Consider the following 72089-nt stretch of genomic DNA (forward strand, 5'->3'; position numbering starts at 1 on the left):
TCTTTGATTCGTAGCGGTTGTGGACATCTGCCTATGTTGTTGCCTGAAACTCGAGCAGACTTTATTTTAGTTTTTGAGAAGCGTCAGAGCTCCTCAGGTTCAACCACCTCGGTAAATGCCTCAGCTGCCCATTCATCAAGCATGACCGGTAACAACATAGTTTCCTTTTGGAATCTAGTCACGGACTCTCGTGGCAATTCAGACTCTCCTTGTACAATTCTGAATATGTCAGCCTTTCGGGCATGTACCTTCCTGGCCCCGGCATGGGCCTTGATAAAGGAATCCCTGAGCATCTCGAAGGAATCTATTGATTGCTCGGGTAGAAATGAATACCATGTCAGGTCCCCCTTCGCGAGGGTCTTCCCGAACTTCTTCATCAAGACTAACTCAATCTCGCGCGAAGCTAAGTCGTTTCCTTTCACCGTCATTGTATAGGTGGTGATGTGCTCCTGAGGATCTGAAGTCCCATCATATTTTGGCTCGGCTAGCATTTTGAACCACTTCAGGATTAACTCCGGTGCTGCGGTCGATTTGAATGGCAACTGGGTGTATTTATTTGAGTCCGGTCATTTCAACACTGGCGGCGCGCCCAAGTTTTGATCCATTCAGGCATTTATTTCCCTCATAAATCGCATGAGTTCGGTATTAAAGGGATCATTCACGTTATTGTTACTAGATCCACTGACATTCCCCCCAGCCCCATCGAAGCCGACCTTACCCCTCAGGGTGTTGTTATCAACCCTTTGAGCTGTTTGGTTTGCGGGAGTGCCAGGAGGAACATGGCCTCTTCCAATCGTATTATTATAGGGTCCCGATAACGCTTTCATCAACTCTGTCATGGCCTGATCTTGTCACGAGAGATGGCCCATAATAGCCTTTTGTTGTTCCCTTAGGATTCTCACCGTTTTCGCAACGTGATCATCTTCAGCATCACCTAGTCTCTATGACTAGGTAAGCCTAACATTTTGCGGAATAATAAAATGAAAACATAAATTTAACAACATAACTGAATACCATGCCGCTTGGCATGTACAACAACCAACTCCTCAACATATTACACAATATTTCCCATAACCCGGAACATCGTAAATCACAAACTATAGAAGGAAAAATCTAGTGTCTCTATATATCAGAGTCTAACAAAGGAAAAATACAGAAGATAATGGACATGAGAAAGAGTAGAAGGGGACTCCGAGGTCTGCGGACGCGGCAGATATACCTTGAAGTCTCCAAAGCTGTCCCAACTCACTGATAGTGCGACTGATAAGGATCACCTGGATCTGCACATGAAAAACATGTGCAGAAGAGTAGCATGAGTACCCCATAATCGGTACCCAGTAAGTGCCAAGCCTAACCTAGGTAGAGTAGTGACGAGGTCAGGTCCGGGCCCTACTGGAATATGATAATAAAGCAAGGCAAGAATGAAATATCACAGTAAAATGAAGACTGAAATTTAACAAGAAAGAATTCATAGAAGGTAACAACTCAATACACAGAAATACAACAAGGGATCTCCCGAGATACATCTCATAGTCCCAAACGTAAATGTGCAGGGGGATCTCCTAGAATACTGTTTCGTAGTCCCAAAGTAAATATGCAAGACAGGGGGATCTCCCGGAATACCATTTCGTAGTCCCAAAGTAAATATGCAAGACATGGAGATCTCCCGGAATACTGTTCCGTAATCCCAAAGTAAATATGCAAGATAGGGGGATCTCCCAGAATACCGTTCTGTAGTCCCAAAGTAAATATGGAGGGAGAACTCCCGAGGAACCGCCTCGTAGTCTCAAAAGTAAATACACAGATCAAACGACAAATACAACAGTTAAAAGTAAGATTTCTACGACTATACTTATAAAGAACAAGGAAAAAGCAGGAAAATCAACTAGGCATGCTTCACAGAGTTCAAGTAAGTAGTTAAAGCACGTAGACATGCGATATTAGACTAAACAGGATAGCTTTACATATTAGAATAACTCAATTAAGAATGAAAAATAGATTAATACTCATTAAAATAGTATAACTCGAAATAAAAGAAAAACAGGTTGCTGCTCAGTAAAAATAGGGTTTTTAAAACAACTTGCCCGTGTACGTACTCATCACCTCATGTACACGGTGCTCACATATCACAATAGTTCCAAATCCTAAGGGGATTTCCCCCACACAAAGTTAGGCAAGCCACTTACCTCGAGTCAAACACAATCAATCCGTAAGAATGCCCTTTCCTCGATTATCCGACTTCGAATGGCCCAAATCTAGCCAAACACAATTACATATCATGAATACAACCATAATAGACTCATCTAATTAATGAAATCAATATTTTAACAAAAATTTCGAAATTTGCCCTAAAAAGTCGACCCGGGCCCACGTCTCGAAATCGGGTAAAAGTCACAAAATATGAATACTCATTCACTCACGAGTCTAACCATATCAAATTTATTAAAATCCGACACCAAATGGTCCTTCAAATCCACAAATCAAACTTTCCAAATCCCTAGTCTCGAACTCCAAAATTCCTCCTTAAATACACACTAACTAGGTGGAAAAATAAATGGGGAAGCAATATTATTGATCAAAAATAAGTACAAGGGACTGACCTCAAGAAACAACCTAAAAAATGCTCTCAAGAAATCACCAAACCCGAGCTCAAAATGTTAAAAATGAGCAACAATCGCGAACCCTTGCATTTAAGTGTCCTGTCTAGAAATCTCGCACCTGCGGACTCTCTATCGCATCTGCGATGCCCCACCTGCGGAAATACCATCGCAGGTGCGGATTCCACTTAGAATCTCAGGTTCTGCTCCTGTAGCTATGCGAACGCATCTGCGACTCTCGCAGGTGCGGGAAAATCTTCGCACCTGCGGTTCCTGCCCAGCTCCTTCTTGGCCGCATATGCGGCTCCTCCTTCGCTTCTGCGGGCTCGCACCTGCGGTTCCCACTCCGCAGGTGCGGTTACACCAGTAGCAGCAGCACTTCAGTTGCAAATTCCTAACTCCAATCAAGCCACTAACCACCCGAAATCACCTTGAGGCCCTCAGGACCTCAACCAAACATACCAACAAGTCCTATAACCCGATACGAACTTAGTCGAATTCTCAAACCATATGAAACAACGCTAAAATCACAAATCATTCTCCGATTCAAACTTAAAAAACTTGAAACTTCCAATTTCAACCACCGATGCCGAAACCAACCAAACCACGTTCGATTGACCCCAAATTTTGCACACAAGTCATAATCAACATTACAGACCTACTCCAACTTCTGTAATCAGAATCCGACCCCTATATCAAAATTTTCACTACCGGTCCAAATCTTCAAAAATTCGACTTTCGCCATTTCAAGCCTAAATAAGCTACGGACCTCCAAAACACAATCCGGATACGCTCCTAAGTCCAAAATCACCCAACAGAGCTAACCGAACCGATGAAACTCCATTCCAGAGTCGTTTTCACACAGTCCCGACTGCGGTCCAAATCTTAAGGCTTAAACCTCCATTTAGGGACTAAGTATCCCAAAACACTCCAGAAACCAAAATGAAACCTCCCGGCAAGTCACATAAGCAGAAAAAGGTACATGGGAAACAGTAAATAGGGGATCATGGCTAATACACTCAAAACGACTGGTCGGGTCGTTACATCCTCTCCCTCTTAAAACAATCGTCCGTCCTCTAATGAGCATAGAGACATACTTGAAGTGGTGAAAAGATGAGGATAACAGTTGTGCATATCCTGATCGGTCTCTCAAGTCGCCTCCTCGACCGGCTGACCCCTCCATTGAACTTTCACGGAAGCAATGTTCTTTGACCTTAGCTTTTGCACCTGCCTATCCAGAATAGCCCCTGGCTCCTCAACATAAGATAGATTCTTATCCAACTGGACTAAGCTAAAATCCAATACATGAGCCAGATCACCGTGATACTTCTGGAGCATAGAAACGTGGAATACCGAATGAATTCCTGCTAGACTGAGAGGTAAGGCAACCTCATAAGCAACCTCCCCAATTCGCCGCAACACCTCAAAGGGACCAATAAACCTTGGGCTCATCTTGCCCTTCTTTCCGAACCTCATAACGCCCTTCATAGGTGAAACCCGGAGCAAGACCCATTCTCCAAACATGAATGCAACATCACGAACCTTCCGATCCGCGTAACTCTTCTGTCTGGACTGGGCTGTGCGAAGTCGATCCTGAATCACCTTAACCTTCTCCAAGGCATCCTGAACCAAGTCTGTACCCAATAATCTAGCCTCGCCCGACTCAAACCATCCCATTGGGGACCGACACCGCCTACCATACAGAGCCTCATACGGTGCCATCTGAATACTGGACTAATAACTATTGTTGTAGGCAAACTCCGCAAGTGGAAAGAACTGGTCCCAAGCACCCCCTAAAATCTATCACACAAGCACATAGCATATCCTCTAGTATCTGAATAGCGTGCTCGGACTATCCGTCTATCTGAGGGTGAAATGATGTGCTCAACTCAACCCGAGTACCCAACTCTTATTGTAAAGCTCTCCAGAACCTTGATGTAAACTGCGTAACCCGGTCAGAGATGATAGATACCGGTACGCCATGAAGTCTGACGATCTCGCGGATATAAATTCGAGCTAGCTGCTCGGAAGAATAGGTAGTTCACAAGAATGAAATGAGCTGACTTGGTCAGCCTATCTACAATCACCCAAACTGCATCAAACTTTCGCTCAGTCCGTGGAAGCCCAACAACAAAATCCATCGTGATCCGTTCCCACTTCTACTCCGAAATCTCTAACTTCTGAGGCAACCCACATGGTCGTTGATGCCCATACTTTACCAGCTGGCAATTTAGACATCGGACCACATACTCTACTATGTCCTTCTTCATCCTCCTCCGCCAGTAAGGTTGTTTCAAGTCCTGATACATCTTTGCGGCACCCGGATGAATAGAGTACCGCGAACCGTGAGCCTCATGGAAAATCAACTCACGCAAACCATCTATATTGGGCACACATAGACTGCCCTGCATCCTCAATGCACCATCATCTCCAATAGTGACCTGTGCTGAACCGTGTCCCTAAGGACAAACAAATGGGGGTCATCATACTAACGCTCCCTGATACGGTCATAAAGAGAAGATCGAGAGACCACACAAGCCAATACTCGACTCGGCTCAGAAATATCCAATCTCACAAACTGGCTGGCTAAGGCCTGAGCAACCAATGCCATGGGCCTCTCTACTACTGGTAGATATGCTAAACTCCCCAAACTCTCTGCCCGGCGACTCAAAGCATCGGCCATCACATTGGCCTTCCCAGAGTGGTACAAAATAGTAATATCATAATCCTTAAGCAGCTCCAACCACCTCCTCTGACGCAAATTAAGATCCTTCTGCTTGAACAGATGTTGCAAACTCCGGTGATCGGTGTAAATTTCACGAGGAACACCGTACAAATAATGCCGCCAAATCTTCAAGGCATGAACAATAGCTGCTAACTCAAGGTCGTGGACATGATAGTTCTTTTCATGCACCTTCAGTTGTCTAGACGTGTAGGCAATTACCCTACCGTCCTACATCAACACCGCACCGAGATCAATCCGCGATGCATCACAATATACAGTATAAGATACCGAACCTGTAGGCCATACCAATACTGAGGCTGTAGTCAAAGCTGTCTTGAGGTTTTGAAGGCTCTCATCACATTCCTCTGTCCACCTAAACGGAGCACCCTTCTGGGTCAGCCTGGTCATAGGTGCTGCAATAGACGAGAAACCCTCTACAAATCGACGATAGTACCCCGCCAGACCAAGAAAACTCCGAATATCTGTAGTTGAGGACGGTCTGGGACAACTCTGCACTGCTTTAATCTTCTTCAGATCCACCTGGATCCCATCACTCGATACTATATGACCCAAGAATGCCACTGAGTCTAGCTAAAACACACACTTTGAAATTTTTGCATATAACTTCTTTTCTCTCAAGGTCTGAAGCGCAGTCCTCAGGTGCTGCTCATGATCCTCCCAACTCTGGGAGTATATCAGAATGTCGTCAATAAATACAATGACGAATTAGTCAAGATATGGCCGAAATACACTGTGCATCAAATGCATAAATGCTGTTGGGGCGTTGGTCAGCCCAAATGACATCACAAGGAACTCATAGTGACCATATCTGGTCCTGAAAGTAGTCTTCAGGATATCTGGCTCCCGAATCTTCAACTGATGATATCCTGAATGTAAGTCAATCTTGGAAAACACTCTGGCACCCTGTAACTGATCAAATAAGTTATCAATACGAAGCAATGGATACATGTTCTTCACTGTGACTTTTTTCAACTGGCGGAAATCAATACACATCCGTATAAAACCATCATTCTTCTTCACAAATAAGACAGGAGCACCCCAAGGTGACATACTGGGCCGAATGAAGCCCTTATCAAGCAACTCCTACAACTGCTCCTTCAACTCCTTCAACTCAGGAGGAACTATATGGTACGAAGGAATAGAGATGGACTGAGTGCCCGACAACAAAGCAATGCCAAAATCAATATCTCTGACGGGCGGCATGCCCGGAAGATCAGTTGGAAACACATCTGGAAAGTCCCTCACTACTGGAACTGACTCAACTGTAGGGGTATTAATACTGACATCTCTCACATAAGCTAGATACGCGTCACACCCATTCTCAACCATTTGTTGAGCCTTAAGAAATAAAATAACTCTGTTAGGAGTATACTCTAAGGTACCTCTCCACTCTAATCACGGAAATCCTGGCATAGCCAGCCTCACGGTCTTAGCGTGACAATCAAGAATAGCATAATGGGGCGACAACCAGTATATGCCCAAAATAATATCAAAGTCCACCATGCTGAGCAATAATAAATCGGCTATGGTCTCGAAACTACTAATAGCAATCAAACACGACAGATATATGTGATCCACAATAAGAGATTCTCTCACATGAGTAGATACATAAACAAGGGGAACTCAAAGAATCCCGAGATATGCCCAAATACAGGGCAAAATAAGAGGAGGCATAGGAATATATAAAGCCTGGGTCAAATAATACCGACACATCTCTATGACAGACTGGAACAATACCTGTAATGACAAAATCATAAGCAACTGCCTCTATACGAGCAGGAAGGGCCTAATATCTGGCCTGGCCTCCCCCTCTAGGGAGGCCTCTACCTCCCCGAACTCCACCTCGGGTTGGCTGAGCAGGTGTGGTGGCAGCTGGTGTTGTAATCATAGCCTGAGGACCTGGTGGAGCACGTTGTGGCTGAGAAGTCTGTGGAGGTACACCCGCTCCTAAATTTGGGGAAATCCCTTACCATATGGCGAGTGTCGTCATACTCAAAACAAGCTCTGGAGGGCGTGGCTGTTGTGGCTGGCTCGGGCCAGATCTGCTGGACTGGCCGCTAGGAACACCCCGTGTAGGAGGCACACCAGATACTGGCGGTGCATAATAAGGCTCCTGGGGCCTAGAAGGGGCTGGAACACCACTGGCGACTGGAAGAGCTGAATGAACGGGGCGACTCACATAACCCCTACCATGGCGAGCTGCTGGGGCACGAGCACCAGAATAATAACCAGCCTCTCAAGACCTCTTGGCCTCTCTCTCCTCTCTATCCCGGGCAAGCATGCCCTCCAATCTTCTGGAAATACTCACAACCTGCTGATAAGAAATATCCATCTCCAACTCCCTGGCCATACTAATCCGGATAATGGGGTGGAGTCCCTCAATAAACCGTCGAACCCTCTCTCAAACTGTGGCAACCAAGGCCGGTGCATGTCGGGCCAAATCACTGAAATGAACTGCATACTCTGACACAGTCATAGCACCCTGGCGTAGCTACTCAAACTCCGCGCGCTATGTATCCCTGAGGCTCTGAGGGACATACTCTCTCAAAAACATGTCCGAGAACTGAGTCCATGTAAGTGAAGCTGCCTCATCTGGACTACTCAACTCATAAGCACGCCACCACTGATAGGCTGCTCCTCTAAGCTGGAATGTGGTAAAAAAACCCACTTGTCTCCGCTACGCCCATAGTTACGGAAAATACGATGACATTCTTCCAGAAAACCCTGAGCATCATCTGTAGTCAATCCGATGAAGGTAGGTGGGTGGTACTTCTTGTACCTCTCAAGTCTGAGCTGCTCCACCTCAGAAGCTGCTACCCTAACCTCGGGCTGAGTTGGAGTTACCGGCTGCATTGTTATAATCTCTGGAACCTAATCGACCTGAACCCGCTGCTCTGGAGTACTAGCGATGGGAGTCTGTGCTCCTCCCCCAGTCTGAGATGTGGCAGGAGCAAGTGGAATCAATCCAGCCTGAGCTAAGGTGCTGAACATGCTCAAAATCTGGGCTAGAGTCTCCTGGAGGGCTGGTGCAGAAACAAGTACCTTAGATGTATGTCCTCTAGCTGGAGCTACTGGGGGATCCTCTGTAGCAGCTCGTACGGGTGCTCTGGATACATCATGTGGACGTCCTCGGCCTCTACCCCTCCCCCAGCCTCTCGCGACTCTAGTAGGGGCGCGGGTGTCTGGTCAATCGATCCGCTCGTACGTGTCCTCACCATCTGTGAGAGAATAGAATACAGAAGTTTTGAATTTTTTTGAAGTCAACAAATTTTTGCACGACAAGGAATCAAAGTAGTGAAATTTTCCTAACAGTTCCATAGCCTCCCGAAGATAAGTACAGACGTCTCCGTACCGATCCGCGAAATTATAATAAACTGGCTTGTGACACACGACACCTTCGAACCTTGAGCTCTGATACCAACTTGTGATGACCCAATTTTCCCTCCTTATGACGTCGTGACGGCACCTAGTCTCTACGACTAGGTAAGCCTAACATTTTGCGGAATAATGAAATGAAAACATAAATTCAACATAACTGAATACCATGCCGCTTGGCATGTACAACAACCAACTCCTCAACATATTACACAACATTTCCCAAAACCCGGAACATCGTGAATCACAAACTCTAGAAGGAAAAATATAGTATCTCTATACATCAGAGTCTAACAAAGGAAAAATATATAAGATAATGGACATGAGAAAGAGTAGAAGGGGACTCTGAGATTTGCGGACGCGGCATATATACTTTGAAGTCTCCAAAGCTGTCCCAACTCACTAATAGTGCGACTGATAAGGATCACCTGGATTTGCACACGAAACACATGTGCAGAAGAGTAGCATGAGTACCCCATAATCAGTACCCAGTAAGTGACAAGCCTAACCTCGGTAGAGTAGTGACGAGGTCAGGTTCGGGACCTACTGGAATATGATAATAAAGCAAGGCAAGAATAAAATATCGCAGTAAAATGAAGACTGAAATTTTACAAGAAAGAATTCATAGAAGGTAATAGCTCAATACATAGAAATACAACATGGGATCTCCCGATATACCGTCTCGTAGTCCCAAATGTAAATGTGCAGGGGGATCTCCCGGAATACCGTTTCGTAGTCACAAAGTAAATATGCAAGACAGGGGGATCTCCCGGAATACCGTTCCGTAGTCCCAAGGTAAATATGCAGGGAGAACTCCTGAGGAACCACCTCGTAGTCTCAAAAGTAAATACACAGATCAAATGACAAATGCAACAGTTAACCGTAAGATTTCTATGACTATACTGATAAAGAACAAGGAAAAAGCAGGAAAATCAACTAGGCATGCTTCACAGAGTTCAAGTAAGCAGTTAAAGCACGTAGACATGCGATATTAGACTAAACAGGATAGCTTTACATATTAGAATAACTCAATTAAGAATGAAAAATAGATTAATACTCATTAAAATGGTATAACTCAAAATAAAAGGAAAACAGGTTGCTGCTCAGTAAAATTCGGGTTTTTACAACAACTAGCCCGTGTACGTACTCATCACCTCACGCACACGGCACTCACATATCACAATAGGTCCAAATCCTAAGGGGATTTCCCCCACACAAAGTTAGGCAAGCCACTTACCTCGAGTCAAGTTCAATCAATTCGTAAGAATACCCTTTCCTCGATTATCCGACTCTGAATGGACCAAATCTAGCCAAACACAATTACATATCATGAATACAACCATAATAGACTCATCTAATTAATGAAATCAATATTTTAACAAAAATTCTGAAATTCGTCCTAAAATGTCGACCCGGGCCCACGTCTCGGAATCGGGTAGAAGTTACAAAATATGAATACTCATTCACTCACGAGTCTAACCATATCAAATTTACTAAAATCCGATACCAAATGGTCTTTCAAATCCACAAATCAAACTTTTCAAATCCCTAGTCTCAAACTCCCAAATTTCACCTTAAATACACACTAACTAGGTGAAAAAATAAATGGGGAAGCAAGATTATTTATCAAAAATAAGCACAAGTGACGTACCTCAAGAAACCTCTCAAAAATGCTCTCAAGAAATCGCCAAACCCGATCTCAAAATGTTGAAAATGAGCAAAAATCGCGAACCCTTGCATTTAAGTGTTCTGTCCAGAAATCTCGCACCTGCGGACTCTCTATCGCACCTGCGATGCTGCACCTGCAGAAATACCATCGCAGGTGCGGATTCCACTTAGAATCCTAGGTTCTGCCCCTGCGGCTATGCGACTACATCTGCGACTCTCGCAGGTGCGGGAAAATCTTCGCACTTGCGGTTCCTGCCCAGCTCCTTCTTGGCCGCATCTGCGGCTCCTCCTTCGCTTCTGCGGGCTCGCACCTGCGGTTCCCACTCCGCAGGTGCGGTTACACCAGTAGCAGCAGCACTTCAGTTGCAAATTACTAACTCCAATCAAGCCGCTAACCACCCGAAATCACCCTGAGGCCCTCGGGACCTCAACCAAACATACCAACAAGTCCTATAACTCGATACGAACTTAGTCGAATTCTCAAACCATATCAAACAATGCTAAAATCACAAATCATTCTCTGATTCAAATTCAAAGAACTTGAAACTTCTAATTTCAACCACCGATGCCGAAACCAACCAAACCACGTTCGATTGATCCCAAATTTTGTACACAAGTCATATTTAACATTATGGACTTACTCCAACTTTCGAAATCGGAATCCGACCCCGATATCAAAATTTTTACTACCGGTCCAAAACTTCAAAATTCAACTTTCGCCATTTCAAGCCTAAATAAGCTACGGACCTCCAAAACATAATCCGGACATGTTCCTAAGTCTAAAATCACCCAACGGAGCTAACCGAACCGATGAAACTCTATTTCGGAGTCGTCTTCAAATAGTTCCGACTACGGTCCAAATCTTAAGGCGTAAACCTCCATTTAGGGACTAAGTGTCCCTAAACACTCCAGAAACCAAAACGAAATCTTCCGGCATGTCATATAAGCAGAAAAAGGTACGAGGGAAACAGTAAATAGGGGACCAGGGGTAATACACTCAAAACGACCGGTCGGATCGTTACACTTAGGATTCTCACCATTTCCGCAATGTGCTCGTCTTCAACATCATTAGGAGTTGCCTCCCAAATGTGTCGCGGATATTGCCCGCCATGGACCGGCGTGGCTACATCCTCCTCGTTGTAGGTATCACATGATCGAATCTTCGTGTTGAGGCTGATTTCCTTAGGCCTTAACGTTGCGTGTGATGTTGACATCGTTATTTGCCATTTTATTTTTTTTACGATTTTTCACTAAACAAATAAAGAATTAAACATATTAGTAATAGATGCAAGGGTCAACTCAATTACGCAACTGTCTAAGCCCCACGATGGGTGCCAAACTGTTTATCCATAAAACTGTACAGTTGAAATTATAACGTGGTTTATAGACTAGCTAATCGATTTGAACCCAAAATGATAAACAAATTAAATAAAATACAAGACTTAGCATTGAAATCGAGATAAGATAGCGAATAGCTTGGTTCCGAGAGCAGAGATTCTGAAGGCAGTAAAAAGAATATCAATAGATAGGAAATAAAGTATTATTGAGCTTTTGAATAGTATGTAGCATACGTTTGTCAGAAAATTTGTGTCCTTACAATGACTATTGACATCTCTATTTATATCTGCACTTAGGGAACAAGGTACTAGGATCAAGCCCTCTTAAATGACAATTATGGGCGCCATTGATGAATGTGTAACGGCAATCCATGAATGCCAAAATTCTCTATAACGGATTGTGTATTTAATATTGAAGAATATTCTTTATTGAATGTCATCGGGTGACAAATGTTCGCTTGTCTTCATTAGCAATATTCCCTTTTGGGTCTTCCCAGTGCCAACCGAAGCTGATGTCCCTGATCTTGGTTTCTTCTTGCCTCGCTCTCCGTCTACCTTCGGTTCCACGTGTTACTTTATTATTCTAGTATTTAATACGAACCAATTTTACCCTATACTCCGTGATAAGGAAGAAAGGAAAATAAGCTAGTGTTTGGATATAGATTTGGTTAAAACTTGAAAAAAAAAGTTTTTGAAGTTGTGTTAAAAAATTATTTTTGAAAGTTAAAGTTGTGTTTGGACATACATTTATTTGAAAAAAAAAATTAAAATTTTATGGGTGGAAGAAATATTATCACCAAAAACTGCTCTAAACCAATTTTTGGGAAATTTCTCTTCAAATTTGAGTCGTTAGATGCACAATGTTATTATAATTATTTGACTGCATGTTTAATTTTTTGAAATTGTGTTGAGTTGCATTTGTAAATTATGATACATGCGATGGAATTTGAATAAGTTAAAAAAATAATTTGTGCAAGAATTTATTTATTTGGGATATTATGTAAAATGTCGAACATGCATGCCTTTTTTTTCCCCGACAATATGCATGTATTTTCTCGTGTAGAAAGAATGAATTAAAAAAAATCCAAAAGATTGAGTTTTCCCCACCACAAGTTTTAGTTATCTGAAAAGCCTAACATTTAGTTTAGGTATAAAAAGAATGAAGCTGATGTGTACACCAAATTTATTCACAGCTACACTCCTTTTATGATCTTAGCTTGATGGCATAAAACCATTTGTCTATGAAAGCCAATGTGATAAATAATAGTAATGCAATTTAATAGAATGAAAAAGTAAATTTTAAAAAAGAATTAATTCAGTAATACATTATTTACTTCTCAATTTCAACTTAATTTTCACCTCTAGTTATTCCGGTCATTAATGTCTATTTTGCTAAATTAATAAATAACACGACTTGACATTAAACTAGTAGAAGAGCTGCAAGAATAGAACTTAAAAATAATATTACAGTGAATTGTTATTCCACATTCACCTCTAATTATTGAGTATAAAATATATTGGCTGACATTGCGAGTAATATCGATGCAATATTTAATATCACTTACAAATAATTATAAGTAAATTTCATGATAATTAAACCCTAATTACCAATGTGGTAAAAATAATATAAAAAGGAGTAGTTCGATACACGAAGTATTCCACATTCACGTGGATCCGAGGAAGTACCGCACTTCAAGGAGTGTGATGTAGGCGGCTCCTACCATGTACTAATGACTGATTTTACAGCTCGAACTCATGACCTATAAGTTACGCAGAGACTACTTTACCTAGGATCTCATTCGTGGTAAAAATAATAATTTATACTATATTATTACGTGTAAACTCCACTCGCAAAGTGAAATTATTTCCCTAATTTGTTGACCTCTCAAATTCACGATTTTGCCAATCTATTCGATTATGAGAAAGAAAATACTAATACGCGAGTTGTTCAATTTTTAAGGAGGAAGAATAACTAAAAGTCGAAGTATAAAAGTATACATCAAACTAAGGTTGCGAAAAAGCGAAGCTGCCGAAAATCAATGAACACATTTCAAGCGGGAATTAATCAGTATATATATTGTTACGACAAATTGTGACAGATTTTTGATATTATTAGTATACTTTAATTAAATATAATTGATTATTATTTTATTTTTTAAAATATCATGTAAATAAAAACCGATATGTAGTTTATGGGTTAATTTAATCTCATAACATAATTAATAGCTTAACAGGATAATGGACAAGCATGCTTGCAAGAATTTTTTATTTCCTGCTCATAACTTTACCGATTTTTTCAGATATGTGAGGGTTAAAAAAAAAAGACAAAATAAACTCAACCATATAATAAACGTGTAACGAAAATACGAAATTATCAATCTTTTCGTTCACTGACACGTGGCAGTATGAATTTGTTAACGCGTCAATGCTAAGCTTTTAACAGGCCGTATGAGATAGGATCAGATGAGTCACCCCATCACTATCAAAGTGCTGTTCCTTTATTTATTTATTTATTTGGAACTTGACACTTTGATAAAACTACGAGTACTTAATTTTTAAAACAAAAACGTGTTAACTGCACTTGCTCAATTATCGTCACTATGGTCAGTAGAGCCATTTGTATAGCACGTGAAAATTATTATAATTGGATGTGAGGTGGATTTGGGATAGTTTAGATTAAGAATTTAATTTAATTTAATTTCTGAAATTTTATATTTTTAGAATATTTTTACTTGTTACAACCTGATAAGCTATCTTAAATTGAAAATGTAAAACGGCTAATCCTTTATTATCAATGCACATGAGTTAAAACTCATACCGCTAGTAGTTATATGGTAAAATATTACTAATTGTTATTGATTAAAAAATAGATTTTAAATTATTTAATTTAACCAAAAAAAAACTCATATGAAACCTCTAGCAAATTGATGCTCAAATTAAAGTAATCAATAACTTGTAAAAGGGAATTGCGTACATTATATGGCAATACAATACATGAAGTATATGGCAAGTTAACGTGACTATACAAACCAGAAGGTACAAATTTTCTTTTTATGAAATGTGCCATGATTTTTGAGTAATCTTGAGTCCTTTAATAGAAAGATGAAGTGAGTTTCATTACTACAAGTAATTGATAGTGTTTTTCTTCCTTTTGAGGGAAGGGGGCAAGATCACAAAGTAATTATTAGGGGTCGTTTAGTTATCGAGATTAGGATATAAGTTTTGGTATTAAATTTGAGATTATGCTTATATTCGTTTGTTTATTGTTATTAACTAATATTAGTAAAAATTTATGTCAAAATTTTAATGAGATTGTAATCTTGAATTTTTTTTATTCTGAACCAAACGACCCATTGGTTTTTTGGTTACAATTATGCGTGAAATTACTTACTTTCCTTACAATTCAAAGGAAGAAGCTAATAATAAAAATAAAAAAAATAATAATAATAATATATATATATATATATATATATATATATAGAGTATGTTATATATAAAAATATATAAATTTTATATATTTTTGTGGTTATCAGAATATAAATAATTTTGGCAATGAATTAAAAGTAATCTTTGCCATAAATTTATTCACACGAGGAAACACGTATTGCAAAGTATACTATTATCCGTGACAACTGAATACAAGAGTCAAATTACACATGTACTTAGGGCCGCATCTTTGTTAGGTAGAAATTTACTCACCGCCAATGATTACGCTAAACAATAGTATTAGTTCAACATAATAATTACATTTAAAGGCGAGTTTAGAATTTAAATATTATATGTAACAATTCGATCGGTCGTTTTGTTTTTTAGAACTCCGTTTTCCTAAATAAGACTTCTCGTACTTGTTTTTACTGATTTATGACTTGCGCGGATGGTTGGTTCGGATTTAGAAGAGTTTGGGTTGAAATCGGAACACTTAGTTCCTTAGGGATGGCTTGAAAGGCCAAGTTTGACTTTGGTCAACATTTTTAGTAAACAACCTCGGAATCGGGATTTGACGATTCCAATAGGTTCGTATGATGATTTCGGACTTGGGCGTATGTTCAAATCGATTTTTGGGTGACCCGGGAGTGTTTCAGCGCCTAATAGTAAAAGTTGGTTCTTGAAGGTTTTTGAAATTCTTTAAATTTGGTTTGGAGTAGGTTTTGGTGATATCGAGGTTCGAATGGAATTCCGAGACCGGGAATAGTTCCTTAATGTCATTTAAGACTTGCACGCAAAAATTGGTATCAATCCGAGTAGTCTAAGTATGATTCGACGCGTTCAGAGCGATTTAAAACTTTGAAGTTCAAAGTTTGATTCAATTTGGTTTTGGGGTGTGATTCTTGGTTTTGTTATTGTTTTTCACGTTTCGAGAGTTCGAGCAAATCCGTATTATATTTATAGACTTGTTGGAGTAGTTGGACGAGGTCCCAAGGGGCACGGGTGCATTTCGGACCGCCCAGAGTTGAGTTGAAACAAACCAGATTTCTACTTCTCGTTTCCTTCTTCGCGAACGCGATCAGACCCTCGCGTTCACGATGAGGGATTTGGGGTGTTGTGGGCTGGGCAGCTTTTTCCCTTCGTGTTCGCGTGCGCAGGACTGCGTTCGCCGAGGTCTGGGTCCTCTAGCCTCACGTTCGCGTGACCTGGCCCGCGTTCGCGTAGAAGAGGCTGAGCTGGTGGCCGCTGTTCGTTCTTTGCGTTCGCGAAGAAACCCTCGCGTTCGCATAGGTTAGGCCAAGCGAACCTCCGCGTTCGCGTTGCTCCTGTCGCGTTCGTGATGGGTAAACTTTTGCGGGCCTGGGCCGTTTGCCTTCGCGATCGCGAGGCTTCTTCCGCGATCGCAAAGAAGGTAGACCTGGGCAGAAACTTTTAAAAAACAGGACTTAGGCTATTTTAGCTCACTTCTTCCATTGTTGGGCGATTCTTGGAGCTCTTAGAGAGGGATTTCACTTAACACTTTGAGGTAAGTAATTTCTACAAAATGTGAGTTAAATACATAGTTTATGGGTAGATAATAACATGCAAATTAGTGAAAATCATGGGTTTAGGTGAAAACCTAGGTTTTAGATAAAAATTTTAACCACGAAATTCGTTATGGAATTAGTAAAAATCATATATTAATGTTCCTAAGGTTATGGGTAATAACTTCCTTTAATAATTTTCGGAATCCGGGCACGTGAGCCTGAGGGTAAATTTTAGGAATCTTGCCATTTAGGTTGTGTAATCACTTAAATGGTGGAATTATGAACTTTTGAGCATAGATTGATTAGTTATGTAATATTTGACTAGCTTCGAGTCGTTTGGCGTCAAATATGGAGGTTTGAGCGCGTTCTTGAATTGGGAAGTAGGCTTTGAGACGAGGTAAGTCTCCTTTCTAACCTTATAAGAGGGAATTAACCCCATAGGTAAATTAAATAAATGTTTGTACCTAATTGTGGGGGCTACGTACGTACGAGGTGACGAAAGTCCGTACGTAGCTACTATTATTCTATTGCCCGGGTAGTCTAGGACCCATATCATACTATACTTGGAATGTTTGTGCCCTTACTTGCTAATATAATCACTTAGTCATGATAGAAATTGATAAAAGAATTGTATAAGGTTAAATTCACTTACTTAAAGGTTGTTTGAGATGATTGACTGTAAATGAGAAACGTGTGGTTTCTTGAATCAAATTAAAATATGAATTAGAGCTTTAAAACTCAACTGAGTTGACTTTAGTCAACATTTTGAGCAAACGAACTTGGATCAGTATTTTGATAGTTCCGGTAGGTCCGTATCGTGATTTGAGACTTGGGCGTATGCCCGTAATCAATTTCTGAGGTCCCTAGTCCGAGATATGGAATTTTGATGAAAAATTAAAAGTTTAAGTTCAAATAGTGACCGGATGTCGAATTATGTACAAATGACCACGAAATAGAATTTTGATGATTCCAACAATTTCGTATGATAATTTTGGACTTAGGAGCGTAATAGAAATTTTTAATTGGAAGTCCGTAGTAAAATTAGGCTTGAAATGGCTAAAATAGGAATTTAAAGTTTGGAAGTTTGATCGGGGAGTTGACTTTTTGATATCGGTATCGAAATCCAGTTCTAAAATTTTTTACAGCTCCGTTATGTCATTTATGACTTGTGTGCAAAATTTGAGGTCAATCGGACTCGATTTGATAGGTTCCGGAATCGAATGTAGAAGTTGAAAATTCTTAGTTTTATTAAGCTTGAATTGGGGTATGATTCGTGGTTTTAGCGTTGTTTCATGTGATTTAGAGGTTCGACTAAGTACGTATAATATTTTAGGACTTGTTGGTATATTTGGTTGAGGTCCCGAGGGCCTCGGGTGAGGTTCGGATGGTTAACGGATAAAAAAATAGACTTAAACAGATGCTGCAATTTTTCTCTTATGCTGGAAATTCTGGGCTGTGATCGAGTCCAAAATCGAGCTCCCAAGATCGAACTCCCTGATTGAGCTCCCAAGATCGAGCTCCCTGATCGGGCTCCCAAGATCGAGCTCCCATGTTTGGACTCCCTGATCGAGCTCCCTGATCGGACTAGACAGATCTGTAAGTTATAAAAACAGAGGCATTCGACCTATTTGCCATTTTTGATAAACTTGAGCTTGAGCAGAGGCGACTTTTGACAGATTTTCAAGGAAAGACATTTGGGGTAAGTGATTCAACCTCGAATTTGGTTTATATACACAAATATATCATTGTTTTCACCATTTAATTAGTGTTTTGAGATTGAAATTTGGAAAATTTTAGAAAATCTCATAGAAACGAATTTTTGAGATTTCGGTATCGATTCAGAGTCGGATTTGAGTGAAACTAGTATGATTGGACTCGTAATTGAATGAGTTGTCGGATTTCATAACTTTCGTCGGATTCCGTGATATGGGCCCCATAGACGAATTTTTAATTAATTTCGAAATTTGTTTTAGTGAAAATATAGTATTTCTTATAGAATTGATTCCTATAAAGTTTAGTGATTGTATCGAATAATTTATGGTTAGATTCGAGCCAATCAAAGTTGGATAATCGAGAAAAGGGCTTTCTAGTGGATTAAATTGGAGCAAATTGATGTAAGTCTCTTGTCTAATCTTGTGAGGGAATAATTTACCCCATAGGTGATTAAATTAAATAATTGTTGCTAATTGCGGGGGCTACGTATGCACGAGGTGACGAGAGTCCGTACGTAGCTACTATTAATGCTAAAGTTCGGGTAGTTTAGGACTCAAAACATGAATTACTTGTGTAAATTGTATTCTTTATTAATTAAAATATTTGATGTATATATTGTGAATTGTTATGAAAGGTAGAAAAAATATGAAATTTTCATATGCTTAATGTTTGTTTAGATTAATTAATTATTGAAATAAATTGTTATCCTCTCGAATAAATTTTATAATAAATACTCTTATTCCGGAGGTACATAAGAAAATGTCCTCCTTTCTTGTGGATATTCTCGATCGGGCTGAATGACCTCGGCAGAAATCATGCTTAATAATAATAATTACACGATACTTTGATAGTTTATTGTAGCTTGTGAAGCTAATTGATAAATTTGGAAATCTTTGGAATTTAAGAATTTTTATCCCTATTAGCTAAGGAATTATTGTTATTCCTGTAAATGAGATTAATTGATAAACTGGAAATCTATTGGAATTGAAGGAATTTAGTTAATATACTGAGAATTGTTGCATTTGAAGGAATTTAATTATTTCTGCTGGTTAAATAAATTATTGTTATATTCTGTGAATCATGTTGAATTATATATTCTAGTTTTATTTCAATTATTATTTATTGACCCGTAGGGAGCGTCAAAGTCGGCCATCTCGTCTCTACTACTTCGAGATTAAGTTTGATACTTATTGGGTACACATTGTTTACGTACTCATACTACACTTGTTGCACTTTTGTGCAGGACATGAGGCAAGTACTAGTGGGGGACCTATTGTCTTACACCCACGTTATCCAGGGGTATAGTGGTGAGCTACCTTTCTGAGCCGTTCTGCAGCTACCAGTGTCTTTCCTTGTATATATTTTTTTCATTCTGTCTATTTTTATTTCAGAGAGTATTTGAGGTTTTGTATAATCTACTAGATGGTCATACACTTGTGACACCAGGTCTTGGCACACACATTGGTAGAATTTGGTATTTTATTATTTTTTTGGATTAAAAGTTTAATCAATATACGTTTAAATTATCAGTTGGCTTGCCTAGCTGTAGTGCTTGGCGCCATCACGACCCATAGGTGAAATTGGGTCGTGACACTATGGTTCGCGTCGTTCGACCCTCCGATAGTGCACAATTTAATATTATGTTGGACCGGATCGTACGACCTCGGCATAATTGCGCATGCTAATTATTTGAAAATTATCCATAATTTGTTCTGCCTAAATACCTTGAAATGTAAGTTGCCAAATGGCACTACTGAAATTTAAGTTATAATTATGAAAGAAGGACTTATCTTTTCATGTTGTTGAATTGACAGCATCATTCATGATATCCATGCTTAGCATAATACTTTTATTACATTATTATTGCCCTAGTAAGTGTCAAGTCGACCCCTCGTCGCTACTTCTTCGAGTTAGGCGGGATACTTACTGGGTACATATTGTTTATGTACTCATACTACGCTTTTGTACTTAATTATATAGGATCTGAGGCTGATGCATCTTGTTACCCGTCCGACGCGCATATTTGATCTTGGACCGAGACTTCACGGTGAGCTGCCCCTTCTGAGCCGTTTAGCAGCATGCCGGAGTTTTTCTTTTGTTTTTATCTGTCTATTCTGTTTCAGACAGCAGGATAGTCAATTTTTGTATATTCTACTAGTTGCCCACACACTTGTGACACCAGATCTTGGCACGTATTAGTAGACTTTGATTTTTGGGTTGTAATTCAATAGTTATAACTGCTTTTAGATGTTCTCGTTTGTTTGCCTTAAAAATCATTTATTTATTAAATGCTTTAAATGTAAGTAAAAGTAAATGTTGGAATTGCTTAATAAACAAAAAAAAGAAGGGAAATCACTAAGTTGTTCATTGTTGGCTTGTCCAGCAACGGTGCTGAACGCCATCACGGTCTGACATGGAGTTGGGTCGTGACAATATATGTTGAAATAAATTATCTATACTTAATTAGTGAATTTTTAATATATGGAGTATATAAGTTCTGAGCTGCAGTTACTTTTTAAATGAACTTATATCTTACACATTGCATCCGCTTTGACTATACCGTATATATTAGTATAAATAAAGTTTTGAGCAGAATTAAAACCTACCCTGTGTTTTGTTTTAAAATGAACTCGTAGATATCTTACACATTGCATCCGCTTTTGACTATACCTTATTAGTATATAGTTTTGACCAGAATTAGAACTTACCCTGTGTTTTTTTTTCCTTTGCATTATTTTTTATACAAGATAGAATCTAACTGAACAAACAGTAAGCGTAAAGTTAAATCAATTCAAACGCTTTGACTATTTGTGACACCATTGAAATATCAAATATCAATTGACTGATAGCCTATTTAACCAAACTTTTTTTTGATCAATTTTTTTTTTGGGGTTAAGTGTTTCGTTTATAAAGTTGAGGTGTTTGACCAAATTTTTAGAAGAAAATAAAAATACTTTTGAGTAGAAGAAAAAATAGTTTTTGAGAAATATAAAAAATAAAGTCTCCCCAAAAAAATATTTTATTTGAAACACTTTTGAGAAAAATATACTTAAAGTAATTTTAAAAAGTTTGATTGAACACTAATTACTACTCAAAGTATTTTTTTAATTTAATTAGTCAAATAAAACCTGTTTCTCACCAAAAATAATTTGTTTAAAAATACTTTTTAAAATAAGTTAGATTTTATAAGTTTGGGAAAAAAAGGCTATGAGTAATGTGTTGGCAACAATTCAAGTAGTATAAGTTACAGTCTAAATTGGGAAGTTGTCAGAGCGACACGAACCTTTTGATAAAATGTTTTTATCAGTGTTTATGTTTTGGGAGTGTTCAGTTCACACGTAACAAGATTCAGGAACTGGGTTTAAGCCTGTGAGATCGATGGAGAATTGGAGATAGCAAAATTACCACGTGAATTGTGAGTCAAAATTATTCAACCGCTTCTTCTTTTTTCCCAACCCTTTTTTTATAAACTTGGTCCGGATAAATTTGTGCACACTTTAATTAAATTTTACAAAATATTTACTATTTTTCGTCAGCAAAGATATTATATATACTTGGACAGATAAAAAGGACTTTTACTATGTCAAGATTTGGTTGGATGTAAAATATTGTTTAGGTTGTTGTTTCCATGTCTATAGTGATAATGCCTAATGTGCCTAATGATTTGAAAACTTTTACTATGTCAAGAATCAAGAGATGTATCAAGGTTAATGGTAAATTAAAATTATTGAGGATATAGACACAAGGGTAGTTAAGTAGTTACAGCGTAGAGGGTAATTATATAATTTGTGGATTAGTTTGTTTAGAACAATGTTTTAATACGGTAGCTTCCTTCTTCAATACACAGATACAAGAGTTCTTATTTTCCTCAGTCTCTCTTCTCTCTTCTAACTATGTCCAAGCTTTGGCTCAATCACTTTCATGGCAGTCTCCGATATGGTATCAGAGCTATCGGAGAAGATCTAAACACGCCTCTTCATCACTCGATTGCAGAAGCTAGAGCTCAGTTAGAAGATAGACGATTTCTCAAAAAATTGACATTTTCTTCGATTCAGAAATGGGGGAAAACAAAATTGACCAACGCATTCGCTGTTCGTGCATCCATTAGACACTCCGAGCTCAGTGATAATTCCGATTCAGCTCAAAGGATCCGAGAACTATGGCTTGTGGCGGAGATCGATGAATATTGCACTCCGGCAGCATTGCATGAGGATTGAGAAACTTGTAACGCTATAGTCCTTTCATGGATCATGAATACTGTATCGCCAGATCTGCTCAGTGGGATAGTGTATGCATCGAATGCCCGAGCTGTGTGGGAGGATCTTCGTGAAAGATTTGATAAGGTTAATCGAATGAGGATCTATCAGCTACATAGGGAAATTGCAACAATCTCTCAAGGTGCCGACTCTATTTCTACATATTTTACAAAATTGAAGGAATTGTGGGGCGAATTTGACGCAATTGTGCCGCCTCCTAGCTTTGTGAAGGACTATGTTGAGGTCTTGAATCAACAGAGGCTACTTCAATTTTTAGGAGGTCTAAATGACTCATATAGTCAGGCAAGACGTCAAATCCTTATGAAATCCACTGAACCTAGTCTAAATCAAGCATATGCCATGGTTATCGAGGATGAGACTCAGAAAGGATCATCAGGGCGTGACTCTACAGGTCTCAACTCACTAATGGAGGACAATGACATTACTTCACTTTGGAGTGCTAAAGGGCCTCAGATGCAGAAACCTAGAAAGAATTTCAATATACAGTGTGAATTCTGTAGAATAAAAGGACACATCAAAGAGAATTGCTATCAATTGATTGGATATCCAACTGATTTCAAGGGCAGAAGAAAGCCAGTGGCTAATTCACACATTTTGGTAACTATGCACAACTAGGGAATCATGGACAACATCAAGGAATGGAAAATAATTCAGGAAATGGACACACAGGTTATGGTGCTACACAACCATTAGGTCCAAATGTTGATTATACCAACATAGGTTATAGAGGATCAACAGGTAGTTTTGTAGGTGCAGAGAAAGATGAAGGATTGAGCATGCATATGCCAATGCCATTCACTCCAGAACAATATGACCAGATTCTGAAGATGCTACAAAAGGATAATACACCTGAGCCAACAGCTAATGCAGCAGGTATAACTGGCCCTCTAATGCTTGCAAATGCAGTTAGTGTAACTCATTCTACTGATAGTAAAGCAAATGATGATAAGTGGATAGTAGATACAGGGGAAACAGATCACATGGTGTCAAACAGTGAAATGATCTCTAAGCCTAAAGAGTAGTCTAAAAGTACAGGTGGAAAAGTTCATTTGCCAAATGGAGATAGCTTGGCCATTTCTTGTGTAGGAAATTCTGAATTTGATCAAGGGATTATATCCAATGTGCTTTGCATCTCAGGTTTTAAATACAATTTACTGTCAGTATCAAAACTGACTAGGGAACTAAACTGTTGTATGTTGTTCTTTCCTGATTTTTGCCTAATACATGACCTTCACATTGGGAAGGTGAAGGGGACTGGTAGGCTGAAAGAAGATCTATACTATTGGCCTCACAGTGATAGAGATAGGGTTCAAGCCTCAGCAATACTGTGTGTGACCAATGAAGAAGAGCTATGGCACAAAAGACTTGGGCACATTCCACATAAGGTTCTACATCAGATGCACATAATAAAACAGAGTAGGTTGCATAGTAATAATGTCTGTCCTATTTGTCCTTTGGCAAAACAGACAAGATTTCCTTTTCCACAAAGTACTAGTAGGGCTTCTAAAGCGTTTTATTTGATACATGGTGATGTATGGGGTCCCTATAAAATCCCTACCTATGATGAGAATAAATTTTTCCTCACTTTAGTAGATGACTATAGTAGATTGGTTTGGATATTTTTGCTCAAACTTAAAAGTGATGTACCTACTGTAATAAAAGATTTCATGACTCTTGTAAAGACTCAGTTTAACAGTGCAATAAAAGTGTTCAGGACAGACAATGGAACAGAGTTCTTTAACTCATATTGTACAGACATGTTTAAGAATGCAGGTGTAGTTCATCAAAGCTCTTGTGCCTACAAACCTCAGCAGAATGGAGTGGTAGAAAGGAAACACAGACATATTCTTGAAGTTGCTAGGGCCATCAAGTTTCAAGGAAGAATTCCACTGAGGTTCTGGGGATTTTGTGTGCAGAATGCAGTGTATCTGATCAATAGAATCCCATCCACAGCATTAGCAGGAAAGTCTCCTTTTGAAATGTTCTATGGTCGACCACCTAGATTGCAGCATCTCAGGGTTCTGGGAAGCCTATGCTATGTTATTGTCACTGATAGAAGTGACAAATTTGGAGCTAGAGCAGAACCAGCAGTGCATATGGGATATTCATCCACTCAAAAGGGTTATAGGCTATACAGTCTCACTAACAAGCATTTTTTTTGTAAGCAGGGATGTATCTTTCAAGGAATACACTTTTCCTTTCAAGACCACAACTTCCACATGCAGGAGGCCTAATGCTGAGCAGTTTATTGATGCAGATGATACTTTCATCATTGATCCTACCTCCGAGGTCTCAGAGATAGCTCTTGATTCAGTAATAGCACCTCCACCTTCTCCTGAGACTTCCTCATCTCCTAATCCTACTGTTCCAGCTTCTGAGACTCTTCAGCAGCCTCACCTAACATCACCTCCTACAACAGTGATGCCACACCCAACTATGGCTCCCTTACATGATTTGCCAAAAGAGGGACTAAGGAAGTCTACTAGGACTTCCAAACCACCTGGTTGGCTCAATGGCTTTGTTCATGGAATGCCAAAAGCTGGTCCTTCTATTGCTTTGGGTTCCAGTTATCCCATGTCTGCATACATGTCATATGCTTCATTGTCTCCACATTACTTCAAAGCACTTTGCTCTTTCTCAGTTGTTACAGAACCAACTTCCTATGTTGCTGCTCTTCAAGATCCTAAGTGGATTGCAACCATGGATGCAGAGTTATAGGCCCTACAGGACAACCACACCTGGAGGTTAGTTCCTTTGCCAACTGACAAGAGAGCTATAGGGTGTAAATGGGTGTTTAATGTGAAATACAATGCCAAAGGTGAGGTGGAAAGGTACAAAGCTCGCTTAGTGGCCAAAAGTTACACACAACAAGAGGGTCTTGATTATCAAGAGACCTTCTCACCTGTGGTGAAAATGGTCATAGTAAGGACTGTTTTATCCTTAGTTGCTATGAAAGGATGGAAGTTGCACCAAATGGATATCTTCAATGCTTTTCTTCAAGGTGATTTGCTGGAAGAAGTGTATATGACTCCACCCCCTGGTCTTCTAGGTGAGGGGGAGCCTCCTAGAGTTTGCAAGCTTCAGAAGTCCTTGTATGGGTTCAAGTAGGCCTCTAGGCAATGGAACTTGAAGCTCAGTGAGGCCCTCTCATCCTCAGGTTTTGTACAGAGTCACCATGACTATTCCCTCTTTAGTAAGAGGTTTGGTTCTGAATTGGTCATTATCCTCATCTATGTGGATGACCTCTTAATCACTGGATCATCTCCTCAGTTAATTCAGGATGCCAAAGTTGTGCTTCAATATCACTTCAAGATCAAGGACCTGGGGGAGATGAGATACTTCCTTGGTCTTGAAGTTGCAAGAAGCAGACATGGCATTTTGGTTTGTCAAAGGAAGTTCACTCTTGATCTCATTTTTACACTTGGGCTTGCAGGTTCTAAACCAGCTTGCACACCTCTAGACACAAGCCATAAGCTCACCAGTGCAGAATATGATCATGCCAATGCCCATGGAACTCTAGATACTGATGAATTGCTTAGTGATCCAAGCAGCTATCAGAAATTAGTTGGGAAGCTGTTGTACCTTACCATGACAAGGCCAGACATCAGTTATGCAGTACAGAACTTAAGCCAGTTCATGCACAAGCCAAAGAAGTCACACATGGAAGGAGCATTGAGGGTGGTAAGGTACCTAAAGAATGCACCTGGGTTGGGAATTCTAAGGTACCTAAAGAATGCACCTGGGTTGGGAATTCTACTATCATCTCAATCTTCTGATCAACTCACAGTATATTGTGATGCATATTAGGCCACTTGCCCAATGACTAGAAGGTCAGTGAGTGGGTTTGTAATAAAGCTGGGTGACTCTCTTATCTCCTGGAAGTCCAAGAAACAAAATACAGTATCAAGGAGCTCTGCAGAAGCTGAGTACAGAAGTATGGCCAATGCAATAGCAGAAGTGGTCTGGTTAACAGGGTTGCTCAAAGAGTTGAATGTGGGATTGAAATTTCCAGTGAAGCTGTATTGTGATAGTAAAGCGGCTATTCAGATTGCTGCAAATCCCATCGATCATGAAAGGACCAAACATATCGAGATTGACTGCCATTTTATTCGAGAGAAAATTCAACAAGGCCTAATCCAAACTGCACATGTCTTTACAAACCTACAGATAGCAGATGTACTAACCAAAGGACTGGGGAAGGCACAACATGATTTTCTATTGTCCAAGCTGGGAGTGTACAACTTATTCATACTACACAACTTGAGGGGGAGTATTGAGGATATAGACACAAGGATAGTTAAGCCATATCTCTAATGAGGAAAGTAGTATACACCTAATAATACCAAATATTAGGGAGGGCATGGGAACTCTTATTAAACAAGATAATGCGAGTGTTTAATTTACTTTAATATCATCATTTAATTTCTTTTAACATATTCAATTTTTAATTCTTACATAATTATAACTTTAATTGACTAGTAATTATTAGTAAATTGAGATTTTACTTTCCTACTTTAAATGACAAATTAATAAACATAACATTATTGATCAGTAATATAAAAACTATAACAAATAACAGACAAAAAGCAAAAATTATTAATAAAAAGAAGAAATAAAAAAAGGAAAAAAATATATAATCTAAGACGGAGCAAGGTGGGGTGAGACTAAAACTGGCGAGATGAATATGATGTAAATGAGGGAAAAAAATTAAGTGAGACGGGACGAATCAAGATAATACTCTAAAAAAGATAGTTAAAACTATAAAATAAGTCAATCTAATATAATTATTTTTTTCTATATTATTCTAGTAGTAGGAGAATAATGAAGCCTAACTGAAATATAGCGTTAGATAGCAATAATCTCATCAATGAATACAAATTTATAATATTCTGATTTACAAAACAAACAAAAAAGACATAATGGAAGAAAATCTAGCATATCAAAGGTGGAATCAGACTAAATCAAGCAAGGTAGACATGATGAAAATGTGACAAGATTTTGGCGAGACGAAAAAAGACATGATAAAATCGTCATTTTTTCGCTACTAAACGAATTTTCCAATACAACTAATTTTTTCTATTTTCAGTTAAGGAAAGAACAAAAAAGAAAAAGAAAAGGGAGACCAAAATAATAGATAAATAGAATGAGATAACAACAATCAGATCACTGAATTACAATATATATTATGTTATATGTACATTATAATAATATCTTAATTACAGTAGCTTCAACCACTTTCTTCAGAGGAAAGATAGAAATCACTTTCTTGGGTCGTTCGGTTATGGAGATTAGGATATTAATTTCGATATAAATTTAAAAATTATATTTATCTCGTATTTGTCTATTGATATTAAGTAAAGTTAGTGTAAATTTTATATCAAATCTTAGTATTATAGGTTTCATATAGAATTAGAGATTGTAATCTAATAATATCTTTATTCCGATCCAAGCGATTTCTTAAAATTTTATATAATCATATTTCTTCATATACTCTATTCGTTTCAATTTATTTGACGTGGTTCGGATTTCAAGAATTAAAAATATTTTTATCATAATCTTTTGATATGCTTTTTAAATATGTTAAATTAAAATTATTATGACTTACAATATTTTTGATGTAATTTTTAACTATGTAAATTTTATGTCAAAAAAAAAAAAAAATTATGTCCAACTTTACTACTACTATTAAAATTGAAAAGTTTGACTTTTAAAATAAAAAAAATGCCATAGTTATCCCTATGGGTTTTGCCCAAGAATGAAAATTGACCCTTCTATGAACTCCTATCATGTAGCCTTATCACCAACCCATAATTCAACTCCTCTCCTCCCCCCCTCCCCCCCCCCTCCCCAAACCAAAAATAAAAAAATAAAAAAAACCAACAAAAGAAAACAATACATCCCCTTCCTCTGTTTCCAGTTTCGTTGAAGCAGCACCTTGTATTGCATTTTGAGTCTTGAGAGTTGAGAGAGAGAAATAATTAAATAAACAAGGAGAAAATAAGATAGGAGAGAGAGAATATCTCTCATACTTTAACATATATTCTTCCCGATGAAATTTTCTTTCCAATCGGCATAACTTTCTCTAGATTTATCCATTGAATATTTTCTATTCCTCTATCTCACCAAAATCTTCATCAAAATCTCTACTTTTTATTCCCTATTGGCTTAGTGTTTCAGCATGTGAAATTTCGCTTAATACCATATATTCAGATTTATCCCAATTTTTTCATCAGATTACCCTCAATTTGTTATATCTTCATCAGAAAATTCAGAACTGAGCCTCTGATCAATCTGTAAAACGTAACTGATTTTTATTTGTTAGTTACCAGAACTGCTCATTTCACACCCTTTGGGTCAAAACTGATTAAAAAAACAGAGTTTTATTGCTTATAAAGCCTTGTTTCTGATCAGAATTTGTATCAATAATCGATTTTTGGTTTGTGGGTATCATCAAATTCGGATAAAGATTGAATTTTGTTATCTGGGTGTTAATAAAGATTTGATATTTTGATCTGGGTGTTGAAAAAGATTTGATTTTTATAAACTTTCAGTTATGGCCAAGAGTTTTGGGACTCTTGATAAATGGAGGGATTATTTTAGGACAGCAAATTCAGATATATTTGATATAATTGAGCATGCAGTTATGGTGGCAGCTACAGATTGTCCAAAAGAGTTCAAATTGAGAAGAGATAAAATTGCTGAAATGCTTTTTACATGTAAAGTCACAAGGTGTTTTGGTTGTGATAAGGTTGAATTAGCAGTGCCACTTGCTAACGATGATGAGGGAAAGAATAAGAATAAGAGTGATTTTGGTGGAGGATTTGAGGCTGCTGGTGGTAGTAAAGAGAGCAAAGCTAATAGTAGTATAGATCATCATATTGAATTGAATGTGAATCAAGTTAGCAATTATAGTTATGGAGAAGCTGAGGCATTGACTGAGGTGATTGAAGAAGAGACTCAGACTCTTGGAGAGGTTCTTAGGATCAAAGATATTATTGATAACAATCAACATGAGGTTCATCTCTTTTAACTTGTGATCATGTTGAAATTTCATTTCTGTTTCTTGATTCTGTTTTCTTGAGCCGAGTTTCTATTGGAAACATAATGCTAAGATATGCTTACACACTACCCACCCAGACCCCACAAGTGGGATTTTACAGAGTTGTTGGTGTTGTTCCTTGATTCTGTAAGTAGATTACGGAGTTCTTTTTTTTAAGGGATATTAGACACAAGGAAGAGGAATCTTTGATAATTGAGCTTAAATGTGGTTAGATTCTTAAAACTTCTGATGTTGTCTCACATAAAAGTGGTCACTTTTTTATGTGGTTGAATTTGAGGGCCATTCTAATTTCTGTGCTAGGGTTTGTAACTGGAAAATCTGATAATACAGTTAGGAAATGTTTCTGCTTTTCAGTTTCCTTTTTTCCTCCTTTTGATCTTTTGATGTTGTACAAGGCTGTTGCTTTCTTTAGCTTTAAAAAATGTATGAAGCTACTTTAAACTTCATCTTTGATTTCCAACTTTTGGAATTTCACTTGCTTAGTTGAGGGAGTTCTTAGTTTTGAGATTTTGATTGATTTTTGTTTTCGACAGTCCGCAGAGGTATATGAGTGCTTAAGAAGGCTTCAACTAATGGCTTTGTCTGTGGAGACTCTGAAGGTTTTGATCTTTTGCCACTTCCAAAATTTTATCTGCCATTTGTTTTAGTTGCAGTTTTACTTCTTTAAATTTCACTTTTTATTTGGGCGTAATGTAATTGTTTCTATATCAGGCTACAGAGATTGGAAAGTCAGTTAATGCTCTCAGAAAGCACAGCTCAAAGGATATTCGGCATCTATCCCGGACATTGATTGAGTAAGAAACTCTCGCTTTATTGCTGAAATAAATGTAAATTACCAATATGAATCCACAGCATGATTCTTGTAATCTGATATGGCATCCTTTTAGCGTTACTCAATTTTGTTGTTTTCGCTAAGGTTTGAACTTTTGTCTTCTAGTCGAACTAACATTTCATATCGGTGTCTGCCAGCTTGCTTTGTCGATTATACTTTTGAGCTAATATTACTTTTTGATGCTTGCCACTATTTGTTGCTTATAGGTTTTCTCTAATTGTTGTAATCTTGACCATATACATTGAGTAAGATAGCTTAATTATCAACTCATGGTAATGAACTAATGATAGTCATCACTTTATCCATTTCGCAAAATTTCTGACTCACTTCGGTAGCCCCTTTGCATTTATCAGAAGTATATGACTAACCTTGCTCCTTAGCCGTGCAATTTGAGCTCAAGTTTTTGTGTTTTATATACCTTCTTGTTGATCTGTTCAACTAGCTTAGTTACTGTTTGGGAACCTTTTCTGTTTCTGTAGAGTGCTTTAAGTTCGGCATGTTTGTAGCTTATAGCGGATCGCTTTTTAATATATCACAGGGATTGGAAAGTTTTGGTAGATGAATGGGTGAATGCTACTGCAGCCTTTACAGGTTGTTGTTTAAGCCTTCCTCTTGTTTTTTTTTTTTCAATTTTCAGGAAAAAAGAATTAAGTATTCCGTTCTCTATGTTTGTTTTCTTTTGCAATCTGAACTGAAGTTTAAACTAACTGTTACTTGCTTAAAGGTACCGAAAGCACTCCAGAGTCTATGAAAGTATCTGTAGTTGATCAAGAGGAGGAAGGACTTCCTTCCCCGCCGTTGGATGACTTAGCTTTCTTTGCTGCTCAGACCACTTCAATGGAGTTGTCACAAGTATGCACAGCTTCTTCTCTTCAAGAAAATTAATTATTTTTCTTTGAAGGTTGCCACTGACTGATTTTCTCTTTGTTGTTTGTGACCAATGAAGTTCTTTGACGGCATGGATGATGATGGAAGTGAGTAGAATTTGTGTCCATGTTCTTTCAATATAGCTTTGCTATATCGGTTCTTTATTTGAATTCCCCACTAATAAAGGTATATTTCTCTGATTGGGGATTTTATTTCAGATCCTCGAAACAGTGGGGAATTCAACGAGAACCGTGGAAATGGCAGAAAGTTGTCACTGGATAACCAGAATAATCCAGTTCGGAAGAAGCAGTCGGCTGATTTCTTCGATGCTGCTCCCAAGGAGAGCAAGGGTGAACAACAAAAGAAACAAGAAGCTGTAATCAAGAAACAAACACCAGTTATGAGACCAAATAAGCCATCCGGAGGTGACTCTGGGCCTGGAAGACCGATAAAACCAGTTTCGGAACAGAAACTCAAGATGAGCGAGATGAACTTCCAGCAGAAATCCGATAAAGGCACAGTTCAAAAGAGGCCTGTGCCTTCTCAACTAAATGTGAGTATCAGAAAGGAAGTTATCTTTTTGATTTGTTTAAACCTCTGGTCTCTTTCTAACTATGCACAATTTAATTGCGTAGAAACTTAGACACTCAGATGAGGATGCAGTTCAAGTCAAACTTGAGGCAACAAAGAGAAAGCTTCAAGAACGGTACCAAGAAGCTGAAAATGGTTAGTTTCTTTTTGAGAATATTGAAATTGATCGACTCATGACTGTAAGCTCCAATTATGACCTGAATGTATTTTATAATTGTCGTTTAGCCAAGAGGCAGCGGACAATACAGGTTATGGAGTTGCACGATATCCCCAAGCAGGGTATCTCCAACCAAGGTCTTGGCCTTAAAAATCCTCATATGAGACCGGGCAACAATAATAGGCATTGGGCAAATGGACGTCGCTGAATTTTCTATCAACAGACTTCTTCAATAAGATCTCAGTTTTCATCCACCTTTGCAAGTTATTTTTGTAGAAAAACACTGATGACTCCTCAGTCTACTAATTTCTCAACTTGCTGTGGAAACAGAGGATCTCATCTAATTTACCTCAATATTAGTGGCCACTCTCAAATCGGGAGAGGCACGCTAATGTTATCTGAGTTACAATATGCTTAGATATACATTTTCTTGGACCTACAGTACAGGGTTTGGCGTTTTTGGTCTAAATTTTTTTGATCTTTAGGAAGGACCTAATATCGACCGTTTTGGATTACCATCTATTGAAAACATTAACCATATGCTTTTATAGGAATACCCTGACTGTAAATTTGCACAGAATAAGTGCATTTTCATTTTGGTCAGAACTTTTGTATAAAGCACAGAACATTGAAATATGAATGGAATAGAAAAGGCTAGTTACATTCTGTTTTTTGGCAGCTTGTTAGATGGCTATCACAGATGACATTGTTCTATAATTTATGTCATGCTTCCCATCTATGTAAGCCTTAGTTGACAAAGTTACCGAGTACCTGTGCTAGTGGAAGATAGCAAGTAAGGTAGTCCGGTGTACTAAGCTTCCGTTATGCGCAGGGTTCGGGGAAGGGTCGGACCACAAAGGTCTATTATACTCAGTCTTACCCTGTATTTTTGTAAGAGGTTATTTTCACGGCTCCGTAAACTCACGGTAACGTAGAAGCAACTTTAAAATATAAAAGTTATGGCATGCAGTTTGTTGACTTAATTGGTTATGGATAATGATTTGTGTAAAGGTATTTCTTTTTCTTCCTCTCTATATACGTGGGAAAGTTTTTGTTGATTGTTAGTTTGGTAAGGCTTTGAATACCCTTTTTTTAGGTAAAGCAAGTGGGGTTGGATGACCATTTTAGGTAGGGACACATTTCGTAAAGATTTGGTTGTTGCTTTGGGATATGGTGGATAAGCAACAACAAATGATGTGGAGTGCATTTAATTTTATTGTACTCTATCCGGTTTATATATATATTATACGTCTTTTTAAAATATTTTTGCACTTAAAAAAGGATTTTAGTAGTCTTAATTAAAAGTAACTATCTTTTCTCTCTTTAAACATTTTACTTCACTAATCAAAACAGTCGGGATAGATTTGAACCAAAAAAAACACTAAATGGCTTCCTTTTCTTTAAAATTAAAACATCAGGTATTTTGAAGCAAATTGAGGTGACAATAATATTAAATTGAGTTGGTTAAGATGATAATATTGGGGCCGAAGATAGTAATCCAAGATTAGAAACACTAGTTATCGAGTCTTTAGTAATTTGTATTTTACTCAGTTTAAGTTTCAATTAATGACAATATCAAAAAATATTCATACAATTAGATTATTAAAAATGTCAACAATTAAACTAAACATATCTAGGCTCAATATGTGACAGGTTTTGAGACTTGTTTTGTAGTTCCTCCGTGTTTACTGTTACTTGTCGTTCGCTCAATTTGACTAATCCTTAAAGTTAAGTTGGATTAGAGCCTTAATTATACCAGGTTGTGGTCGTGCAACAGTTGGTTGTTCGAATTTTAGAAGATTTTTACACGCCTCCTTAATTATGCCAGAAAACTTTTGCTTTAGCACTAAGCAGAGGCGGATCTAGGATTTGAAGGTGGCGGATGCCACAATTATTTTTAATGTACACCTTAAAATAACTAATATAGAGTTTGTTCGGAACGTTTGTCCGATTTATTTATTTTTTAGTTTATTCAGGAAATTACTAGGCATTTTTTATTTAAAATTAGAAAATTACATCTCTTTCTCAGAATATACTTGTGAGATTTCACTGGGTATGTTGTTGTTGTTGTACAAAAATTACACCTCAGACATTAAGAAGCAAATATAATTTTAAAGAAAGAATCACACCTTTATTATTAACAATACAAGTAAAATCAATATTTTTTACTAGAACTGCATATTTTTTTTGTATGCTAAAAGTAAATTTGCACAAGTAAAATAACATCTTTAATAAGGGAATTTCACCAATCAGAATAAGAAAAATAAAAAAATATCTTCAATAGATAAATTATACACCATAAGTAAATGCAGAATTGGATAAACTACAAGATCTCAAAAATTAAAATAAATAATTTCATGTTTTTCTAAGCAATACTTGCGAAATATTCATCATAGTTTAATAGTAAAGACAGTTAAATTGTATTTAACAATCATAGAATAACACAAATTTTTATGTTATAATAAAAAAAATTATAAAAGTTAAATTTGATTTCAATCCAAAATTTCTATCAAGACCCAAGTTTTTTGATTTTGAAAAAAAAAATTAAAAGATTTGAATTAAGAGAAATTATTATTTTACGGTATTTTAAATATAGGAAGCTCTTTTTTGAATATCTTTGTTAAAGATCAGAGATAAAATAATAGAATAGTGGAAAATATATAAGAAATAATAAACGACAAATAGAAAATTGGGAAGTGGTCAAAAAGAAAAATGACCGGAACAAAAAAAATAAAAAGCACAACCAAAAAAAAAGTTAGACAAGGTTTGCACATTTTTCTAGTTTGTGGTGTCAAAATAAAAAATTTAACCTAGTTTAAGAAAATTTATACATAAATACTAGTATATGATAATTTATCAATCTAACCGTACCACCTGGATCCGACTAGAGGACAATATTTTTAACGGAAAGTTGGTGATTTTATAGTAAAAGCCGAAGTAGACCCCACTTATTGCCCTTTTCAAAACCATTGTCCTCCCAACACCTCAATTTATCACTCATTTAAAATATTAATAAGTGGATGTATTATTATCCGATACATTTATGTTGGTAATTAAATGTATTTTGTATTTAGGTAGAGTTGGTAAGGAAGGTTGTTAAGTGTTAAATCATACTCTAATATAAGCAAAGAGAGACATATAATGAAAAAAAAGGAAATACTAATATATGATAAATATGTCAAAATTATAACATACTACTAGTTTTATTTAACCATCCCTGGTAATATGTGTGTTTTACCATTAACCAAACAGAACCTCTAGACATCATGACTTTTGATCTAGTAAAGAAAGTATTTCTAAAATCGAAAAACTATTATTAAAGAATATCTTCTTAAAGGAGCTATATAAAGGAGAAAAATGTTGAAGTAACATTCAAGTTCGTGGTCGCAATGTTGCCTCCACGCAAGTCTTCGGTTATCGAGCCGACCTCGCTCGCTCGAAAGAACACAACCTTAACTAGCTTTTATAGTTGTACTCCGCTTTCACAAATATTATAGTCGCTCATAAATTTTAAATTATCACATAAAATGATAAATTCATTGGTAAAAGGATCCATATTAGTAGAACATACCGTATGCAACTTTAGAGTATTGATATATATCCTCCTTTTTTGACTTCGAAAAATCACAATAATGTTGATGACGTGCTCTTTGTTGAGGTTGACTCTACTCTTGAATGAAAATTGAAAACAGTGAAACATGTTATGTTGCTTCAATGAGTAAACAAATAAAAAGATAAAGAAACCTCTAAAGTCCAGACGCATTTATTGACTATTTCTAGTGATGAATATGGAATTTTGGCCCCACAAGTTTTGATTCCTCCCTAACTTCCCAGCAAAATCACCCCCTATTTATCAATCAAGTACAATTCCTATTTCCTTTCGTCCACATGCTAACAAACACTATATAATTGCCAAAACAAATTTATCTTTTTATTTATGTTTCCAGTTTCCAAAGTCCCTCTTTAAAATGCCTATCTTTGTTGACCTTTTTGTTTTACATACTTTTCAACTGTACTTTTTGAGGGACTGTAGAATGTGCCTTTAGTTTTCAGTGGTATGCTCGTTAGTTATTTTTTAGTAACTTTCTTGTTCAACAGAAACACAAATACAGATATAAAATAATGAGAAATTAATTCTTGCAAGTAAGTAAGTTCATTTAGGATAGAGTACTTTCAGTTTTTGGGAAACCAACTAAATCAAATGGGGAGGTGGTGGCTGCCGGCTGGTCTTATAAAAGCATGTCAAACCTCCCATCCCTGATTATACTTAGGGTGACAAACGGCCAAGTCGGGTCCGATATGGACAGGTCAAAATAAGTAATATAAAAACGAAAAACTTATTCGATCCGATCAATATTTAATACGGATAGAAAATATGTTAACCGATGAATAATGGATCCATATTATTTATGGCTTCTTGAATATGATCACTTTTTTTCAAACTTGAGGAACCCCAGTTTGAATCTTTATAAATATAAAAGTTAAACCTATTAGTTATCCATTGGTTAAATAGATAATATAATTATTATCCATATTTAAAAAGTTCATTATCCAACTTTTTTTAGTGAATAATAAGTGGATAACTGTTTTATATCCATTTTGCCAATCACTAATTATACTCTTGAAACAAGGATATTTCGAGATTATAATCCCACATTCTATATGAGATAAATGATAACAAGATTTTGGTATCAAATTTATTTTGATTTTAGCTAATAAAATTTTATGACTTCAATGTTTCATTAAGACACAATGTGTTTCCTATAGTTTTCTTTAAATCTTTTTGAGTCTTGTTATGTGTGTGTGCATAAATACTTCAGTCTTCACTTTTGTAAAAGACTTTAACGGTTCTTCATTTGCTTGCTGCAACAACCAGGGAAAAAAAAAGAACAAGAAAAGGAGGAAATTGTGGGATCTCTGATTTTCTTTATCAGAAAAGAAGAAAAGAAATCTTTCATTCATTTACTCTAACAGTACTCCCAGCCAACCAAGTGACCAACCACCGTGACAAATTAATACCTCCTCCCCCTCCAAAAGAAAAAAAAATCCATATATCTAGATGATTATGCAAACAACCGATTAAAGATTGAACTTGCTTTGAAATTGAAAATAAATATTTAAATCCTGAAAAGAAGAATTAAACAGTTCTTGCAAAATATTTAATTCACTCTTAAAACAAGATTAGAACTTTCCAAAAAAAAAAATTGAGCTTACGAACTAACTCTGTGATAAAGGGAAAAGTGCATTTTTTGAGTGTGTTTGTGTGTTAGTTATTGGGTGAGTTGCGGGAGTTCACACCGTTTTGAAGTAAAAATATGCTCTTAGATGTTTCTTGTGTGTAGGAATAAACTTATGCGGAAAATAATCAAATAGAAAAAACAAATTGGTGAAAAAAGAACTGAAGAGAAAAGTCTCGGATAATGAAATGAGGTTCACTTCGCCGGACCGGGACCGGAGTAGAAGAAACCAGAAAAGTCTCGGACAGCGAAGCGAGGTTCACTTCGCCAGACCGAGATCGGAGCTGAAAGAATCAACTTTTCCAATTCGAATTAGGAGAAGCCAAATTCGCCTCAACTCAATCCTAAACCATATAAATATGAGAGTTAGCCACTTTTTGAAGGCAGAGAAGACGCAAGAACACACTTGGAGCAAGGAAAATGATTCAACTTTTCATTTTTCCCTCTTTCTTCCTATTTTTCATTGTTATAAATTCTAATCTTGTATTTGTGCAAACAATTATGAGTAGCTAAATTCTCATCTAGGATTTGATGAAACCTCTTGGAGGACGAATTTTAGTTGCGTTTAATATAAGTTTCCCAATAGATTTTCTCTACTTGTTCAACTACGTGATCATTGTGGTTGATTGAATGCCCCTCAATTGACTGTGCCTATTTAGTGTGTATTGCTTGGAAAATGGTACACATTTAGGTAGTTGTTGACCAACATCACTCTTAATGTATATGAGGAATCAATACAGAGGGTTTAAAGGTGGGATTAGGAATAAAGAAACCTTGGTGTAATCTTAGTGAGCGGTAAACTAGTGCCAGCTAGCATAGTTCGGAAGAATACGTCTAGTAAATTATTGTATTTGTTCGGAAGAGAATTACGACAACTAAAGTGCTCACGATCGGTAGAGAATATCTAGGCGACTTTATAAGAGACGTAGCGGAGAGACTTCCGACAATAGGGAAAATCGTAACCCTAGACCTTTCCAATCTTGTCTACAGCATTTGCTTTGTTAGTAATAAAATTACAACTTTTTAATTACCTTGCTTTTAGTTAGTAAATACTCAACTCATTATTCAGTATTTCTGAAGGTTGATTACTTGAATTCTTGCAAAACTAGTGGTTGTGATTAGTAGGTTAATTGCTGCGGGATTCGACTCTGGACTTGTAAAACGGATTATATTTTCAACGATTGCTAGACCTCTTAGGAGGCATAGTTGGGCCTGATAAAGTTTTGGCGCCGTTGTTGGAAAATTAACGGTGTTATTTATTATGGCTAGACGAATTACTAGAACTCTTAGTTTAGTTAGCTTTCTCGACTTGAAATTCATTATATTGAAACTCTAACGTTTGTAGTCTTGTGTGTTATAGGTGCATGCCTAGAAACTCCTCAAGAACTAGTAAATTGTACGAAGCCTTACTGGATCCTAAGAAAGCTTTCAAGGCACTAAATCGAGCAAACAAAAAAGACAAACGACAACATAACTCAACAGAACGAATCGAACTAGACATGGGTGACGTCATAGACAATCAAAACAACGAAAATAATGAAAATCACCCGAACAATCAGGGTGTGTCACCTCTTGTTCCAGAAGCAGCCTTGTATGATTGGGCACAACCCAATCGCTAAAAATCTAGCAACCGCAATTGCAGTCCCTCAGATACAAACAGAGTCATTTCAAATCACAAACAACATGCTACATTTTTTGCAGAACAAGGGACTGTTCTCGGGGTCGTACATTGTAGATCCACAGCAATATCTGAAAAATTTCTGATCGATTTATGTCACTCAAATGCAACCAAATGTGACACCGGAAGCAATAAGGCTGTTGTTGTTTTCATTCTTAGTGACGAGAGAGGCTCGGACATGGCTCAATTCGCTCCCCATAAACTCCATCATTACTCGGGAAAAATTAGTCAAAAGTAGTTTTTGAACAAATTCTACCCACCCAATAAGACTCCCAAGCAATTGGATGAGATATTAAGCTAAGGCAGAAACCAGTTGAAACACTGAGAGATACATGGGAGAGGTTCAAAGGGATGTTGGTCAAGTGTCCACACCATGGCATTCCTGATAAGATGTTGGGGCAAAGGTTCTACATGGAACTAGCAGACAGCTTGCAGGCCAATGTTGATGCTTCAATAGGTGGAATATTTTTGAGCAAATCATTTAGAGAATGTAAGGTCTTACTTGATAAAATGGCTCAAAACTCATGATGGATGACAAGGGACTCTACAATCACTCCGGTAGTTCACTCAATAGCTCTAGAACCAAACAATTCCATGGCCAAGAATATGGATACTATGATGACGTAATTGAGTATCCTTACCAAAAAGATTGATGAGTCATGCCAAAAGCAGGTGCACATTGTTGACACGACAAATGGAGGATTATGCATACCATGCGTTAACCAGCCATTTGTTTGCTCATGGAGTGGTGAAAGTGACAATCAGAATTATCAAGAGAATATGAACTATGTGGGCAACTATGGAGGCCAGAGACAAGGTGGTCAGAATTGGGGACAACAGAATCAATAATATAGACCAGCACAACATCAGTACAACAATAATAATAGTCCCGGAGCTGTACGACCACACGATTAGACTATGCCTTATTAAAGGCAATAAGGGTACAATCAGCAGAATCAACAACTGCTTATCAATAACCACAACATCAACAAATAGTGAGACAAGATGATAGGTTGTTCGAAATTAATGGAATGCTGCAACAACTCATTGGGTCCAGCAAAAAAATGGAAGAAAACGTCCACCAGATGCAAGAAAAGGCACACCGAATGCACGAAAAGGTAGTATCACACGACTCAGCTATCAAGGGCATTGGGATTCAACTAGGGAAAATATCCATGTCCCTTAACAATCGTCCTCAAGGGACATTAGCCGCAGACACACATGTTAACCTGAAAGAGCAGGGCCCGAAGCAGCCGATGACTGTGAGTCTGAGAAATAGTAGAGATCTTGATTTAGAGCAAGAAATTGCGCGCGAGAGCCGACCAACTGAGATACTTGTGCCAGTACCAATTTAGGTAGATGAGTCAACTGAGCTAACAAAAGTAAGAGTGCAGCTAGACCAGGAGGAACTAAACAAAGAAAACAAGGTTGCAAAGGAGACTGAGAAAGTGCAAGAGAAGGCATTAGAAGAAGTGCCTGAGCAGAATCTAACTTAAGCCACAGGAAAGAAGCGACCTCCATCACCCTTCCCGTAGAGGTTGGCCAAATATCAGAAGGATGAGCAATATAAGAAATTCATGGAGATGTTGAAGAAGATTTAGGTGAACATCCCATTAATTGATGCCTTGAGGGAGATGGCCAGTTATGCAAAAATAATGAAGGACTTGATGTCTTGCAAGTTTGACTTTCAAGACTTGGTATCTGTTACACGGACTCTGACTTGTAGTGCTATCGTGACAAGACCCATAGCCAAGAATCTATCTGACCCAGGGAGTTTCATAATTCCGTGCACCACATGCAACTATATTTTTGCTAAAGCATTGTATGATTTGGAGGCGAGCATAAACTTGATGCCCTTGTCTATCTATAAAATGTTAGGCATTGGAAGAGCAAGGCCCACATCCATGTTACTACTTACTACAGCTAGCCGACCGAACAGTGAAGAAGCTATCAAGTATATTGATGATGTACTTGTACAGGTTGGAAAGTTTTGTGTTTTCGACATATTTTGTCATTCTGGACTGTCAGATTGACGAGGAGATTCCCATAATTTTGGGAATGCCTTTCTTGGCCATAGGGAGAGCTCTGATTGATTGTGAAACTGGGGAGCTAAAGATGAGACTAAACAATAAAGAAATAATGTTCAATGTGCAGAAGTCTATGTGGCGACCCAATGAGTTTGATAATTGCTCTCTAATTGGAGCTATGGATGTGATTCTGGAGGAGGAAGATGAGGCATTGAACACAAAAGACCCCCTAGCAGTTTGCCTCATGAACTTATAAGGGGTAGATGGTGAGGACTTGGCAGAGCGAGTTTTGGCCCTTGAAGGCCAAGGGTACTAGGAAAGAGAGATCCAATTCGAGTCTTTACACTTAGAGGAAAGAAAGACCCCTCCAGCTAAGCCATCAATTTAAGAGCCACCATAGTTGGAGCTAAAAGCGTTACCGTCTCACCTCAGGTATGCTTTCTTGGGACCTAGCTTGACCTTACCTGTTATTATCTCATCTGGTTTGCTAGATGTGCAGATAGAATAACTTTTGCAGGTTCTAAAGGAGTGCAAGACTGCAATTGGTTGGACCATTGCAGACATAAAGGGTATCAACCCAACTTTTTGTATGCACAAGATTCTACTGGAAGATGGACACAAACCTTCGAGAGAACATCTAAGAAGGCTGAACCCCAACATGAAAGAAGTGGTGAAGAAAGAAGTGATCAAGGGGTTAGATGCCACTACTAGAAATTCGGCAAAAATCGATCACAATCGACCAATCAATTTTGGTCGGTCAAAAACCGGCCAAAATACCGACCAAAGTTGGTCGGTTTTTCAAAATATTTTAATTTTTAATTTTTTTTTACAAAACCAACCAACTTTGATCGGTTTTCTTTGGCGCAAAAATGCGGAAAACTGTTTTTGAGTCCCGCAAAATTTATTTTTCAAGATATCGACCAACTTTGGTCGGTTTTTCATTTAAAATAAATGAAAATTTATATTAAAAAAATGATCAAAATTGGTCGGTTAATTCGGCTGGTCATTTTAAATAACCGACCGAATTCGGTCGGTAATTTTATTTTTTAATAAAATCGACCAACTTTGGTCGGTTATTTTCATGCGAAAATACAATTAAAGAGTATAAATACAATAAAAGACAGTCTTAAAACAAAATGCACGAATGTTCTAGTGGTAGAATAGTATCCTGTCACAATATAGACCTCTACTTAATTACCAGATCGTGCATTTTTTGATTACATAATTAAAATACCGACCAACTTTGGTCGGTCGATTTTTTCGGCAATTCTTTTTGAATTTAATTGATCGATCAAAGTTGATCGGTAATTTCCGACCAACTTTGGTCGGTATGCCCTTCCGACCTTCAAAATACCGTCCACATATAAATGGTCATATTTTGGATGGTTATTGGCCATTACCGACCCACTTTGGTTGATTTTTTTGGACGATTTTTCCTAGATGTTTAGTAGTGTGCGGGAATCATCTTTCCCATATCTGACATCAACCAGATTAGCCTAGTTCAGTATGTGCAAAAGAAGGGTGGAATGACTGTAGTGAAAAATGAGAATAACGAGTTGATCTCAACAAGTACAGTCAATGGATGGAGAATCAGTATGGATTACAAAAGGTTGAACAAGGCCACCCGAAAAGACCATTTCCCGCTGCCATTCATTGATTAGATGTTAGACATATTGGCGGGGAGGTCTCACTTTTGCTTTCTGGATGAATACTTGGGGTATAATCAGATCTCTATTGCCCCAAGGGATGGAGAGAAAACATATCCACTCGTGGATTTAACTTCAGATGATCCAGTGATCCAATTTGCATCATTATATCCCTCGATCAACAAAGGGATATTTGTTATAATGCACAGCGTAATTTTAGGTATGTTTGAGATACCCCAAAACTCATTTCATTGCCATCCAATGTATGTGATTGGGATTACTTGTAAACCGACTCAGTTTACTAATAGCACATGCTATATCTGGTCGTGTACAATTCATGATATACATCAAACTTCCCAATACTCTTGCATAATCCAATTGTGAGTCACTTTCACCTTCATTCTTTTGAAGTGCATAACTCACGTCAATTGGAGTCTTGGCAATTTTGAAATCCAAATACTTGAACTTGTCAAGTACCTTTTCAATGTAGTGAGACTGTGATAATGCTAGACCTTGTGGAGTCTTGTGAATTCTGATTCCTAAGATCACATTAGCAACTCCTAAGTCTTTCATATCGAATTTGCGAGCCAACATGCGCTTAGTAGCATTTATATCTGCCATGTTTTTGCTCATTATCAATATGTCATCAACATATAAACAAACAATGACTTCATGACCTGGAGTGTTTTTAATGTAAACACATTTGTCGCACTCGTTGATTTTAAACCCACTTGCCAACATTGTTTGGTCAAATTTGGCATGCAATTGTTTGGGTGCTTGTTTAAGTCCATAAAGCGACTTAACAAGTTTGCACACTTTCTTTTCTTTACCAGTTACCACAAAACCCTCAGGTTGTTTCATGTAAATCTCTTTCTCTAATTCTCCATTTAAGAAAGTTGTTTTAACATCCATTTGATGGATTTCAAGACCATACACGGCCGCTAGTGCCACTAACACCCTAATAGATGTTATCCTCGTTACTGGTGAGTAAGTGTCAAAATAATCAAGGCCTTCCTTTTGTCTATAACCTTTGACAACAAGTCTTGCCTTATATTTGTCAATAGTGCCATCAGCTTTCACTTTCCGTTTAAAGATCCATTTCGAACCTAAAGGCTTATTTCCCGGAGGAAGATCTACCAATTCCCATGTATGGTTATCCAAAATTGATTGAATCTCACTATTAACTACCTCTTTCCAAAATGCTGAATCAGAAGATGACATAGCTGCTTTAAAAGTTTGAGGCTCATTTTCAAGCAAGAATGTCACAAAATCTGGTCCAAAGGAAGTAGATGTTCTTTGACGTTTGCTACGCCTTGGATCTTTTATACTTGGAGTATTTTCCTTTTGGTTCTTCCCTAGGTCGTTTAGGTCTTTCACTTAACGACTCACATTCAGTTTTATACGGATAGATGTTTTCAAAGAATTCAGCATTATCTGATTCCATTACCGTATTAACGTGAATTTTGGGATTATCGGATTTATGAACCAAAAATCGACATGCTTTACTGTTTGTAGCATATCCAATGAAAACGTAATCAACAGTTTTTGGTCCGATTTTAACCCTTTTAGGTAAAGGAACTTGTACATTTGCTAGACACCCCCACATTTTGAAATATTTCAAGTTGGGTTTTCTTCCTTTCCATTTTTCATATGGAATAGATTGCGTTTTGCTGTGGGGTACTCTGTTGAGTATTCGGTTAGCTTTAAGGATAGCTTCGCCCCACAAACTCTGCGGTAATCCAGAACTTATTAATAAAGAATTCATCATTTCCTTTAATGTCCGATTTTTCCTTTCCGCAATTCCATTAGATTGAGGTGTGTAAGGTGCAGTAGTTTGATGGATAATTCCATATTCGGAACATATTTCTGCAAATGGAAATTCATATTCTCCACCCCTATCACTTCTAATCATTTTGATCTTTTTATTCAATTGATTCTCCACTTCATTCTTGTATTGCTTAAATGCTTCAATTGCTTCATCCTTACTATTAAGCAAATAAGCATAACAATATCGAGTGCAGTCATCAATAAAAGTAATAAAATACTTTTTCCCACCTCGAGATAGTGTCGACTTCATATCACAAATGTCAGTATGAATTAAGTCTAAAGGATTTGAATTCCTTTCAATAGACTTATAAGGATGTTAAGCTACGAACAAAAATAAGGAACGATAGGGATGCACAAGAAGCTTCTGAAGCAATACCACACGAAGTGCAACACACATGGATGTTTAGGCGTAGAGAGGTTCCACTCCTTATTCGTGAAGGAGCTTTGAGTCCACCCAATGCTAAGAAGCGCAAGATGGTTGATGTGCAAGGGCGAATGCAAAGCCGTACTCGATACGGAACCTGAGCCTGAGGAGGACCACTACGATGAAGTAGAGTATGTAGAGGTTTCCCTACCTGAAGGTGATGGTGAACTTAGTGAACCAGTGGATGACTCAGTATGAAATAAGAACTTTATTAGCGAGAAGGCATTGCTACATTGGAAGACACTTAAAGGAAAGCAATTCAACCCAGCTTTATTTGAGAGGCCGTTGAATTTTGAGGCCGTCAGGAAAGATTTCTTGTCGATCGTGCAGAAGATTGAAAGGTATGGTTGGACACGTTTTTCTCAAAGACCCAAGGGTGAGGCAAATGTGACACTCGTACAGGAATTATATGCCAATTGGAACCAAAAAGGGTAATGATATTGTGTAGGTTCGCAGGCATAAGGTAGACATCTCTTTCGATGCAATAAATAAACATTACCGTATTCTGTTCCAAGCTCATGATGAATATTTGCAGAGATTAAAGAATCCATACCAGCACTACATGTTGCAGCTAATGTGTGACCCGATGATGGAGCCGTCGTGGACCAACACTTGAGGTCTGGGAAAGGGAGTGCATGACTAGGGAGACTAGGAATTCATTGAACTGGGTGAGTAACAGGTTGATTCAGGCGATGCATAAATTGTCACTGACATCAACCTGTTACTCATACAGTTCAACCAAGTCCTAGTCTCCCAAGCCATGCATACCTTTCCCAGACCCCTAGTGTTGGTCCACGATGGCTCCGTCATTGGGTCACACATTAGCTGCAACATGTGGTGTTGGTATAGCTTCTTAAATCTCTGCAAATACTCATTATGATCTTGGATAGAATACGGTAATGCTTATTTATTGCATCGTGAGAGATGTCGACCTTACGACCACGGACCCACACAATATCATCACCCTTTTTTGGGTCCCAATTAGTATATAATTCCTGTACGAGTGTCACATTCACCTCACCCATGTGTCACTAATCAAAACATGTCCAACCGTACCATTCAATCTTCTGCAAGATCGACAAGAAATCTTTCCTGACGGCCTCAAATATCAACGACCTCAAGAAAAAATTCTGGGTCGACTTGCTTTCATGATTTATCGCTAACAAAGTTCTTATTCCACACTAAGTCATCCACTGGTTCACTAGGTTCGCCATCAGGGTAGGGCAACCTCTACATACTCTGATTCATTGGACTAGTCCTCCTCAGGCTCAAGTTCCATATCGACTATGGCTTTGCTTCGCCCTTACACATAAACATCTTGCGTTTCTTAGCATTGGGTGGCCTCGAATCTCCTTCACGAATCAGGAGTGAAATCCCTCTAGGCCTAGACAGTCGTGTGTGCTGCACTTCCTGTGGTATTACTTCAGAAGCTTTATGTGCATCCCTATCGTCTCTTGTCTTTGTTTGTAGCGCAGTAGCACGCTTTGACTATTCCCTAAATTTAATGGAAGGCTTCTCTGTGGGTAGCTTACCCTTACCATGATTACTTGTCGATGTCTTGGAGGTGGTCATAGTACCTATAATGAGCCAAGAAACAACATTAGTTTACTCTAGCCACATCAAGTCATAGTGGTGTGCATCGTATCCCACACGTAGAATTTGAGCATATGTGCACAAGACGAGTTACGAGCATCCGCTACAAAACACTTTATACGTTTTCCAAATGAATTAGCACCATGCAATAACACATGGGTAAGGCAACACTTAAGTCATGCCTAAGTCGGCCGCGGTGATACTTGTTTCTAAAAGAGCACAATTGAAGTTCATAAGAAACCCAACGGCCACCCCACACTTAACATATATTCATATTTCCAATAGAGGTAGGTTAGCTACTCCGAATTCACTAAACCTCACCAAAACCTTCATTCGGGCAATTCATCAAACACTTTATGTGCACAACTTATATTAAGCTTCATTGTTTCAATTTTCCAGTAGTGTACCCTCCCAATTAGAGTGAGGTGGTGGGAATTGTAGTTTTTCACCTCACTGTGTATACCACCAACCAATTCTAAAGTAAAAATATGCTCCACCATTCAAAATATTTATTCATCATTCTACCCTATAAACAACAACAACAACAACAATAACAACAACTATAAAGAGAGAAAGATAAGAAGAAAAAAAATTATCTAACCTAAGGGAACGAGAAAGGACTGCCATGGGTGGGGAGGAAAGATGAACTAAAAGAAAAATAATAATAATAATAGATAGAGGGGCGGCTTACCTGGCAGAGGTGGGGCGATGGGGAGGAGCAAGATATCTTGGGTAGTTTAGGCGTGAGTTTGGAGTGAGAGAGAGAGAGAGAGGATTTATGTGTTTGAGTTATAGGGGGGTTATATTTTATTATGTTTCCCTTTTTTTTGTTTTTTACTAAATACAACACAGAAAAAAAAGAAATACAATACCTGGGGTCGCGCCAGGACCGCGCGACGTGACCTGGAGACGCACCCCTTTACCTGGTTAAGTGGTGCCCGGTACCGGTCTCGCAAAGCCATAGGTACTTCGTTGTCCCCTCTTCTTCTTTTTTCTCTTTTGGTCCCGGTCTCGCGAAGCGAGATACACTTTGCTGCCCCCAAAAATTTTCTCCCCAACATTCTTGATCTTAGTCTAGGGAAGCGAGCTTCGCTTCGGTGCTGCCTCCCTACGTTTGTTTTGTCACGACCCAAACCGATGGGCCGCGACGGGCACCCAGTACCTTACTCAACCGAGTACCAACATAGCATATCATTCTTATTGTACTTACATTGGTAAATGGGCAAAACGAGCCTTCATGGGCTAACCAGAATGAACATGGGGGAGTACTCCATATTGGACAACCCAACCTGATATAAAACCTTACACATGTGACATACGGGCCTATAAGGCCAACATGATCATTTGTAAACTCAAAACATAGGCCGACAAGGCCATACAATCTTTAATATACCTGACATCTATCTAAAAGCCTCTAAGAGTACATAAATATCATAAAGGTCGGGACTGATCCCCGCCATACCAATCAATATATGTCCAAATTATACTCACCAAATAAGCAACTACGGAGAAAATGGAGCGCACCAACATCTTTCGCTGAGCTGATAGCCTACTCGGAGGACTCTCGACCTGTGTATCGGGACCTGCGGGCATGAAACGCAGCGTCCCCAAGCAAAAGGGACGTCAGTACAAATAATGTACCGAGTATGTGAGGAATAAAAATCAGTAAATAATAGACATGAGAGAAATATGGAGTAAAAGACTCGACACGTACGTCTGCATAGCTCTGTGAATCATTTCATTTTTATAATATCATGCATATGCGTATAAATGTCATACCATGCATAGGTGTATGCGTTCATAACATCATCAAGCCTCTGAGGGCATCCCATCATATCATTTCAGCCATTGTGGGCAAATCATCAACGTATACCAGCTGATCAGGTGGTGGTGCGTATATAATGCCGTAACCTTTTCCCATATCCTATATACATATATATACATATATACGTGTATATAACGCCATCTGGTCATGGGTCAATGTACATGTATAAATGCATGAAATGCATAAGAAATACGTTAATAAGATTTTCTCATAATGTCATAAAACTAATATGCATGTCGGATAAATTTTATCAAATACGTATTTTTCTAAGACCCATGAACAGAAGATATAATAATAATTCACGTGAGGAATCAAGAATATAGACACCCCTAATATTTTTATGAATATAGTCATTTATGAAAGTTGTGCATTTGCTCATTTTATTCGTGTCGTATAGATCATGCCAAAAGAAAGAAGGGATAGCCTTAATATACCTAAAGTAGGGGAAAATTCGTGTGATATTTTTGAGAAAGATTGCACCGTACTTCCCTTAAATTTGCAAAATCTCACATTGTTGTTCCGATCATTGCAAATCACGCATGCAATCTCTCTACAACCGTGATGCTTCATCTTCTAATCTTGGGGGATCTTAAATGGGGATAAGAAAACATTATCTTGCATTGTTAAGGTGAATGTATTTTGGCAATTCACATATAGAAGACTAAAGAAAATGTTAATCCTTGTCATGCTCTAATAGTGTAACACCTTTCCACATCTTGTATGAGTCACTTAGTGGCTTTTCTTAACAAATTCATGGGCTGCCACGTTAAAGGTAAGAACCCTCAAACTTATCCAACTTTTGTCACATAATGCAATGACTTAAACAGTTATTCATGGGATTTAAGGGTGTTTCCACGTGAGTGCCTCCTCACTTATCCAATTATCCACCCATTTTCTTAATCAATCCATTAATTCCCCCACTAGTCCAATAATTAACCAAGTACCTACATAATTAAGAATTATCTTAAATTACATAAAATACTACTCACTTCTAATATACTTTATACACCTTACTATCATAGCATATGGTATCTTGTATGGTACTAGTCCATAAATATCGGGTATTATCGCTCGGCCCGTATTTTATCCAAAATCGATAACCTTTAACGAAACTCATTTTCTTCTATTTGCCTATCTTCTCTCCTTTACGATTTTACTCATCATGTGTTTGAAATAGCATAATGCTTATGATCTCAATAAAATCTCATCCCCGAACTTACGTCGATTAACTTACGACGAAACTTTAACACACGAAAATACGGGATGTAGTATCTCATTTTCGAGCTTCCATCAATTTACTTATGGCGTACTTTCACGTACGAAAACATGGGGTGTAGCATCATTCCCCCCTTTGGAATATTCGTCCTCGAATGTTGACTGATGCACTTATCATTCTCATAACCCATAGCTCTTGCGAATACTTTAATACTCTTCTTGCCGTTTAGGTAACTGTTCTGCGAATAAATCCAAAGGCCAGGGCATTCCCCCCTTTAGGTCTCCTTCCCACACCATGGCTTCCTTCCAATCTCATAACTGTTGCTATATTTTATCATGCAGTCTGATACTGACCTTGTAAGTGCGCCTATGCGACACCTCTCTCCTTTTTCCTCCAACTTTTAGTCAATCTCTAGGCCTCACTTTGTAAACACATACAGAGCTTGATAAAATGTCTCTCTGGGCATCTATAGGTATACTAAAGTTCTTCGCTCGGTACTCTGTTAAACTTACGAATATTGCTATACCTTATTTCATAGATTCGTTTATCCATCCGTATGACTTAACTACATCTAGGTGGGTCATACTATACCATGACTCTTACTTCGATTTACCATTACTGAGGCTTGCTACCGAACTCCAAGTTACTTTCGTTACTTATCCCATATGTATAAATCTAAGTCCTTTAATGCTTCCTCATTACTTGTTCATCTTAAGAATGACGGCCTATTCTCATCTCATACTTTGTGACTTTTGTCCATCTATTGTTGATTCACCTCAATATTGATCTACAATATACCACTGATAACTTGAAACTTCTTACGTAATACCTTGCTAGTTGGGCTTACGTTGCATCGAGGAATATTTGAAGTGATTTTCCTGATCCACTTAGCGACGATATTGTACTTCAATAATCGTATTTTATAGCATCCCAATGTGATTTACCCTAAGTTTTTAATTCAGTACAATCCATGAAATCCTCTTCAAATCATTACTCAGTCGAAGGCCCAAACGGCATCCTTTATCTATCACAATCACACCCTTATTCTACTATCATGGCAGCATTTAATCTCTTTTAAATTCTACTAGTGTTAGACTCCTTTGAGTTTTGTTCAGGCTATGCCGATCTTTCTATAACTTAGAGAGACCATGAGCTCTCTTGTTTTCATGGACTTAATCATGAGGACTTATCCATTCTTATCACCTTCTCACTCGCCCTTTCTTATCCTTACTCCTATCTTCCTAAAACCTTGTCACTTTACCATACTTTAGCTTGCGACCTACACATATCTATTTATATTATCCGCCACCTTCCTTCAACTTGCTTGCACCATAGATTTCCTTATGTCATTTTGGAACATCAAGCGAGATATCACATCGTCTCTAACTCTTCTTTACTCTCTTAACTAGACCTCTCGATACGTAGAAACCATAGGCTGGAAGATATGCCACTAACGATGCCACTATCATTCCTGGATACTGAATCCCTGCGCTTCTAACCTTCTATCCGAAGTATGAACTGTTCACAACCTTCTGCATTTGAGTATCTCGTACGTTGTTTACCTTTGCCTTAAAATCGCACATCATATCTTTTATCTCTTTCATGACCCCCCTTCTACATAGGTACACTTCACATCCACAACTTGAAGCTTTTATTATAACACTAGCACCTTTGGTGCATGCACAATCCGGTGGGAGCTTCATACTGGCTTCTTATAAGGTCGGTACTCTTCTAACTGGATATATGATTGTCAACATATATGCTGCATGGATAATACTTTGAACTCTTAAGTGCATTCATAATGTAACTAACTCTAGATCATTTATCGAATAATTTCTTTCGTTCCTTCTCAGCTCTCTTTAAATGTGAGCTATTACTTTTCCTGGTCTTTCTGTCCCCTTGTTGCGTTAATACTTAGCTTATCTTAGTTCCCATACCTATCAGAATTTTATGCAATTCATATGGTCTCGAATATTACTTTTGACTTTACTTCCTGTTCATTAGCCACGGTAGGTGCCACTTTCTTACGGAGTACATACAATGTTGTTATGAGATTGTTGTTACAAGACCATTTCTTCTTTTGGTCAATGTGCTTAAGTTCAAGACTTCTTCCCTATTTCCTCAGCTAATCTTTTATTGTAGTAATTAGGGAGGACCCTTTGACTCTTGTAAATCTGTAGGCTTATTACATTGTATACTTGACGGACTTTTTGATGTCCTTCCTTGCCTATAATTATCCGTAGTTACTTACTTCCACGCCATTGTGCTTGTAGGGTTGTTCTGAACAGATATTTTGAATGTCTTCCCAGTGAGACTATCTTTTATTTCGATAATATTCATACAGAACCTTTAACTACCCCAACTCTTATCTAAATGTTTCTTAAGGGTCACGATGTCGTATCTGTGAGACTGAATTCCCCATGTTGGGGTTCACTATGTACGTCTTACACAATCTCTTGATTTGTCTGTGTCCTCTCATTTAACCATAACTAGGCTCTTCCTGAATCAACTACTAACTACTCATTGGCCCATTCTCATATTAATATTTCGCGTAATCTTTCTTGGGTTATTTCCTTTGTCTTAACTTATGCCTCGCACTGGTTCCTTATCTATCAATAACATCGCGGGTAGGAACCTTTACTTTCTCTCCTTGACGTCATGCTTGCATAATGTTATGGAATCATAACATATCATCGTATTCTTCCTTTACCATTCCATAGTTACTAGAACCACTTAATTCTGACTTAATACCATATCACACCATATTCCCCCCCTTTAGGGGAGCACTAAGATTTAGTGCTATGATAATCTACGTATAGATGTTTTACCCTCTCATCTTTGGCATCTTTTCACATCATCGATGATCCTTACTCGCCTCGCGGTAATCCTTCTGTACCAAGGATAACGAAATTCTTCACTCGCGAGGGTGACACTTAGTGTAACTGGCACATACACTCCCTTAAGCTTAACTTTACTCACCTTGCTTGCTTTAGGGGAGCGTCTTTCTGAATGACCTTTAAAGGCTATTCTTTTGTCGTCCATTCTATTATCGCCGGAACAAAATTTGAAATTCTCATGATGTCGACCATTATCGAATCATTCAGTCCCTAATTCATGTTTAGTTTATCTTGTTCATCAGTCCATGCTGATTTCTTATTACTCTGGGGTCTAACTTTTCCTTTTGGTAGTCGCGTTGGAGTCACGAACTTATTTCTTGAAATGAGGATATGACTTTATGGCCTATACTCTTTTGTTGTCTCAAGGCCTGTCACCTATCGTCCTTTCCTTCACTTGACTATAGATTCTGTAATACTGTCATCTTTTTTTTATCTACCGTTGTCATACATGTATCACATCTTTCTCATAATGCTTCATTAACTCTCTTCTTATTTCCTGCTAACATCTATGTCTATTACTTTATTCTAAAAATTCGAACAAGACATTCTTTTGCTTTTAGCTCCCCTTGCTCCATCCATTGGCTCTTCGAATTGCCTAACATTCTTTCTCTACTAGGGACGGGAGCCACACTAAGGTAATATTTATCCCTTCAAGGCTTCCATTGCCTATCTTTGTAGTATTCATATCTAGCTGTACTATTTTAAAGTGCACCGTCTGGGTGTCTCACAAGGAGATCTATTACCACATTTGCAATATCCTTCGAAAATGTCAACTAACGCAAATATTCCATCCACCCTTTTTGGGTTACTCTAACCCCGGCCGAACCTTGATATATGTCCTTCTCTTATACTACTTTTGTTAGCTTTCATATGGAATAAATGAGATGGGTGTGGCCAATTGTACATACCTATACTACCGTTGAAGGTAACTCAAAATGCTTATATCTTCCGTTATGAATGGTAAATAATGATAGTCTTCAATAACTGGGCGCCTCGTACCCTTCTTCACCTTGCTTCATTTACTTGTTGAGACTTGTACTATCTTTTGAATCTCTTATTGCCTTTCACCATAGGAGTGGATAGATATCCTTACCTTACGGCTCCTTATCAAGAGGCTTACACGTCTTAGTACACACATGATTTACTGAAGATATTACATTTTCTCATCATAAGCATCATGAAAAATCGAGTTCCTCTGACTCAACTCTTCCATATCCGTATTCAATCTCTTACCAACTGAAGGTATCATCATATTACAGATAAAATAGAAGCTGGGAGTTTGAATTCTTATAAATGAGCTCTACCACACGATCTAGAGTAAGAAGAAAGAGTGACAGTCCTAAATGCCATGTAGCCTCCTGCATATAAGTGTGGTGCATGACACACTCATAAATAAGACTCTACTAGACATGGCTTGCAGACTCCCTAGGACAACTCTGTTCTGCCTCCCCGCGTTTATTTTGTCACGACCTAAACCGATGGGCCGCGACGGGCACCCAGTACCTTACTCAACCGAGTACCAACATAGCATATCATTCTTATCGTACTTCCATTAGCAAATGGGCCAAACGGTTCATCATGGGCTAACCAGAATGAACATGGGGGAGTACTCCATATAGGACGACCCAACCTGATATAAAAACTTACACATGTGACATACGGGCCTATAAGGCCAACATGATCATTTGTAAACTCAAAACATAGGCCGACAAGGCCATACAATCTTTCATATACTTGACATATGTCTACAAGCCTCTAAGAGTACATAAATATCATAAAGGTTGGGACTGAGCCCCGCCATACCAATCAATACATGTCCTAATTATACTGACCAAATAAGCAACTCCGAAGCAAATGGAGCGCACCAACATCTTTCACTGAGCTGATAGCCTACTTGGAGGACTCTCGACCTGTCTATCGGGACCTACGGGACTACAGCGCCCCCAAGAAAAAGGGACGTCAGTACAAATAATGTGCCAAGTATGTAAGGAATGGAAATCAGTAAATAGTAGACATGAAAGAAACATGGAGTAAAAGACTCGACATGCACGTCTGCATAGCGCTGTGAATCATTTCATTTTTGTAATATTATACTTATGCATATAAATGCCATACCATGCATAGGTATATGCGTTCATAACATCATCAAACTTCTGAGAGCATCACATCATATCATTTCGGCCACTGTGGGCAAATCATCAACGTATACCAGTTGATCAGGTGGTGGTGCGTATATAACGATGTAACCTTTTCCCATATCCTATATACATATATATACATACATACGCGTATATAATGCCATCTGGTCATGGGTTAATGTACATGTATAAATGCATAAAATGCATAAGAAATACGTTAATAAGAGTTTCTCGAAATGTCATAAAAATAATATGCATGTCGGATAAATTTTATCAAATACGTATTTTTCTAAGACCCATGAACAGAAGATATAATAATAATTCACGTAGGCAATCAAGAATATAGACACCCCTAATATTTCTATGAATAGAGTCATTTATGGAAGTTGTGCATTTGCTCATTTCGTTCATGTCGTATAGATCATGCCAAAAGAAAGAAGGGATAGCCTTAACATACCTGGAGCAGGAAATAATCCGTGTGATATTTTTGAGAAAGATTGCATCGTACTTCCCTTAAATTTGCAAAATCTCACATTGTTGTTCCGATCATTGCAAATCACGCATGCAATCTCTCTGCAACGTGATGCTTCATCTTCTAATCTTAAAGGGGGTAAGAAAACATTATCTTGCATTGTTAAGGTGAATGTATTTTGGCAATTCACGTGTAGAAGGCTAAAGAAAATGTTAATCCTTTTCATGCTCTAATAGTGTAACACCTTTCCACATCTTCTATGAGTCACTTAGTGGCTTTTCTTAACAAATTCATGGGCTGCCACGTTAAAGGTAAGATCCCTCAAACTTATCCAACTTTTCTCACATAATGTAATGACCCAACCAGTCATTTTAACTTTTAGAACCCCGTTCCCTAAAATAAAACTTTTCGTAGGTGCTTGTAATGATTTATGACTTACGGGGATGGTTGGTTCACGATTTAGAAGTGTTTGAGGTAAAACCGGAACACTTGGTTCCTTAAGTTGGCCTTAAAGTGCTAAGTTTGATTTCGGTCAATATTTTGAGAAAACCACCCCGGAATAGAATTTTGATGATTCTAACAGCTCCGTATGGTGATTTTGGACTTAGGAGCGTGATCGAAAATTTATTTGGAAGTCCGTAGTGAAATTAGGCTTGAAATGGCTAAAATAGGAATTTAAAGTTTGAAAGTTTGACCGGGGAGTTGACTTTTTGATACCGGAGTCGGAATCCAGTTCCAAAAATTTTCATAGCTCCATTATGTAATTTATGACTTGTGTGTAAAATTTGAGGTCAATCGGAGTTGATTTGATAGGTTCCGACATCGAATGTAGAAGTTGAAAATTCTAAGTTTCATTAAGCTTGAATTGGAGCATGATTCGTGATTTTAGCATTGTTTGATGTGATTTGAAGTTTCAAATAAGTTTGTATGATTTTTTAGGACTTGTTGGTATTTTGGGTTGAGGTCCCGAGGGCTTCGGGTGATTTTCGTATGGTTAACGGATCAAAAGTAGGACTTAGCTGCTGCAAAAGCTACTGCAATGTTTCAGCTGGAAATGCTGTCAAAATCGGACTGCCTGTCAAAATCGAGCTGCCTGACAAAAATCGAGGTCTCTCACAAAATTGAGGACCCTGAAAACTCGAACCCCCTGATAAAATCGAGGTCCCTGACAAAAATCGAGCTCCCGAGATCGAGCTCCAAAGATCGAGCTCCCGAGATCGAGCTCCCAAGATCGAGCTCCCAAGATCGAACTGGACAAATCGAGCTCCCAAGATCGAACTGGACAGATCGAGCTCCCAAGATCGAACTGGGTAGATCTGTAAGTTATAAAAAGAGAGGCATTCAACTCATTTGCCATTTTTGACAAACTTGAGCTTGAACAGAGGCGACTTTTGACAGATTTTCAAGGAAAGACATTTGGGGTAAGTGATTCTAACTCGGATTTGATCAATATACACGAATATATCATTGTTTTCACAATTTAATTAGTGTTTTGAGATTGAAATTTGGGAAAGTTTAGAAGTCTCATAGAAACGAAATTTTGAGATTTCGGTATCGATTCGGAGTCGGATTTGAGTGAAACTGGTATGGTTGGACTCGTAATTGAATGGGTTGTCGGATTTCATAACTTTCGCCAGATTCCGAGATGTGGGCTCCGCGGGCGAATTTTTAATTAATTTCGGATCTTTTCTTTAAAATGTAGTATTTTCTTATAGAATTGATTCCTATAATATTTAGTGATTGTATCGAATTATTTTGGCTAGATTCGAGCCAGACGGAGTTGGATAATCATGGAAAAGGCCTTATAGTGGATTAAATTGGAGCAAGACGAGGTAAGTCTCTTGTCTAATCTTGTGAGGGGGAAATTACCTCATAGGTGATTAAGATTAAATAATTGTTCCTAATTGTGGGGGCTACGTACGCACGAGGTGACAAGAGTCCGTGCGTAGCTACTATTAATGCTAAAGTCCGGGTAGTTTAGGACTCAAAGCATGTATTACTTGTGTAAATTGTATTCTTTGATTAATTAATATTAATTGATATATATGAATATATTGTGAATTGTTTGATAAAGATATTAAAGGATGGAAATCTCATAGGCTTGATTTCTATTTAAATCAATTAATTGTCAAAAGAAATTGTTCTCCTCCCAAATTTATCTTATAATAAACATACTGTCCTTCCGGAGGCACATAAGAAAATGTCCTCCTTTCTTGTGGAGTGGGCCGAACGCCTCGGCAGGATAGATGCATCTATGGATCGCGCCGCACGACCCTCGGCAATGTACACGACACTCTGGATCGGGCCGTACGTCCTCGGTAGAAATCATGCTTAATAATAATAATAATTACACGATGCTTTAATAATTTATTTCAGCTTGTGAAGCTAATTAGTAAATTGAAAAATCTTTGGAATTTAATGAATTATTATTTTTGCTTGTTAAGGAATTAATTGTTATTCCTGTAAATGAGATTTAATTTATAAATTGGAATTTATTTGAATTGAAGGAATTTAATTAATATATTGAGAATTGTTACATTTGAAGGAATTTGATTATTTCTGCTGATTAAATAAATTATTGTAAATTCTGTAAATCATGCTGATTTAAATATCCTAGTTTTATTTCAATTATTATTGACCTATAGTGAGTGTCAAAGTCGGTCATCTCGTCTCTACCACTTCGAGATTAGGCTTGATACTTACTGGGTACACGTTGTTTACGTACTCATACTACACTTGCTGCACTTTTTGTGCAGGATCTGAGACAGGTACTAGTGGAGGACCTATCATCACATACCCACGTCATCCCGAGGCATAGTGGTGAGCTGCCTTTCTGAGCCGTTCTGCAGCTACCAGTGTCTCTTCTTATATTTATATTCTGTCTATTTCATTTCAGACAGTATTTGGAGTTTTGTATAATCTACTAGATGCTCATGCACTTGTGACACAGGGTCTTGGCATACACATTGGTAGAAGTTGGTATTTTATTATTTTTTTGGAATAAAAGTTTAACCAATGTACGATTGACTTATTAGTTGGCTTGCCTAGCTGTAGTGTTGGGCGCCATTATGACCTATAGGTGAAATTGGGTCGTGACAGACTTAAAGAGTCATTCATGGGATTTAAGGGGTGCTGCCACGTGAGTGCCCCCTCACTTATCCAATTATCCACCCCTTTTCTTAATCAATCCATTAATTCCCTCACTAGTCCAATAATTAACCAATTACCCACATAATTAAAAATTATCTCAAATTACATAAAAATACTACTCACATTTAATACACTTTATAAACCTTACTATCGTAGTCATATGGTACCTTGTATGGTACTAGTCCATATATATCGGGTATTATCGCTCGGCCCGTATTTTATCCCAAATCGACAACCTTTAACGAAACTCATTTTCTTCGATTTGCTTACCTTCTCTCCTTCACGATTTTACTCATCATGTATTTGAAATAGCTTAATGCTTATGATCTCAATAAAATCTCATCCCCGAACTTATGTCGATTAACTTACGACGAAACTTTAACACACGATAATGCGGGATGTAGTATCTCATTTCTGATCTTCCATCAATTTACTTATGGCATACTTTCACGTACGAAAACATGGGGTGTAACATGTTTTTACTAAATGACAACTAGGCGAAAATAAGAAAATTGGGTTGCCTACTAACAAGCACTTGATTTAACGTCACGCCATGATGAATTATAACATTATAATGGGTTGCCTCCCATGAAGCGCCTGATTTACCGCCGCGACACGACTTGGGATATCCCTTATCAAGGATCCTTCAAGTACATGGTCGATATCACTTTATCTTCTTCAACCATGCCTTGATAATGTTTTAGCCTTTGTCCGTTAACTTTGAACTTGCGGGAGCTATCTTCTGATGCAATTTTCTACGGCTCCGGTGGGATGCATCTCTACCACACGAAATGGTCATGACCATCTTGACTTCAACTTGCCCGAGAACAACTTCAATTTCGAATTGTATAGAAATACCACATTTCTAGGTTTAAAATTCCACTCAAGAATATTTTTGTCATGCATCATCTTCATTCTCTCCTTATATAGCCTTGTACTCTCGAAAGTATGGTAACATAAATCATCAAGCTCGTGCAACTCTGTGACTATACTTGTACCCGCAACCTCCATATCAGATTCGGTTGCCTCAATGCCCACAAGGCTCTATGTTCCAACTCTACGGGTAAGTGACGCACCTTCCCAAACACCAAATTATATGGTGACATGCCAATTGGAGTTTTCAAAGTTGTTCGATTGGCTCAGAATGAATCATCTAATTTTATCGCCCAATCCAATCTTGTAGCATTCACGGTCTTTGTGAAACACTCTTTATCTCTCTGTTCGAAACCTCCACTTGCCCACTCGTTTGTAGGTGATATGGGGTGGCAACCTTGTGGCAAATACCATATTTTTCTAACAACTTTGCGAAGGCTCGATTGCATAATGGTAGGCTGGGAACACGTGTTTTAGCCGTATTTTGCACTATAATTACTACACTTTGAGCGTGTTTGAGCTTAAATGATGTAGATTTGCACTTATGATGTATTTTATGCTTTGTAGGAGATGATTCCGAGTTAAGAAGATGTTCTGGAGCTAAATCTAATAATTTTGAGCTTTGAAGTACGAGTAAAAGTCCAAGTAATTAAAACGGGATCGCGCCCGAGGCTCGTGAACTGGCGTTGCATACGAAAGTTGGAAGAAGTGCAAGGACTAGATCAAAATGTACTAGTGTGTCGCATAAGGTGTGGCATGGAGTGACACATTAGTACAAAAGTTCATCAGAAATTTCAGAAATTCAGAGACTTGTAGTTTTTGGGTCTGACAGAAAAATACACTACTGTGACGCATATCGTGTGGTATAGCAAGACGTATTAGTACAAAAGTTTGTCAGACATGCTAAGTTCAGAGAGTTTACAACCGATTAAAGTGCACTAATGCAACACACCCTGCGTAGCACTGTGCGACGCATGAAGTGTAAAACATTTGCAGATTTCCCCACTTGGACTCATAGAGGGTAGTTTCGTCCGGGTTCGTTCATACTTGGTATAAATACACTGGAAACACATTTTTTGAAGGGACTTTTGACCTACGGAAGATTGGAAGAGAATTAGAGACTCAAAGCACAAGGATTCATCATTCTTCCCTCAACTCAACACCCGAGTTTGGATTGAATTCATGTTTTCTTATTATTCAACTTTATTTGAGATGAATTTCTCCATGAATATGGAGTAGTTTACCTTAGGGTTTGACGGATATGGTGTTTTCATTGATATTCATGGAATTTAACTTTAGTTCTTTGCTTGAATTTGTTTATGGAACTTTGAATTGATTGCAACTCTCTTCACTAGTTTATTTAATCGAAAGAGAAATATTTTGGTGATTATCTTTGCATTATTTTGTTTGGTTTAATTCAGTGATTCTTTTAAGTAATCGAAAAAGCTTGTTGAATCGTTGATTAAATCAAGCTAGGAGAATATTAGAGAGACGTTTTCCTAAAGACTAATCGATTAATGTATGCTTGTATATGTTCACAGTACTTATATTAGTTCACCTCGTAGAGTAAAGATTTAATCAAGAGAGGAGTCTTGATTATACGTTTGAACTAATCATTGAGTGACTTCGAGAGAATCATTAGAATTTTAGATTGAATTGAACTAGAGTTAGATCCCAAATAGCTATGTTGCACCTATCCTGTCATGACCCTTATTTCTTTCATTGATATTTCGGTGTTGTTCAACTCTTGTCTTTCTGTGATCAATTGTTAACTATTTTAGTTTCATAGTTAATTTTAGTTATTAGTCATCCCAACTGAAGTGTTAATCATCTTGAATAGCGTTAAGCTAGAAATTACTTGAGCATTGTTTAAATCCAATCTATTTGGAGACGATAATTAAACTATATTATCTTTGGCTAGAGAGCATCAATTTCGTATTGTGTTTTGCGCTCGTCAATTTTTGGCGTCGTTGCCGAGAATTGGCAATCAATAGTATTTAAAATAGTTTTCGGTGCTAATTCAGGAACCAATTATATTTTATTCTTCATAGTTTTTCTCTTCTGTGTGCAGGCAACATGTTAAGTTCTTTGGTGTATGACTCGATCTTCTTCAAAAGAAGTGATCCCATATGATCCAGAGGTGGAAAGGCTTCTACGACAGTTGAGGAAAGGGAAAGAACTCACTGGGAAATTCTTGGGGCAATCTTCAACCCAAGAGAACATGGCTAAGAATGGTGGAGAGATAGTCGATTTGGCTGCACGGGAAGCATCCCAACAGGAAGCAGCCGCACGGGCAGCTGCTGAAACAACTCTCAGAGCTGATGAAACAGTGGACGGGAATGGAGGACGAAGATTCAACCTGAATCGAACTCTGGTTGAAGACGAATTTGAAAATAATATGCCCAGGCCTGGAAGATCACTAAGAGACTACGCCTGGCCAGTCTACAACCAAGGAGTATCTAGTGTGCGACCTCCTTCAATCGTGTCCAATAATTTGTTACATCTCACGTGTTCATACGTTAAAGTTTTGCCGTAAGTTAATCGACATAAGTTCGGGAAGGAAATTATTTTGAGATTACAAGTACTATGCTATTTCAAATAAGGGATAGGTAAATTCGTGAAGGTGAGAAGGTAAGCAAATCAAAGAAAATAAGTTTCGTCAAAGTTTGGCAATTTGGGAAAAAAATACGGTCCGAGTGATAATACCCGGTACTTATTGTCTAGTGCCATACAAGGTACTACATGACCATGATAGTATGATGTATAAGGTGTATTAAAAATGAATAGTATTTTAAGTAATTTGAGATAATTCTTAATTACGTGGGTAATTGGTTAATTATTGGTTTAATGAAAAATTAACCATGTAATTAAGGATTTGTGGATAATTGTAGGTTGGGACAAATACCCCCCCCCCCAACGTGGCAGCAAATGGAGTAAGATTTAAATGACTCTTTCCCTTAGACAATTTAATTAGTAGCCACATGACAACATTCTTAAGCATTTACACGTAAGAGGTGGAGAGTTATGTTAGTCATCTCTAAACTTATCTTCCATGGATATCAATTCATTTTGACAAAGGTTGGATATATACAGAAAGGCAAAATAAGGAACGAATGTGAGGGAAATTTGAAATTTCATATGAAGACTTCATATTACAACAACAACAATTAACAATCTCCCCATTGTTAATGTTAAATCATTGTACGGATAAGTTTGTGGCGGAGCTTCTTGAGTATATATTTTAAAAGATGTGTTCCCAACAGAGAGTTCTTGGTTAGTAAAGGAATTCATACGAAATTGCACTGTGTAGTAACAAAGGGATTTTACAATTCTAAGGGAATACGGTGCAATCCTTCTCAAGAATATCATACGGATTTTTTCCTACTCCAGGTATGTTAGGCCTAAGCCCTTCCTTCATTTTGGCATGATCTCGTAATTACATGTGTTTGATAACGAGGCATAAAGAGAAGTTCATACTCCCGAATTTATATACATTATCCTAGTCTCATAAATTACACTATTCTCCTTATCGGGACTTCATATTTCATTGAGTATTGTCTTTTTCTAGTCAAGAGAGCAGAGAGCCTATATATACAGTATTACAGTATTTTCATTACCATCGAGCTATAATCGATGGGCAGGCTCCTATTGGAAAATATCTGCTCAGATGGTAAGTTATATACCAAATCTATTATGGCCGAGCACCGATGAGCGAGCCCAGCATGGCCGAGATACAGAGCCTAGTATGTCGAGGGCCTATGAGCGAGCCTACTACGGCATAGCAGTTATATATATACCGAGCCTTATAAGGTCGGACATTTATTTTACATACTTTATTCAAAGAGTTGAGTCAGTAATAGCAGGTAAGTATACCTCCATATCATCTTTGACTCCCAGTTACCTTCAGTTATTATATTATCAGTTCAGTTGCAGCTTTCAGTTATTTTATTGCCTTGCATACTCGGTACATGATTTCGTATTGACGTCCCTTTTTCTGGGGACGCTGCATTTCATACGTGCAGGTTCAGACAGACAGACGGGTAGAACTCCTCAGTAGGTGTTGCCCGAGTTCAGCTTTATCAGTAAGCTTCACGTCCTTCGGAGTTTTCGAGTCTAGAAGTTTTGTGTACATCTTGTGTATATATGTATATAGGCTATGGGTAGGTCGGGGCCCTGTTCCAATCACAGTACATCCATCAGTAGAGGCTTGTAGACATATATTGTCAGTTAGTGCAGTATGTTGGGCTTGTAGGCCCTGTATGTATATTTTGTTGGCTTGTCAGTTGTAGTAGTTATGACGGCCTTGCCGACCCAGCTTTATATTGACATTTAGTTAGCGTTAGTTTTCATTCAGTTTTATATTTTGCTTTGCAAATTGTCTAGCAATGCGGCCCCTCGCCAAAGTATGACATTATATGTCCATAGTCCCTTAGTCACAAGTTGGTACGCAAGGATAGATGAGGCACCGGGTGCCGGTCTCGCCCCCAGGCTTGGGGCGTGACACTACTTATGACCATTCAGAACAATTGTGCCTTCCAAGGCAAACCCAACGTAGATCCAAATACTTATTTAATGGATTTTGATGGGATTATTCAGCACAATGGGGTATCAAAAGATGTTATCTACTTAAGGACATTTCCTTTTTCATTGAAGGAAGAGTTAAGCACTAGTTGCAGAGTTTGCCGAATGGGTCAATTCAAACTTGTTCCTAGAAAAATATTTTTCAACTGCAAAAACAGGGAAAATTCGAAGAGAGATCCACAACTTTGAGCAGAAAGATACATAAATGGTGTTTGAAGCATGGGAAAGATTTAAGGATATTGTGAGAAGATGTCAACATCATGGAGTAGGCTTGTGGATGCAACTCCAAGATTTCTGGAATGGGATGACACCCTCTGGCAGGAGGATGCTAAACAACACAGTTGGAGGTCCTCTTATTAAGAAAACTCCTAATGAAATTGTTGCAATTCAAAAAGAGTTATCTGAAGATGCAAATCAATAGCCTAAAGATGATAACGAGAGAAGGAAAAAGGTTAGGGTATATAAAGTGGATTCTAACACATCAATGCAAGCCCATCTAGACACCATGGCCAGAGAGATAAGAAAGTTAAACTTAGCCAAGGTCCTGCGCCAGTCAACCTCGATTTGTGATATTTGTGGAATGAGTCATCCAACGCAAGAGTGTTAGGCCTCAGCTGCATATGAAGTGGTAAATGTTGTAGGAAGTTTTGACAAAGGCAACTACCACAGTGGTAATGATTTTAACTCTATGGGGTAGAGGCACCTAGGGTTTTCTTGGAGCTCACCAAACGGTAGTCTGAACTCATGGCAGCAGAATAATCTGAGACCCCAAGGACAACGAGCTCCAGGATTTCAGAATCAGCAGAGGAAGCAATACCAGCCTCTACATTCTAATCAATCTAGCATGTAAGATCTAATGAAGGCTTTTATTAATAAGACGGATGAGAGAATTGAAACTCATGGTGCAGCTATTCGAAACTTAGAAAGGCAAGTGGGGCAGATTGCTAGTCTGTTATCTGAGAGGTCTCTAGGAACCCTCCTTACAGACACCGAAAGGAATCCAAAGGAAACAATAAATATAGTGTCTTTGAGGAATGGCAAAGTATTGCAAAATCTGTTGGTAGCAGAGAAGAATGAGTTGACGGCAAATCAAGCTAAATGAGAGAAAAAAAGTGATGAGCATCGTAGGAATGAAGTGAGGGAAGAGCAAGAGGATGATCTGAAGAAGAAGGACAAATCTGAAGTTCCAACAAAGAAGAAGAAAGTCAAACAAAGAAGTATTGATGAGATCAAAGAGAGTAAATATATGCCTACTCTACCTTTCCCTCAGAAGCAAAGAAGAGAGAAGTTGGACAAACAATTTGGGTGTTTTCTAGAAGTGCTCAAGCAGGTGCATGTTAATGTACCTTTCACATAGGTGCTTTCACAGATGCCAGCATATGCCAATTTCTTAAAAGAGATATTTTCCAACAAGCGAAAAGTTGAGGAGACATCGGTAGTCAAGATCACAGAGCATTGTAGTGCTAATCTGCAAAATAAGCTCCCTCAAAAGTATGGAGATCCAGGGAGTTCTACTATACCTTGCTCTATAGGAAGTACTAAATTTGAAAAATCTTTGTGTGATTGGTGCTTCTATTAACCTTATGCCTTTGTCTATTTACAGGAAATTAGAGGGAGAAATTAGAGAAATCCGATCGATACTTGTGTCCTTGCAGTTGGCGGATCAGAGCACAATCATACATGAAGGAATAGTGCAAGATGTGCTAGTTCGGGTGGACAAATTTATGTTCCCCGTGGACTTCATCGTGGTAAACATGGAAGAGAATAGGGAAGTCCCTCTAATTCTAGGGAGACTCTTCTTGGCTACTGGCAGAGCGATTCTGGACATTCAAGCAAGGCAGCTCATGCTCAGAGTTAGGGAAGAAAGGGTGGTCTTTAAGATGGAAGGAGCAATGAGGCCCCTAAAAAAACTAGCTGGAGAGAGTAAGCATGATAAATATGGGGCGTACCCAAAGAAGGCAGAAAAGAAGCTCCCATCATGGATGTGTGCACTGGGTCGGGCATGCAAAGGAGATCCCGACTTCGATTCAGACCCCGAATAGATGAATCAGGGGAGTTTCCTTTACCTCTTGATTTTTAGTGGGACATACCACAATTTAAAGTGTGGGGTGGGGATGTAAATATGTACATGTATGTTTGTTTTCTTGTGTTTTGTTTGAAAAGAAAATAAACTTTTTCCGACGATGGATTTTCTCGACTGTCTTCTTGAGGGATCAAAGTCAAAGAAAAAAAATATTTTTTTGTTTTTCTTAGGTAGTGTAATAATTCTCCCTTGGTTTTTCTTTGTGCCGCGGTTTTTTTCCAAGGATTTTGCTTGAAGCGCGTGTAGTTAATTTTTCTTTTATTAGGAATAGTGCAGTCATGTGCTAGGTATTAAATGGAGATGACTTTTCTTGACTTTGTTACGCCTTGAGAGTAGTGAGTGCCTTGGTTGTGAAGCCTAGGATCAGTTATTGACTCATGTATAAGTGCTTGAATTTGGTTGATTTTGATGTTGCTTAACTACTTTGAATAGAGAGTCAAGATAATTCCGGTCCTAAGTGAGTTATGTTCCAATGTGTGTGTGAAATTTTGTTGATATTCGGTGCATGTCAGTTGATGTCTAGAACTTGCCCCGTTTATTTGCAAAGAAAAATAGTAGTTTTGTTCAGTCTAGGAAGCGATATAGGCATTTCTTTTGTTGAGCCAATTATATGTTTATGACTCACCTAACTGTTGTGTATCCTAGTAGCCCCACTGAGCCTGTAATCCTCCTTCTTTGGCAACCACACTACAAGCCTAATTCATTTTGTTTGAATTGACTATCTATTTGAACCTTTTACCTCTCTTGAGCACTTGAATTTGTTATGAGCTTGTAAAAGCTAAGTTGAAGTATGGTCGCATTTTTGAGTGGAACTATTGAAAAAGGAGAAAGGTGAATTGTTTGAAAAAATGTGAGAGCCACTTATAGGTAATTGGAAAAAAAAATGGATTTGCTTGAAAAGAAAAAAAATCAGAACTTAGAAAAGAAAAATATTGATTCCTTGCTAGTGGTAGTTCTCATCTTGTCTTTGCATAAAGAAATTGGGAGTTTGATACTATTATGTGTGAAGGTTAGGGTTTGGCTCAATACAAGTGTGGGTTTAAATTATTTATGTATACATATTAAAGTACTTAGGGAGGTGTAGTTACTATATCCAAATGTATCCTAGCCGTCCCGCAGCCTACATTACGACAAAATAAAATCCTACTTGATATTTGAGTGAATGAGCTCAATTAGTAGAGTATGCCACTATGGGAAAGCATATGGTACATCTTCCGTGGCACATGAATTTTAATTCTGAGAGTAAGTGAATTCTTTCTGTCTTGAGTTCCTATTTGATCTTGAATTTTATTGTGTGTGGAACTACTCTCTATCTTTGGTGTGAGGGCACATGATTTGCGAAGGAAAGGTAATATCATTGGCCTTTGAGTTAGAGTAAGTGAGTAGGTTTTGGAAATACATGGCACGTGTGAGTCAAGTCTTGAGGCTATGATGTTATGATATGGTGCTTAGTATGCTTTAAATATTCCTGGCATAATGTGTTAGGGAAGTTGCCTGATGAGTAGGTCGTCTCTATGTGAAGTGTAGTTTGATTACTCGAGGACGAGCAATAGTTGAAGTATGGGGTATTGATGGTAGGCTAGGAAAACATGTTTTAACCGCATTTTGTACTTTAATTACTGCACTTTCAGCGTGTTTGAGCTTAAATGATGGTAATTTGCACTTATGACGTGTTTTATGCTTTGTAGGAGATGATTCCCAAGTTAAGAAGATGTTCTAGAGCTAAATCGAATAATTTGGAGCTTTGAAGTCTGAGTAAAATCCCAAGTAATTAAAATGGGATCGCGTCCGGGGCTCATGGACCGGCGTTGCATACGAAAGTTGGAAGAAAGTGCAAGGGCTAGATAAAAATGTACTAGTTCGTCGCATAGTGCGTGGCATGGAGCGACGCATTAAAACAAAACTTCGTCAGAAATTTAAGAAGTTCAGAGACTAGTAGGTTTTGGGTCTAACAGAAAAATACACTAGTGCAACGCATAGCGCGTGGCATAGTGCGACGCATTAGTAAAAACGTTTGTGAGACAAGCTAAGTTGAGAGAGTTTACAACCTGTCACGACCCAATTTCACCTATAGGTCATGATAGAGCTCAACACCACAGTTAGACAAGCCAACTAGTGATTTAAACACATATTCAATTCTTTTAAAAATTAACCGAGTAATTAAACTCTTCTTACATGCAAGAATTTAAGACAATATGAAAAGATCTGGTAAATTAAAAATCAAGAAAATAATTAAATCCAAAATTCTACTAGTGTGTGCCAAGACCTGGTGTCACAAGTGTATGAGCATCTAGTAGATTATACAAAATTTCTAAATACTATCTAAAATAAATAGACAGAATATAAATACAAGGAGAGGCACTAGCTGCTGCAGGATAACTCAGAAAGGCAGCTCACCACTTGGCCTCGGGGTATCGTGGATGCGCTCCGGTAGGTCTAACTATAGCACTGGTCTCAGGTCCTGCACAAAAAAGTGCAGCTAGTGTAGCATGAGTACATAAATAACATGTACCCAGTAAGTATCAAGCTAAATCTAGAAGAAGTAGTGATGAGATGTCGACTTTGACACTCACTATGGGTCAATAATATTACAATAGAAATATTTAATTAAACATGATTTTTAGGTGAACCACAATAATTTCCTTAACAAGCAGAAATAATTAATTCCTTAAATTTCAATAATTTCTAATTTATCAATTAGCTTCACAAGCTGCAATTAAAATATCAAGGTATCATGTAATTATTATTATTAGGCACGATTTCTGCCGAGGTCGTACAGCCCGATTCAAAGTATCGTGTACGCTGCTGAGGGACGTGCGGCGCGATCCATAGATGCATCTATACTGTCGAGGTGTTCGGCCCGCTCCACAAGAAAAGAGGATATTTTCTTATGAACCTCCGGAATGAGAAGTTATTATAAATGTAACACATAAAGATGTACAGTTTCTTTTAACAATTAATTAATTTATACAAAAATTCAAGTATATGAAATTTCAATCTTTTACTATTTCCCTTAACAATTTACAATATAATCCCAATATTTCAATTAAATAGAGGATGCAAGTATCACAAGTATTTTATGATTTGAGTCCTAAACTACCCAGACATAGCATAATTAGTAGCTACGCACGGACTCCCGTTACCTCATGCGTACGTAGCCCCCACAATTAGCAACAATTATTATTTTAAATCACATATGGGGTAAATTTTCTCTTACAAGGTTAGACAAGAGACTTACCTTGTCTCAAAGTCCACTTTCCGATCAAAATGTCGCGTAAAAACCTCAATTCGATGCCGAAAAATCTGAAACTATCCAAAAGTTAAAATCCAAAACTATCCAAAAGTTATACCCACTTCGGCTTAAAGAGGATAGTTTCATCTGGGTTCGTTCCTACTTGGTGTAAATACACTTGAAACACATATTTTGAAAGGACTTTGACTTACGGAATATTGGAAGAGCATTAGAGACTCAAAGCACATGGATTCATCATTCTTTCCTCAACTCAACACCCGAGTTTGGATTGAATTCATGTTTTCTTATTATTCAACTTTATTTGCGATGAATTTCTCCATGAATATGGAGTAGTTTACTTTAGGGTTTGATGGATATGGTATTTTTATTGATATTTGAGGATTTTAACTCTAGTTATTTGCCTGAATTTGTTTATGGATCTTTGAATTGATTGCAACTCTATTCATCAGTTTATTTAATCGAAAGAGGAATATTTTGGTGATTATATTTGTATTATTTTATTTGGTTTAATTCGATGATTCTTTTAAGTAATCGAAAGAGCTTGTTGAATTGTTGATTAAATCAAGTTAGGATAATATTCGGGAGAGGTTTTCCTGAAGATTAATCCATTAACGCATGCTTGCATATGTTCACAGTGCTTATATTAGTTCACCTCGTAGAGCTAAGATTTAATCGAGAGAAAAGTCCTGCCTACACGTTTGAACTAATCATCGAGTGAATTCGTGAGAATAATTAGAACTTTAGAGTGATTGAACTAGAGTTAGATCCCAAATAGTTATATCGCACATATCCTGTCATGACCCTTATTTCTCCCATTGATATTTTGGTGTTGCTCAACTCTTGTTTTTCTGTGATTAATTATTAATTGTTTTAGTTTTATAGTTAATTTTAGTTATTAATCATCCTAACTAAAGTGTTAATCGTCCTCAATAGTGTTAAGATAGAAATTACTTGAGTATTGTTTAAATCTAAACCATGTGGAGACGATAATTAAACTATACTATATTTGGCTAGCGAAGCATCAGTTTTGCATTGTGTTTTGAGCTCATCACTGCAGAACTAAGTGCCTCCATCGCTGATTAATGCCCTTGGAGTGCCAAACCGGGTGAATATATTCTTTCTCAAAAAACCAATGACCCCTTTTGCATCATTTGTGGATGAGTGCAACAACTTCCACCCATTTTGACACATAGTCCACAGCTAAGAGTATGTACTTGTTGCCATGTGAGCTGACAAAAGGCCTCATGAAATTGATTCCCCATGCATCAAATACTTTCACCTCCTGGATTAGGTTCATGGGCATCTCATGTCGGCGGGACATATTCCCAGTCCGTTGGGATTCATCACAAACCTTCACCTAGAAGTGTGCATCTTTGAACAATGTCGACCAATAGAAGCTCGACTCCAGCACTTTCGCATATGTCCGTACTCCCCCAAAATGTCCGCTATATAGGGATGCGTAACAAGCCTGCAAAATAGAAGATTAGTCTATCTCGGGGATATATCCCTAGATTATGTTATCAACACAAATCTTGAACAAATAAGGCTCATCCCAAAAATACATACGACAATCACGGAAGAACGTTTTATTTTGTATACAGGAAAGGTCATAGGGGACAATACCGCTCGCCAGGTAGTTTGAAATATCTGCATACCCTGGCATTACCTCCAGGCTTGTGGCCAATAGTTATTCATCCGGGATATTCTCCTCGATATCTTTCACCTCAACCTTCTTCTCTACTCCTTCCAGCCTGGACAAGTGATCAGCCACTTGGTTCTCCATTCCCTTTCGGTCGCGGATTTCCAGGTCGAATTCTTGTAGTAGTAGCAGCACCTATCGAATCAAACGCGGCTTTGACTCCTTCTTCTCAATTAGGTACCTTAGAGCAACATGGTCAGTAGAAACAATTACCTTCACGCTTTTCCCGTGCCCTAGGTTTAGTGGAAGGCTTCTCTCAGGGTAGCTTACCCTTACCGTGATTACTTGTCGGTGTCTTGGAGGTGGTCATAGTACCTGGAAAGAGCCAAGAAATAACATTAGTTTACTTTAGCCACATCAAGTCATAGTGGTGTGCGTCGTATCCCACACGCAATGTTTGAGCACAAGCGCACAAGACGAGTTACGAGCATCCACTACAAAACACGTTTTACTTATTCCATGTTAATTATCACCATGAAACAACACGTGGGTAAGGCAACACTTAAGTCATGCCTAAGTCGACCGCGGATGATACTTGTCTTCTAAAGAGCACAATTAATGTTCATAAGACACCCAACGGCCAACCCATACTTAAGATATATTTGTATTGCCAATAGAGGTAGGTTAGCTACTCAGAATTTACTAAACCTCACCAAAATATTCATTCGGACAATTCATGAAATACTTTATGTGCACAACTTTTGTTAAGCTGTATTGGTTCAATTTGCCAATAGTGTACCCTCCCAATTAGAGTGAGGTGGTGGGAATTGTAGTTTTCCATCTCACTATGTATAACCACCAACCAATTTTAGAGCAAAATATGCTCCACAATTCAAATTTTATTAATCATTCTACCATATAAACAACAACACAACTAGAAAGAGAGAAAGAAAAGAAAAGAAAAATATCTAACCTAAGGGAACGGGAAAGGATTGCCATGGGTAGGGAGGAAAGACGAACTAAAAGAAAAAAAAGGATGGAGGGGCGGCCTACCTAGCAGATGTGGGGCGATGGGGAGGAGCAAGAAAGGCGGGGGGTTTGGGCGTGAGTTTAGAGAGAGAGAGAGATGGTTTATGTGTTTGAGTTATAGAGGGAGAGGGTTTTATATTTTCTTATGTTTCCATTTTTTAAAAATAACTAGAATAAAAAAATAGAAACAAAAGCTAAAAAAATACCTGGGATCGCACCAGGACCGCACGACGTGAGACCTGGAGATGTGCCCCTTTACCTGGTTAGTTGTGCCCGGTCCCGGCATCGCAAAGCCATGCGCACTTCATTGTCCCCTCTTCTTCTTTTTT

At 38.0% G+C, this 72089-nt stretch overlaps 3 protein-coding genes and 1 non-coding gene across 4 annotated transcripts; 3 read left to right on the forward strand and 1 right to left on the reverse strand.

Moving 5' to 3' along the window:
• The first annotated feature begins 22638 nt into the window (after nucleotides 1–22638).
• Nucleotides 22639–23280, forward strand: LOC142178356 (uncharacterized). Its single transcript, XM_075247693.1, has one exon. It carries the CDS (start codon nucleotides 22639–22641, stop codon nucleotides 23278–23280), a length of 642 nt encoding a protein of 213 aa, XP_075103794.1.
• A 23-nt stretch (nucleotides 23281–23303) lies between these two features.
• On the forward strand, nucleotides 23304–25383 carry LOC142178357 (uncharacterized). Its single transcript, XM_075247694.1, has 5 exons — nucleotides 23304–23648; nucleotides 23752–23802; nucleotides 23910–24050; nucleotides 24132–24755; nucleotides 24850–25383. The coding sequence occupies exons 1-5, from the start codon at nucleotides 23304–23306 to the stop codon at nucleotides 25381–25383; spliced, it is 1695 nt and encodes a 564-aa protein (XP_075103795.1).
• A 3136-nt stretch (nucleotides 25384–28519) lies between these two features.
• LOC107829408 (putative mediator of RNA polymerase II transcription subunit 26b) lies at nucleotides 28520–32838 on the forward strand. The gene is made up of 9 exons (XM_016656874.2): nucleotides 28520–29680; nucleotides 30259–30324; nucleotides 30437–30519; nucleotides 31096–31148; nucleotides 31282–31409; nucleotides 31504–31531; nucleotides 31643–31977; nucleotides 32060–32150; nucleotides 32241–32838. Exons 1-9 carry the CDS (start codon nucleotides 29219–29221, stop codon nucleotides 32378–32380), a joined length of 1386 nt encoding a protein of 461 aa, XP_016512360.1. The 5' UTR covers nucleotides 28520–29218; the 3' UTR covers nucleotides 32381–32838.
• A 31078-nt stretch (nucleotides 32839–63916) lies between these two features.
• LOC142178685 (small nucleolar RNA R71) lies at nucleotides 63917–64023 on the reverse strand. The gene has a single exon (XR_012706952.1). It is a non-coding gene; the product is annotated as a small nucleolar RNA R71 (small nucleolar RNA).
• Between the last annotated feature and the right edge of the window lie 8066 nt (nucleotides 64024–72089).

The sequence above is a fragment of the Nicotiana tabacum genome, chromosome 24 (assembly GCF_000715075.1).
Source record: "Nicotiana tabacum cultivar K326 chromosome 24, ASM71507v2, whole genome shotgun sequence".
In the NCBI taxonomy this organism is placed as follows: Eukaryota; Viridiplantae; Streptophyta; class Magnoliopsida; order Solanales; family Solanaceae; genus Nicotiana; species Nicotiana tabacum.

What these genes read in the sequence shown, in the direction of transcription:
- LOC142178356 (XM_075247693.1), top strand. Translation starts at nt 22,639, where the DNA reads ATGAATACTGTATCGCCAGATCTGCTCAGTGGGATAGTGTATGCATCG.
- LOC142178357 (XM_075247694.1), top strand. Translation starts at nt 23,304, where the DNA reads ATGGAAAATAATTCAGGAAATGGACACACAGGTTATGGTGCTACACAA. An exon ending in CAGGGGAAACAGATCACATG is followed by an intron (nt 23,649 to 23,751) that starts GTGTCAAACAGT and finishes TTTCTTGTGTAG; the next exon opens with GAAATTCTGAATTTGATCAA. An exon ending in GAGCTAGAGCAGAACCAGCA is followed by an intron (nt 24,756 to 24,849) that starts GTGCATATGGGA and finishes GTATCTTTCAAG; the next exon opens with GAATACACTTTTCCTTTCAA.
- LOC107829408 (XM_016656874.2), top strand. Translation starts at nt 29,219, where the DNA reads ATGGCCAAGAGTTTTGGGACTCTTGATAAATGGAGGGATTATTTTAGG. An exon ending in CTATCCCGGACATTGATTGA is followed by an intron (nt 30,520 to 31,095) that starts GTAAGAAACTCT and finishes AATATATCACAG; the next exon opens with GGATTGGAAAGTTTTGGTAG. An exon ending in CGGCATGGATGATGATGGAA is followed by an intron (nt 31,532 to 31,642) that starts GTGAGTAGAATT and finishes ATTTTATTTCAG; the next exon opens with ATCCTCGAAACAGTGGGGAA.